At 50.7% G+C, this 71,105-nt stretch overlaps 1 protein-coding gene across 1 annotated transcript; it reads right to left on the bottom strand.

The window, feature by feature from the left end:
* Positions 1-52,281: 52,281 nt before the first annotated feature.
* Clrn3 (clarin 3) lies at positions 52,282-66,759 on the bottom strand. The gene is made up of 3 exons (XM_013021990.1): positions 66,409-66,759; positions 58,825-59,004; positions 52,282-53,581 (listed from the first exon to the last, which is right to left on the bottom strand). The coding sequence occupies exons 1-3, from the start codon at positions 66,635-66,637 to the stop codon at positions 53,310-53,312; spliced, it is 681 nt and encodes a 226-aa protein (XP_012877444.1). The 5' UTR covers positions 66,638-66,759; the 3' UTR covers positions 52,282-53,309.
* Between the last annotated feature and the right edge of the window lie 4,346 nt (positions 66,760-71,105).

Raw genomic sequence — 71,105 nt, 5'->3', positions numbered from 1 at the left:
CGTCTGTATCTAGTGAGCAGTGGGCGACTAGTTTCTCTCCTGTGCAAATTTTCCAGCACCTTCTATTAAAATCTCTGCCTTTCCTGGTGAGTGTTCGTCCCACTGCAGCACAAGGTGGCTGGCCCGGATGCTGGGATTCCTCCGAGCCTTTCTATCACGCGAGCACGTGTTCACGTGACGATATCATGTCCCCAGTGACTACAGCTCTTCAGCAACGCTGCCGTTAACTGCAGACGAAATAAACTCTTCCCTTCAAGTCATCGCATCCCACAGCAAGCCCAGTGTCTTCTGAGACAAAACCCCTTCCCCTGAGGACCAGCACCACCTCAGGAACCTCCAGATCAGCTGCAGGGAGGGAGAGAGGAAGGAAGGAAGGAAGGAAGGAAGGGAGGGAGGGAGGGAGGGAGGGAGGGGAAGAAAGGGAAGGAAAAAAGGAAAGAAAAAGAAGAAAGAAAAGAAGAAAGGCAGACAGAAAGGAAGGGAGGGAGGAAGGGAGGGAGAGAAAGAAAGGAAAGAAGGAAGGAAGAAAAGAAGAGCGGCAGTCAGGCAGACAGGAAGGAAGGAAGGAAAGGCAGTCAGACAGGAAGGAAGGAAGGAAGGAAAGAAGGAAGGAAGGAAGGAAGGAAGGAAGGAAAGGCAGTCAGACAGGAAGGAAGGAAGGAAGGGAAGGAGGCAGGGAGGGAGGCAGGGGGGCAGGGGGGAGGCAGGGGGGCGAGTCTCTGGGAGTCCGAGCCCCCTACACACACGCGGCTACAGCTGCCATCATCCCCCTCTGGACGCCGCCCGGTTCCGTGGGACCTTCCCCCTGGGAACCCCCCTCCCCCAGCCTTTGCTCCCGCTGGGCTGTGGGAACCCCCAGAGAGCCCAGCCCAGATCCATTTCCACCTCTGGCCCAGCCCAGACCACCTGACCCGCCCTGCCCCCCCACACACCTGAGGCAGATGGCCACTCTTCAGGGTCTCCCCTCCCCCTGCTCAGCCCCTGCCTGCACTACAGCCTCCTATGGGACCTTGACCCTTGCCTTCCCATCCCCTTCTGTGCTGTTGGTGCCCGGCAGGACCCTCCCAGCCCCCGGAAGAGGTCACTGTCCTGTGTGTCGGTGGCACCTGGCACTCTGGAGATGGGGGAGCGCATCGCCCTCCTGCAGGGTGGGCAGGGTGGACAGACGGTGGACAGACTTTGGACAGCAGCGTGGACGCTGTCCAGCCTGCACCAGAGGGGCATGTGTTCCTTGCTGACTCTGCACATGGATGCTGGGCTTCAGCTCCATGCTCCTGCATGCTCTTCAGAGCCAGCCCCCAGGTGATCCTGATGATGAACAGCACATGAGTGCTCTGCAGAACACGCATCCAATCCAGAGTCTGGATGAAGTCAACTCTGGACGCGTCTGTGTACTGTGTTCTGCTAGCTGCTTTTCCAGACTCCTGGTGTGGCATCTCAGCCGCAGCTGGTGGTGAGGAGGTGGGCAGGATGCAGGAGGGTTGGTGAGCTGGTGGGGAGGAGGTGGGCAGCATTCGGGAGGGTTGGTGAGCTGACTGTGAGGAGGTGGGCAGCATTCGGGAGGGTTGGTGAGCTGGCAGGGAGGAGGTGGGCAGCATTCGGGAGGGTTGGTGAGCTGGCGGGGAGGAGGTGGGCAGCATTCGGGAGGGTTGGTAAGGAGGTGGGCAGGATGCAGGAGGGTTGGTGAGCTGGCGGGGAGGAGGTGGGCAGCATTCGGGAGGGTTGGTGAGCTGGCGGGGGAGGATGTGGGAGGGTTGGTGAGCTGGTGGGGAGGAGGTGGGCAGCATTCGGGAGGGTTGGTGAGCTGGCAGGGGAGGATGTGGGAGGGTTGGTGAGCTGGTGGGGAGGAGGTGGGCAGCATTCGGGAGGGTTGGTGAGCTGGCGGGGAGGAGGTGGGCAGGATGCAGGAGGGTTGGTGAGCTGACTGTGAGGAGGTGGGCAGCATTCGGGAGGGTTGGTGAGCTGGCGGGGAGGAGGTGGGCAGGATGCAGGAGGGTTGGTGAGCTGGCGGGGAGGAGGTGGGCAGCATTCGGGAGGGTTGGTGAGCTGGCGGGGAGGAGGTGGGCAGCATTCGGGAGGGTTGGTGAGCTGGCGGGGGAGGAGGTGGGCAGCATTCGGGAGGGTTGGTGAGCTGGCGGGGGAGGAGGTGGGCAGCATTCGGGAGGGTTGGTGAGCTGGCGGTGAGGAGGTGGGCAGGATGTGGGAGGGTTGGTGAGCTGGCGGGGAGGAGGTGGGCAGCATTCGGGAGGGTTGGTGAGGAGGTGGGGAGGATGTGGGAGGGTTGGTGAGCTGGCGGGGAGGAGGTGGGCAGCATTCGGGAGGGTTGGTGAGGAGGTGGGCAGGATGTGGGAGGGTTGGTGAGCTGGCGGGGAGGAGGTGGGCAGGATGTGGGAGGGTTGGTGAGGAGGTGGGCAGGATGTGGGAGGGTTGGTGAGGAGGTGGGCAGCATTCGGGAGGGTTGGTGAGGAGGTGGGCAGGATGTGGGAGGGTTGGTGAGCTGGTGGGCAGGATGTGGGAGGGTTGGTGAGCTGGCGGGGGAGGAGGTGGGGAGGATGTGGGAGGGTTGGTGAGGAGGTGGGCAGGATGTGGGAGGGTTGGTGAGCTGGCAGGGGAGGATGTGGGAGGGTTGGTGAGGAGGTGGGCAGGATGTGGGAGGGTTGGTGGCCACCATACTTGTTGCCTAACCACTTAAAACAACCCGATTCAAGTGTAACATAATTAAAACTCCAGAGTCCAAAGAGAAAGTCTTTCGCTTATAAACAAACGCAATGTTAATCTTTTGAACCTATTGATGAAATACAATACTAAAAATAAGCAGTAAGACGACACTAAGGACCGATCCACGGGGCGCCTGCAGCCTGGCGCTTAGGAGGAGGCTGTCAAGTCCAAGGGCAGCCAGGGCTTTCTAGCAAGAAAAAACCTTTTTAAAGCATATTTTTAAAATCCCACCTATTAACAGCATGTCCAGGTTAGAACTTCCATTTGCAAGAAAGTTGGAAAGAAAGAGGCTTTTAAAAAATGAAACTTGACAACTGTGAGAAAACCCAGCGTACAGTTTGACCCTCAGGGGAGTGTTTACAGAGTTGGCTGACAAATATGTCTGTGGACAGGGCATGTCATGGCGGCATGGGAGGTAGGCGTTGGTGGCAAGCGTCTTTTCTCTTTGTCTGCTAACAACGAATTTCCTGTTAAATGGAGAGGGCAAACATTTTTAAAGTATTTTTCATCTGGGGGTGCGTATAGAAATCAGCTGCTGCTGGGAAGCAATGCTTGACATTTGCAGGTAGTTCAGCCTTTCAAAGAGTTAGAGCTCCAATAATGGTATATCAAATAGATAAACTCTGAAGAAATAATTGCAGCCGTTGGAGCTTTTTGGAAGTGGTGGTGGATGGGAGGCAGGCTGTGTACCAGGCAGAGGGTGGGCAGGGGGCCCTGGACTGGGGAGAGGAAAATCCAGAGCTGAGGGGACCCACAAGGCCACACCACGAGCTCAGCCTTTGTGTATTTGGCTTGGAACGTGAAAGCAACGGTAACCATGAAAGCCGCGGGGAGCGGCTCCTGCCGTCACCCTTGGTAGAGAACCTCAGCTGTCACCTCGAGACCTGTCACCAAGGAACCATTGGCTGCGTGTGACTTTCCACACATGCGCCTGCTTATGTGCACCATTCAGTGGACTCCAGTGTTGTACATGCAGGCGTGAACCTGCAGGAACAAAATGAACACTAGAAGCTGAAACGAGATTGCAAGAGCACAAGGATACTCAATGAGCCTGTGTGATAAAGGAAGTGGGAAGTGGGAGATGAGTCTGGGGAGGAGCAGAGGGGAGGAGGGAGGGTGGTGGAAGGGCAGACTCTGAACAGGGAGCACGAGACTTTTAGATGGACACATCAAGTCATAACTACCTGCACAACCCTTTGAAGGTCAGGGGAAAAAATTAAATATTAAAAGGTGTGTGTGATTCTCCCTGAGGCGCTTTCCAGCCCCTCCCACCTCTGTGCCCATCTGAGTCTCCCAAGGGAGGTAGAGCAGGGCCTCAGCTGGAGCAGGCAGGCAGAGGCTGGGGCCACGTTAAGTTCTGTGCCCTTCCACTGGGTCTGGGGTCAGTGCACACAACAGGGAAGAATGAGGTGTGTGGGGTATGGGGGAGGGAGACGTGTATGCAATAGGGTGTCATTCACTGCCCTCTGGAAGTGTGGAGGGGACCAGGGCCCCATCCTCCTCCATTCCCCGCCCCTCCCGCTCACACCACGGGGGGGGGGGCAGGGGATGCAGGCATTGGCTCCAACACCTGAGCCGAACCACCCAGAGCCTGGTGCCTTCCACGGCCACTGTCTGGGTTGAACTCACACAGCTTGACTGGCAGGAGCCAAAGAGCAGGGCAGGCTGGGAAGCTAGCCTTCTGGAGCGCGGAGAATGAATACTTTAATGGCAGGCTTGGGTTTCAGAGTCTTAAAACCTCTGCAGCTTAGCTCTTTCTGATCCTTTTTGTAAATCGGAGAGGACCAAGGGAGAGTGGCCTTCTTGCCTTCGGATACCTTGAGGGTGCTCTTTGCCTTCCTATGTGATAGTTTCTGTTAAAATCAATAGATCACATCAAACATTTCAACTGGAGGAAATGGAAAGCGATGTGACATGTAACACAGGAGATAGAAATCTCCAGAGCAAAAGTAGCCTAGATAGCTCAGTTGGGAGAGCGTTAGACTGAAGAAATCTCCAGAGCAAGACAAAAATTTCCTCAGTCATCATGCAATAGTTGAGACAGATTGCTCATCTCTTTTTTTTCTTCATTTGCTGTTGCTTCCATTCCTCCCGCCCCCATGCTTGGGTTAATGTTCAATGAACAAAATGCACGCAGCACAGGAAATACGAGTGAGAATTTACACAATGATATTTTTTGATTCATAAAGGGTTTTGTTCGGTATCGCAGGCCTATCTCCACTTGGGGGGTTCCTATGAGTGGGCCTGTGAGTACAGAGAACCCCAGAGCCATGAAACATAGCTCTGGCGTGACATCATCTACTTTCTTGTAACCAAGAAGATGGCTGATTCCACATGTTGGCTGGTCTGGAGGGACCTGCTCCAGAGTTCAGATTTCACAGGACCCCACACATGACTACCTTGGAGTCCCTTTGTCATCCAATGGGACATCTGCTATAGAGAGAATTCTCCATATGGAGAATGGAGAGTGACACATAGCCACTGAGCCATACCATCCCCAACCACCAGACCAGCCTGCCTGGTGCACACATGCCCACTGTGGTGGCAGGGAGATGTTCAGGTTAGAGGGAACACGTCCCATGCTTTATAAACATGTGCGAATTCTCCTCAAATCCTGCAGGCCTTCTCAGGAGCAAAGATGAAAGCTGGGAGAGGCGCTGGTGGCCCACGCCTGTAATCCTAGTGACTCAGGAGTCTGAGATCTGAGGATCATGGTTCAAAGCCAGCCCAAATGTATAGCTGGCCAAAATCTCCTCCCCTTCCTGTAGGCTGCCCTTTGGGCTCCGTGATTATACCTTGGCTCTGCAGAAGCTGTTTTTGTTGCTGATATTTTCTTTAAAAAACAAAAACAAAATGTCACATTGCAAAAAAGTGAGTGTGCAGGTATCTGACTCGTACTGGCCTCCGGGCACGGTTCACTGTGTGATATGATTGGTCAGAACTGCTTACTGCATAGTTCCCTCAGAATCCCCGGGGCACGGGGGCTGGCCGGCTTCAGGCTGTAAAGACTCCCCCACCAGGCTTCAGTCCGGACGCAGGGGAAAGGGAGGCCGCTCTCTGTCACCTCCATTCCCTTCCCACGGAGGCTTTGAGAGCCGAGCAGCCCCGCTGACTGTGACGGCTCGTGTTCCACACTGCTCGCTGCCATCTGCCAACCCTTCCTTCTGTGCTTAACCTGAGGTGAAGCATCGGCCGGGTGGGAATTTATGCCAGGTTCTGCACTTTCCATCCACAGCTCTGCTAAAACCAGGCGGAAGCAGTCTCTGAACACAATTTAGTGTGTTTTATGAGAAACATAGATCATATAGTTAAAAGTAATTGCAGCACTTCAAGCTATTTGGAAATGGGTAGGGGGGTGGGCAACTTCTACATGCTCAGGGGGTGAACTCTGACCTGCTGCTCAGAGAAGGGTCACTGCCCCTCACACCACCATAAGCAAGGTGACACACATGGGCTGTAGCTGGACAAACCAGTGTCACTGTCCGTGGTCCACACAGAGGAGGCACCATTCTCTGGGAACAGTGAGTAGCAACAGATAACGAAGTGCTTATTGGATCCGTGACTGCTCTTTTTTACTTTTTTATTGCTGAACAGTATTCCACTGTATGGATGTGTATTTCACTTATCCATTAAGGGAACTTCTTGTCTACTTCCAGAATTTGTCAATAACTAATAACACTGCTGTAAACATATGGGATTAGGAATGCAGCTATACAGTTTTGTATAGACGTAAGTTTTCAAACGAGTCCTATAAATACATAGGAGGAAAATTAGCCTTTCCTTGCAGTGATTGTCAGCCCAGGCTCTCTGTGTCCAGGAGACACTAGATTACCCCACACCCCAAACCTCTGTATTTCACCTGCTTCTTACTACTTCCCGAGAGCCTTCCTCTCCAGCCCCACAGCCACAGCTCCCCACGTCTGACTTCAATGCTCTCCAACCCTGGGCCGACCATACTTGTGTTTTAGAACCATGGTCTTGAGGCATCATGGAGTTTTAAGATAAAGTTCCAATTCCTTACCAAACATACAAGGTTTGTTGCCGTCGAGTTCCATATTTCTTGTCCATCCGTCTATTCTCACCTCTAGTCACTCCCCCCCCCCACAGTTCCTTGGTGCAGACAGTCAGCTCTCTCTCCCCCATCCCCTGCCATTCCAATCTTCCCTAGGGAGCAGCTTGTCTATGGCTCCTTGAGTGAATGAATTCTCTATCTGTGTTTACACAGATTCCACACATGCCTTCTGTGATGCTTAGCTATCTAAACTGGGATGAGTCGTTTTGTGTTTCTCTCACTTAAGTGGCTTTTGGTTTTTGATCACATGTACATTCACTACTGACAAACTGACATTGCACAGCAAGTGGTAAATATTAGTTCCTGTTCCAAGGACCCATATGAAATCTGAAGCACTTGATTAACAGTGGGGTTCCCTGCGCAAGGAACCTGCACTGGCTGTTAGGAAACTGGTGGATCTGAACTGTCTACTGATGTTTGTCTTTATGCATGCCTATATATATAGTATACCCACTGGAAACACAACAAGTAATACACCAGACATCTTATTCACTAGCCATATAGCTAGGGAAAAATAAACACAAGACATTAAACATTTGTATCTGTTTGTAGGTCTTTGTTTCTTTGGCTCACTATATGGCTTAGATGTCAAAGACCCAGCATGAAGAGACCTGAGCACCTGCTGAGGAAAAGAATAGAAGGATCAACAAACACTTCATTAATGTGTTTCAAAATGGAATCCAACACACTTTATACATTACAGACAGCAGCATGGCTAATTAAGCAGGAGTAACTTCATTTTTAAAAGAGCTGACAGGAAAAGAAAACAGGAAGATTAATTAGGTTTTGACTAAACCTATGTCCTACTTAAGGAGTTAGAGTGAATTCTCACAACGTTATAAATGGGTCTGTGGATGCCTGCCTCAGCAGTTGTGGATGAGTCCTTGGTTTATTCTTGGGCCTTGGGTGAGTTGGGAAATGTCAGTTATTAACCTGATGGAGCCAAGGGACCAGGGAGGGAGAACTATAACCGTTTCCATGGCAGACAGACATGCTCCAGGAAGATTGGTTCCGAGGTCACTCCTGCCATACATCTGGAGGTCCCAGGAGGCCCTTCCGGTGGCCAGAACTGGGTGGGCCAAGACTGAGGATGTGGCCAGTGTGAGCGAGATGCACACACCTGTGTCCCTGGGGCCCGGCAGTTCAGCAGTGTGGCCCTGCATACAAGAGGACCTTAGTCACAGTCTTGATATAGAAAAGGACAGGACGTCAGGTCTAAATCATACTCATCCTGGGCCTGAGACTTCCGGTTAGCCACTCACGAAACCCAGGGAAATGGGTATGATGATGGCTAGTTTCTTTCACTTGCCAACTTGGCTAGGCCTAGGGCTGCCCAGCTAGTCTGTCTAATGCCATTGTGGATGTTTCTGGATGGAACTAATTTGGTAGGCTGAATAAAGAAGGTTCTGTCTCCTATGGAGGTGAGCCACACGGGACTGAAGTCCTGTGTAGACAAAAGGACTGGCCCTTCCTCTTCAACCTCCAACATCAGCTTCTTGCGGAGTGTGGACCAAGCTGAAATAGAATGAGAAACATCTCCAACCTGTCAGGATTTGGACTAAACTGGGCCATCACCTGTCTTGGTTTGCAGGCCTTTGCACTAGGACTGAAACTAACCGGGCAGTTCTCCAGTCTCCGGCCTGCCAACCGGCCCTTCGATCTTCCCAGACCCTGATGAGGAGCCCCTTTCGCTCAACTGGGTGTGAGCCTCTTGCACCAGATCCTATGGGGGTTGATTATTTTCACGATAGAGTCTTGCTTTATTCTGAGGCAGTGATCCTTCCATTTGTTGTCAGCAGTTGGTCGAGATGGAGTTCTGCCAACCTTTATGTTTTGCTTGAGCTGAATTTGAACCCCACAAGCTCCAAATCTCGACTTCCCAAGTAGCTGGGATTAGAAGCTTCAGTCACCATGCCCGGCCCCATTGTCATTTTTTAAACAAGGTCTGTCTGACTCATAGCTTCGTCTTCTCCACCCATGCCAACGCTTTGTCCACCCCCAGTTCCGAGCATAGGTTTCATGACAGGACAATGCCAGCCTCCACCAAAGAAGCCTGCAGCCGGAGACACAAAAGCCGAATGCCTGCAGTAGACACACTCCAACTGCTGTTGGTGGCATTTTTAGATTTTTTTCTGGGCAATTTTTTAAGGTGTTTTTATCCTCTCAAGGGACTTGGATGCTCCTGTTGTATTGAACAAGGATCAGGCTGTTGGTCAGACACCAGCTAAAGTCCACTCTGTCCCTTCTGCAAGTGCGGCTGTTCATGGCTGGCTGAGGACGGTGGCACTCAGGCCCAGCCCTGGCCAACCACAAGCACCCCACAACACATGGGCTCAGAGCTACCAGCTTTGCCAGCTTTGCAGCGGATGTTTGCAGGCAGAGTCTTCCTGTATGTGCCCCACCAGCCTCAGATACTTTGCTGCAAATCATTACAATGTTGGGCTTGAATCGTCTACAGGTTTACAGTGAAACATCCAACCAGATTACCTGTTGGATCAAGTTTTACTTTCTCTTAAAAATGGAAGGGATAGCTCTCTGTTCTTTTCTGCTCTCTTTCTACTCTTTTCTAGCTCTTTCCTCTCTTTCCCAGCTCTCTCTCATTCCCAGGCCTTTCCCAGCCACATGGAGTGCCAACCTTGTCTGGTCCCAGCAGGTCTACTGAATAAACCTACTCCTACATGAATACCACGTGAGTGCTGCTGTTCTTACCTCTCTCGCTGCTCTTTTCTAGCTCTCTTGGCTCTCTCCCGGTTCTTTTCTAGCTCTCCCTGCTCTCTCTTGCTGCTCCTTTCTAGCTCTCTCTGCTTTCTCTCTGCTCTAGCTCTTTCCTCTCTCTTCCCTCTCTTTCTCAGCTCTCTCTCTCTCATTCCCAGCAGGTCTACTGAATAAACCTACCCCTTACCTGAAAAAAAAAATGGAAGGGATAAAAGTGCAGTAAAAGTGAAAATGTTCGAAAAAAATCATCTCTCTGAAGGACATCCTCATTTTTACTTATGGCTTGGTTGATAAATAGTGAGAAAAAAAATTAAGGCTACAGCTACAAAAATCTCTTTTAAACTGAATTTATATGCAAAATGCGGGATGGTGCCCACCAGGCTGGCTGAAAACCAGTGTCCCATCCACATTTCTGGTCTAAAATATGCTCCCAGATGGCTTCCTGTCAAGGTGCAGGCCCACCACACATCAAGACCACAGGGCAAAAGCCACCTCAGGCCCCAGTCCATCTGCTTGTCCCAACCAGCCAAGGATTCGCTGTCCATCTAGAGTCTCATCCTCCTGAAAGGTCACCATGGACGGGCCTTGGCTTCTTCCCCCATAGGTGAGTGCAGAAAGGAAGCAGCCCTGAGCTGGTCTTGCATCTCTGCCATGTTCGGCTGCATGTGAAGAAAACCCGGACCTTCCGTCTGCAAGTTTTGTCCACTTTAGAGAAAACTGATTCTTCAAATGCCTCTTCCACTAGAAAGCCATGAGTAGAAGTTGGTGATGACCTCTTCCTATCTTTCAAGCATCATCAGAAACTGTTTTGGCACCAATTCCTTGTTGGGGGGGGGGGGGAATGTCATTAGCTTCACTTGAATTACTGCCATCGCCTGATAATGAATGTGAGTCGTTATCAGAGAGCTCTTCTCAGAGAGCCTGGCTGGTTCAAATGGCTCACTCCATCCCTCACGGAGGCTGGGCTGACAGGAATCGGGACAAGATAGAGGCTCAACATCGCAGACACATACTGGATGGGTCCAATCATGCTGGAGTCAGTGGGTTCCCTCTTGCATGTTGATTTCTCTTTCTGTGGCCAGGATGGTTACCCCAAAACTGAAGTGGCCATCTCTAGAGACAAGCAGGACTCACACAACTGGGCCTCCTTGCCTAGGTCGGGAGACCTGTAAGCAGAGGCCACACTGGGCTTTTCCAGTGCTCAGCACAGTCCCAAGGCCTTCCCGCATCTCCTGCCAAGCTAACCGTCTATAGACCTTCAATGCCCTGTGTCCTCAGCGCACTGTCCCCTGAACTGGAGGGAGACTCTTGCAGACATAGTAGGCGGAAATAGTTTTCTTCTTCCCAAGGCCCCTGTGTGGGACGCATTGCCATGAGTCCCAGCCCTGCGTAGCCTCCCTCAGGGCCCCAGCGCTGGCCCCTTCCAGAAGCCTCCGCCGACCAGGCTCTGCTTCAGAGGCCACGCTCATAGCTCACAGTGTCAGCAATGGACTGGAGCCACACAGTCCTTCCTGCTAGCCCACTCAGCTTTCTCCACCTCTTCTTTCTTCTTCTCTTCTTCCCTCTCCTCCTCCCCCTCCCCATCCCCCTCCTCCTCCTCCACCTCCTCATCTTCTGAGCACATCTCTTCCAGAAAGCCCTCTCTGAGTACGGCCATCTTTCATGTTCAACATCTCTACTTCGCTTCCCTCTCAGAGTGGAGAGCACACTGGGAATTTCCATTGCAGTAAATCCAGTCACACCTGCACTAGGATGGCCCCAGGCTATGAATGGCCTTTATTTTACACATGCACACACAGAGAGGGGACGGGGAGAATATTCTAGATGAGAAATGTGTGACTGGACAATAGTTATTCTCTGACCCTTTACAGAAAGGTGGCGGCTCCTGGCCTAGAACCAGGCCTGGGGCTCAGCAAGCACTCAGTGAGCACTAACCTTCATTGCTGAGGCCCGGGAAGGAGGCTGCTGGTCGGAGGAGCTCTGGGCTCGTCAATTCTGGGGGTGACAGGTGGGGCTTCTGAACACTGCCTGATGCAGGCTGGGGGTATTGGGAGGAAAGGGTAAGGTGGAGAAAAGTACCTTTCAGGTACACTTGATGTTTGCATCAGAAATTGCCAGAGACTTTTAAACGGGGAGAGGTAGGTTTTCTCCTCATGAGGAAGTTTCCAGAACAGCAGGACCATGTTTTTACAGGTACAGAGCAGTGAGGGGGAACTAGTGAATCTGCATACAATTCAATCCCATGGCAGACATCTTTTATAAACCATGCTATCTATCCCATTATCCTGTAATAAACTTTTATAATCTCATCCTGTTCTCAAAAAGACATGCATTACCAACTTCAATCCTTTTGTGGAAAGGGTTATGCCTGAGAAATTAGAAGGGTCTCCATAGTAAAAGAATCTGGCATTTCAGCAGCCATTTCTAGCACATATTCAATGTCAAGGAAAGGGGAGGAGGATCTCTAATTAATGATCAAGGAGAGAGAAAAGAGTGAGCTCTTTCTCCAGGAAGTCCACTGCGCCTAGCTGATTAGTCAGATAAACAGGTCCACTGAGTAATAAATATTCCACCTCCTTGTCTACTTTCTCTTCCAGAGAAAGGCAATTTCCAACACAGCCATTAACAAACAAAATAAATCTAGGAGCTTCAGATTGTTTTCCAAGCCTTTGGCCCAAGTTTGTGACTGAGAATTTAGCTCAAACAAAAGGCAGACCAAGAATCTGAGTATTCCATGTGGTGCAAAGGCTTAGAGGTAGAAAACAGGGCGGGTATTACCCCCAGGAAAGGGCAGGGAGGGGGCTAGAGGAGATTTAGAAGGCTTAGCAGGCAGGGCTTATGTCCTTTAGGTAGTCAGAAACTGACCAGCCATGTCTCCAGAGGACTGGACCTTCCGGTCTCCTGAGGCTGGAGTGCTTGGAAATGTGGCCACTGGTGCTGGCACACCCTCCTGGGAGGGTGGAGAGAGTTACGGTTGGAGGCACACAGGGCTCTGTATTTGTTCCTGAGTTCAAGCCCCATTACCACCAGAACAGCAGCATCAACAACAACAAAGCCCCGATTACAAGACCCTGGCAGGTGCCAACACTTTATGAGCTCAGGAGCATCTTGTTTACACGGACATTATTTACCCAAGTGTGTTTGTAACTAGCATTTAGACATACTAATTGATACTATTGATATCCAAATTAATTTGGCTTTCAGAACAACACAGTGGCCAGCCTTAAGCCCCAAGAAAGCAGAAGGTAGATAAAACCTGGGAATGAGTAGGCCCGTGGGCTCTGAATCTGGTTAAGTGAGCTGTCAGATAAGAAAAAAGATTAGCTACTTTAGTTTCTAGAAGATGAGAAACCTAACCAAGTTCTCAGTCATACCATTAATAAACGGGTTCTCAGTCACACCATTAATAAACTATCGGTATGAGAAGCCAGACATTGAAGCACCTTGAAGTCAAGTGTGAGGAGACTCCTGTCGCCCTCCGGAGCCTGTGCTCTCTGGGCCTCTGTATCGCCTCACCCGATGACCCTGGGGCTGTCTCAGCAGCACGGACATGGAGCCACACGCGGGCCTGGCTGGGCACTGCGGTCAGGCGCTGGGAGGCCACCGAGAGGGATCGGATGTCCTTAGTCACACTGCATCCGTCCGGCCATCCCAGCTGCACCAGCTGCAAGGGGACAGGGCCTCTGCACATGGGAAATGTCCCAGCCCACTGATTCTTCCTGGTTTTCTTCCTGAAAAAAGCATGTGTTGGGCCTTTCGCTTTCATATCCAGAAATTTCCTCCTGATTATCTGCCAGTTAAATGTGTGAGAAAATACAGGCACTACTAACTGCGCATGGCCTGTCCTAACCAGTTAGAATGAATTCAGCCTGCCATGTCTTTTGAGGCAAAACTTCCAATGCACAATTTAATTTTTTTAATGGACCAGAGATATCAATGTAAAAAAATAGTTAAAGCTTCAAGTTACAAGACAATGCAAGTGAATTTGTCTAGAGTGGGGAACGAAGAAAACTTGGAAAAAAGTGAACCGTAAGGAGAAGGATTGGTAAATCTTATTTCACACATAAAAATTGTTTTCTCATGGCAAGTAACAAGTAAAGCTACATTGCTGGGGTGTGCAAATGTTCTTTTCCTGGTGAAATTCTTGGCTTTCTACCTGTCTTGGGTGATAACCAGTCCAGCTCAGCGTTCAGTGTTTTCAAAGTGTGCCTTTTGTCTCAGACTCTCAGCTATATGGTTTTGTAAGCCAAGTAAATATCTTCTACACTTATGTAACTGGCTCTTGGATTTTATAGTGCCTTTTGACTAAATGTTCTGCTCATTTGCCTTAATTGTTAGATTGTTATACTTAAGATGATGTGTTAACATTTTTGTCTAATCTGCTTATGTTTCATCTTTCTCTGTGTGTATATGTTTGCATTCATGTGTATCTGTGTAAACATATGTGCATTGTGTGTATATGTTATGTGTAGATACACATGTGTGTATGTGTATAGTTGTGCATGTGTTCCTGTGTGTATTGTTTGTGCATGCACACATGTGTGCTATGTATATGTGTGCATTGCATATTCATGTGTGCACGTATGCATGTTTGTGTGTATGTGTGTACATGTGTATATTGTATATGTATGTGTATTGTGAATGCTCATGTGTTTGTATATGTGAATGTGTTTTGTGCATATATTTATATTGCATACATGTGTGTATGAATGCACATGTACATTATATATACATGTATATTATATATGCATGTGTATCCATGTGTGTGCATTTGTATATGCATGCATGTGTATATGTGCACAGGTGCATGTGCATTGAGTATATTGTGCATGTGTGCTTGTGAGTTTGCGTATATGTGTGTGCATGTGTGTTATGTGCATTGCTTATGTGCACATATGTATTGTATATGTCTGTGTGTGTGTATATATATGCTTACTCAGCTGGCACTCTACCATTTGGTTCAGGCCTCTAGCTTGGCTTTCTACTTGTTATTTTAGAGATGGAGTCTCGGGAACTTTTCTTCCTGGGCTGCCTTATGATCACCTGGCTCTCATCCTCCTGAGTAGCTAGACATCAAAACAGGCACTTGGCTATTAGATTTTTTTTAACCTGAACATGATTTGATCTTTCCTTTTTAAGAGCTCCGTGTATATCCAATGCTCAATTCATAGTAATTTGGTTGGTTGTTATCATACGCTTGTTTTACTTTATTCATCTGTCTGGTTGGAAAGAGAAGTCAGCTGGTACTCTGCTGTTGTCCCTCGGTTCGGAAGAGGTTTGGGTTTGTGATTTCATGGTGATGCCCTTACCTGCTGGCTTTCAGCACTCTCTCCTATATGTAGATTTTTTTTTTGTTTATATATACCACTTGGAATTTGCTGAAATCTTTGAATCTGTAATGCTTTTCCCCAAATTGAGGTCATTGTTTCTTTTTTTTTCCTCTAATTTTGAATAGGTATTTTTCTCTACCGTTTTTTTCTTCTCTCTCCTGGGATTCCAATTCTCTTATGATGAGCCACTTTGAATTGTCTGTAGGACTCTGAAATTCTTCTCATTTTCTCTTCAATGTTTTCCCCTTTATTTCAGAGTAGGTCATTTCTATTGATCCACTATGAAGTCTACTGATTTTTCTGCTATTTTCAAAATGCCATTGTTCTCAGCTACGAAAGATTTATTTTGGTATTGAACTGTTTGCTCTACGTGTTTTGTATCTACCTTCCGCTTCTCTACTGAGTTCATTCCTTTGTCCATTACTAACAAGGTTATCCCCATTCATTTAGATATTTTCTTACAATCATTTGAATTGTGTGAAGTATTTATCTTATCTGCTAAACCCAACAGTTTTACTTGAAGTCAGTTTCTATTAGCTTCTTTTCTTCCTCAATATGGCCCACAGTCTCTGATTCCTTTGTGTGTCCAGTGGTTGGTGGTTAAACCCTGGAATGTGTAAATTGTGAGTGCTGACAGTTGTGGATCCTGTCATATCTGTCTGAGGACTCTTGGGGCTTTGTCTGATTCACAGTACTAATTCTGTCTCTCCTAAGTTGACAGCTGCTAGACTCACTCCCATCCCTGTTACTAATGGGCCAGCCGTGGAGTCGGTCTGAATCTTGGGCAGATAGGCATCAAGCTCACAGCTTTACTGTTTCCTTTGTACTCTCTAGGAATAAACCCCTCTAGCTTCTATTTGCTTTGGGATGCTTTCTGGTGTCATTAAAGAGTTGATTCTTTGGGTTTACCTACTTTTTAAAGGTGTTGAGTGCATAGGTTCACATAACAACTTTATTTCTCTGCCCAAGTGTGCACTGAATGTTTCTGTGTATTCACTACGCGTCTTCAGGCCAGCATAATGGGAGGGGAGAAAAGACTGGTTCACATTACAGCAGGCAGGAAGCAGAAAGCAGAAAGTAGAGTGTGGGGTGGGGACAGAGACACTTTTATATATGTATATATATACATATATGTATATGTATATATATATAGAGAGAGAGAGATATGCTTGTGGGGTTCTGCTTTTCTAGTCTATCCAGGCCCTAGCCCATGGGATGGGCTGCCCTCATCCAGGGTCACCCTTCCCTCCTTAGCTTAATCCCCTCTAGCAGGGAGCTTTCAGACACAACCTGGGTGGTTTTACTCATCCCCTAGGTGCTTCTCAATCTAATCAAGTTCAGGATCAAAAGTAACCACGGAGCCAGACGCCAGTGGCTCACACCTGTAATCCTAGCAACTCAGGAGGCTGAGAACTGAGGATCGTGGTTCAAAGCCAGGCCAGGCAGGGAAGTCTGTGAGACTCTTATCTCCAATAAACCACAAGAAAACAAAAAGTAGCATTGTGACTCAAGTGGTAGAGCACTGGCCTTGAGCTGAAGAGCTAAGGGACAGCACCCAGGCCCAGAGTTCAAGCCCCATGACTAACAACAAAAAAAATGTAACCATGGCAATGTCCTTATTCTTTTTAAAGCAGAAAATGGTTGATCATGGTAATATATGCCTGCAGTCTCAGCTATGACAGAGATGTAGTAAGAGGATTATTTTCCATTGCTCAGATTGCCTAGTGGCAAAATCATATGACCCTATCCAGACAACAATTACAAAGGAAAAAGGACTGAGATGGTTGAGTGGTAGAGCACGTACCTCACAAGTTCAAATTCTAGTACAGACAAAAACAAAAAGCCACAACAACGAAGAGGAGCCCTTGAACCAGGAGCGGGGTCCTCACCAGAAAATGAACGTTGGAACCAAGATCTCAGAATCCCAGCCCTCAGTCTCTGACTTTGAAGTCTTTACGAAGACGTGGTCAGAACCGAACATCGACCAGCTGTTCTAAATGTTTAATTACTTATTACTGTGTTTTAGAACTATCTCAGCTTTGTATTTGTGCAAACCTGTGAGACTATTACATCCTGTCAGAGGTCCTGCACTGTGTTTCACGTTTTGGATGGAACTGATGAGATGTTATTCACAGCAAGAGAGAACAATGGACGGGGTTAATCGGACTAAATTAGAATGCACGCACATGCGAATTGGCGTGGTGAGACCTTTTGTACAATTAATGTACGCTAAAAAATGAATGGCAGGCCAGGCCAGGATGGTGGGCGGGGGGGAGAGGGGAGGGGGCACCAGCAGAAGGGAGGGAGAGAGGTCTCTAGGGGGGGCTAAAGGAGGGGAAAGATAATCAAAGTCCTTATGTGCACTTATGAAACTAGAACAATACATGTGTTGGAATTGTTTTAAGGAGTGGGGATCAGAGAGAAGGCGGAGGTGAGTTTGTCAGGGTACACTGAGTGCATGTAAGGAAATAGCAGCATGAGCCACCCTTGCATACCAATGGATAGTATGAAAATGTTTAAAGGAAGAGTCAAGTGTGTTAGCAGTGTAGCACAGGCTCTGGAACGTAGATACATCACAGTCAGGCAGTGGGATAGATATCAATCTGATTTCTCCCTCAAGAAATGTGATCAGCTTTTAAGTATATCCATGTTGCTTGCACATTTTCTGTCTTCTAGATAAGGACAGAAGGAGATCTTGGAAAGCCTGTGACTGCCATGGCCCTCTGTCCACTGTTTTCCTGTATTTCCTTTATGCAGATTGATACTACTATATGTTTTATGTTCACTATTATTATTTTCTACTGTTTGATGCATAAAGGCGCATGATAGTTACAGCCATGTTTTCGCTGCTGTAAAAACACTTCTGAGTCACTCTTTTCCATGACAAATTTTCCATGATGATCTTTGCCGTGGTTTTCATTGTCTAACCCTAACTTAGGTGTCCCCTTTCTGAGATACAAATATCACTGAGCACTAGAGTTTTGTGGCAAGATTTCATAGGAGTGTGGCAAGATGTTCCTCGTCAGCTAATTGGCCTGCCAGAATTTTCTCTCTTCAGAGACAGCAGAGTGGATTGTGCCTCCACAGACCAAGGCCACAGACAGCTGAGCCTCTTCGAGCGCCGCCTGGCTTTATGTGGCTCACTTTCCCCAGGACCATTGATACTTAAAGCAAGATGTCTATTATCCAGCTTTTCCACGAGCCAGGGACAATGATGCCCGTGGTCATGATGGGACAGTACTGAGCCCGTGGTGGTTTTGTGAGGAAGGTAGAGCTGAGGAAGCTGGGATTGGAGGATTCATTTGCATGATAGCATGGATTCTTGTAGGACATTTTAGAAATACTCCCTGGCCATGTGTCGACAAAGGCCCATTAGACCACACAGTGAAAGCCTTCTTCCTTCACAGGGCTACATCTTTTTAAAATATTTTTATTGTTATTACGAAAGTAGTGTGCAGCGGGGTTATTGCATCATAAGACAGGTACCGTGCACATTTCTTTTTGGACGATGCCATTCCTACCTTTGCTCTCTCCCAGTTTTCCCTCCCATCACCATCCACAAGTTGTATGGTTCATCTTCAACGTAGAGGCTCAGGCCTACATCTTAACCGCCACATCCCTCCTTATACTGGACCATTTCCCTAGGCGTGGTTCAAATTCCTGCAGAGTTCTGATAGAAACTCTCAGTTAGTAATGGCTTAGAGTAGCCATGCTAGTTTAGTCCGATTAACCCCGCCTATTGTTCTCTCTTGCTGTGAATAACATCTATCAGTTCCTTCCAAAATGTGAAACAGATAGCAGGACCTCTGACAGAATGTAATAGTCTCACCAGTTTGAACAGATACAAAGCTGAAATGATTCTGAAATATACTAACAAGTACTGGCTGTTATTTCTAGTAGCCAGAGTAATAAGTGATGGCTTCCACTCACATATCACCCCCATTCCCACTTCTACCACAGGACCTGGCCATCGAATGGGCCACAAGAGTCACCAGGCCTTGATAAATGCCAGCAGGACTGGCCACGCAACTAGGAAAGGACACAGCCTGGCCAGGAGGCAGTGGCTCACCCTGTCATCCCAGCTACTCAGGAGGCTGAGATCTGAGGATCGCGGTTCAAAGCCAGCCAGGGCAGGAAAGTCCGTGAGACTCTTATGTCCAATGAACCACCAGAAAACCAGAAGTGACACTGTGGCTCAGGTGGCAAAGCTGAGCTGAAGAGCTGAGGGACAGCACCCAGGCCCAGAGTTCAAGCCCCACAACCAGTGCTTCTCACTGACACTTGATACCCTACTCTGATCTTTGAAGGCCTTCAGCTTTCAGATCACACTAAGCCTTTTGCTCGCTCTGTTTTGTAGCCGGGCCACCGTTAGGGGATCTGGGAGAGGATGGGGGTGGGGGACTGCCCCTGCCGTCTGACACAGAGGAACTCTTCCCGTGTCTCTGTGAATCATGAGAGCATTCAGTGCTTCATGGCAGGCATTTTCTGTTCCTCAGGACTTCATGCCCCATCAGCAGTGCCCAAAGTCGGCAGAGGGAGAGAGGATGCTCATCATTGACGTTCTTGCTCAGGAAAATGAGATACAAATAGCCCCTGTGTCTGACCAGAACAAAAATGGTCAAGAAAATGACATCTATGCTCTCTGGCACTTCAAAGCCAGAGATTCACTGTGTGACTCAAACTTCCCCAGTGCAACTCAGGAAGCAGCTGTAAGTCCTGCTAGTGGAGGCGTGGGTTGTGGTGCGAGGAAGGGGGAGGGAGGGACAGCGAGACAGTCATTGAGGTCCCACACCTCTGCAGCTTCAGCCGAGCCCTTTGCTGGGCTGGGCCACAGGCCCGTTGTCCACACTCCCCTGGGACCTGGCTGGAGTTCATTCCTGAAGCTAGGCTGCGCCTGCACAGAGAAAAGGGAGGAGCAGCCAGGAGTCTGAAACCGCCTCTCCTTTTACAGCCCATCCTCTACACCTTGGCTCTTACTCCAGGCGATCAAAGCCACGCGTCTCCCTGCTCTCTAGCTTGCCCCTGGCCCCGCCCCCCACAAATTTCACATGTGGCCTAAAGCTGGGGACAGGCACAGGATTTGGGGCTCTGCCATCCATCAGCCCTGTGACTGGATTCACCATTGACATCTCCGGATGTGTATTTGTAAACCTGACAGAAATAGGCAAGATTCTCCGTATTTCCTTCATCTAGGATGTACGCCACTTGCTGCAAATGCTCGGTGATTAAGATGGGTCTGGGGACCAAGGGTGCATTACGCTGGCGCGAGTACCCCATGTCAGGAGACGCCGGCACAGCTCCAAAGCAGAGGGCTTGAGTAGCACTCCACTGGGAGTTATGGAACCAACTAGATCTGTGCTAAAGGCAGAGCTGCCACGAAATGGGGGGGAGCAGAACCAGGGTGCTCAAAGTGGACAGGAGGTGGCATCCCTCAGAAGGGGAGCTGGGCCAAAGTCCTCCCATACTATTGTGCCCAGGCTGCCACGTCCCCTTCTGTGGCCCCGGGCAAGTCCTTCCTGGCCTAGGAGCTGGCAGGCCGCAGCCTCAGCCACCCTGCCCCCTAAAATCCTGTGACACACTGAGCATGTCTGGGGTTGTCCAGTGTCCTGTGCCACCCTGGACAGTGGGTGGCCTTTGACAAGCTGAGGTGGTAGACAGGCCTTCACGGTTGCAAAACCAGCTAGGCGGCATTGCTGCTGCAGCTCTGTGTCACTGAGTGTTACCCAGGTGATTCGCTGAGAACGCTGTTACTATTCGGCAGATAAAGGGTCCTCGTGAAAATGTTTCTGTTGCTTCCCCAACCCCAAAAGACCAGAACTGCCATTGCAGAGAATGATCCTTTGCGCCAGAGAGATTGGCGGCCAACTCCCAAAACATAGCAAAGTGTATGAGCACCGCAGGGAATCAGAATTAGAACTCCGCTGCGGCCTCCAGCCTGGGGAAGCCGGGCATGAGGCAGGAGGGAAAGGAGCACTGAAGCAAAGCACAGTGGCTATGGTCTCCACCTGGGCTGCCCGAGCCACCAGGGCCACGTGGGCAGAATGGGTCAGTCCAGTGCAGTGTGCCTTCATCTCCAGACAGGGGGAAGGGCTCAGGTGCACCTGTCCTGGTCCCCTCTGGTGTTCTGATGGCATTGTGGAGGAGCAGTCCACCTTGAACAGGCAAAGTGGTTCATACCAGCACCCATAAAGGCCTTAAATAGTTCCTGATGACTCAGGATGAAAAGTGAGCCAGGACTAGGCAGGAATACGAATATGCTTCCTCCTACCCAACACCAGTACTTCCTGCTTTCAAATCCCACCTACCATCCTCCACACTGGGCAAGAAGTTGAGTTCACGTGCTGCTTGCCAAGTCTCTGAAAGAGGCAATGGCCAGGATCACACACGGCCCACGCACCAGCTTTCAGCTGTCGCCAGTTGCAACAGTTGTGGAAATTGTTCGTGTGTGCTTCCTAGGTCTACTGGGGAGGTGGATCAGAACAACTGTTTGGGGAAACATCACCCAAGCCGATGCTAGAGTCGAAAGGTCTTGGATCCTGAGCAGGATCCTCTTTCGAGGTCTCTCCTCCCTCCTGGGGACAGGTTAAAATGCTCTAAAATGAATGGCTGAGTAGTCAGGTAGAGACAGAGACAAGACGAAGGCAATACAAACCACAGCAGTACTCCTTAAATGGGCAAATTGAATGCTATGTGAATTACGTGGCAAAGAAACAGTTCTTTAAAAATTCAGGGCTCACGCACACCCATAGGGACTCTATGTATTTTGAATACAATGTCAGCTCCCAGGGTTGCAGCCCCTCCCACCCTGTCCGCTCGGTGGCTGGAAACTGTCCACGCAATGCCACTGCTGAAGTGTGTTGGGTGACCACTTGTGGGCTGGAATCCACAGCACAGCCAGTGTGGTGCCTGCCTCCAATACTGAAATGCCTCCATGACCCGGGAGCTCAGCCCAGCTAGCTCCTTCTCTATCCAGAAAACTCTGGTGCTTCTTGGAAGGATGGGCGTTGGATCACATCCCCTGGATGTGCCCGGTTCGTTCTGTAGGGTCAGACACCTGGTAGATTCTTCTCCTCTAGACTGGTCACCTTGCATGACCATTGAACAAGCACCTAGTTTTGTCCCTGTTAGGATTTAGCTTGAAGGTAGTTTGCTGAAGTGAGTGAGAAAGCCACTGTGTACTTGCATGCGACGATGTCTCCCTACGCTTGTGTGTAATCATTAATCCTACAGGAGTTAAGGTCATGAATCACATTTTTTCAATATGGAAACAGACTCAGAGAGACCAAACAACAATGCTTTCAGAGTCATAGAAGTAATGATTTCAGAACCTATATTTGAGTCTGGGCTGCACCAGGCTCTCAATACTGCAGTCCCTCGTGAATAACTGAATGCCGTTTGAAAACTCTACTTACTCATCTATGTCTCTAAAACCATGCTCTTTTTTCTTCTCTCAGGCTGTTGCTTCTGCACTCCCTCAGGAGCATCTACGTCCTCTGACAGAGGTCCTGGCAGCTGGCATTAAGACCCAGCTTTCCCTAAGGATGCCTTCATCTTGGATGCATTGCAAGTGGCTCCTTTTTTCTTGAACCAAATTTGTGCCTCTCCAGAGGACAATGTCCAGCCTATGGTCCTCCCTGGCAGCCAGGCTCATCTTTTGAAAGGCTTTGCAATGATCATTGCGTGTACCAAAGTTGGCCCATCAGAGTGCTCACTCCCAACTCTGAGATGTATGTGCTTCATGGGTCCTTGGTGCTGTTGGTCGCCATGTCCACTGGGAAATAACTTCAGACCTTAGGGGGAATGGTTCCAGCATAGAAAAGGTGGTGTCGTGGGAGGTCCAGAGCTTCTCGTCACCATGGCAACAGCACTGGCCCTCTGCCAGCCTGCAGCTCTGGTAAACACCAATATGTCTCATCTCCAGTGGAAAATGAAGCAGTGCCCTCGAATCCATCCCGTCCCCTCTGGGGAGAGCTCTGATGTGACAACAGCACTTCATTTCTCCAGCCCAGTTTTCTCGGCAAATTAAAGCAGTAAGCTCCACAAAATCTGAGATTTCTTTGAGTGACACCGGAATTGGAGTTTCTATAAACTGCCCCTCCCCTGCCGGGCTAACAGCCCCTGAGATGGAGATGGCAGGGTCTATGCAGTCCCTTCTCAGGGAAGGAAAATTCTTGTCATCCGCTAGAGACTCAGTTTCCTTTTTGTACATTGGAAAGAGAGGAAGCAACCCAGAAGGATTTACAGGAAGCTTTGCCTTTCCACAGGCAGGAGCTACACGGGCACACCTGCTCCGCTGGCATCTTCAACGGCTGGGGCAGCTCCGCCGCCGTCGACTGTCAACAGAGGGAACAAAACAAATGGTGCGCTCCCCAAGGTCACCCCAGGTAGAGGTCACCAGGCCTCAGCCTCCAGAGGCCACGCACAGCCCACGCGGTGGGCAAACCGGAGTTAGAAAGCTAAGATTGTTGTTGTTGTTCTAGAAACTCCTGTAGCATTCTCCTTGGAACCTGGAGACCAAAGGCAGAACTGGCATGGGGAGGTGGGGGAGAGGATTCGGAGGTCTGCTTTGTGCTCTAAGGGGATGAAAGCCCGAGACCGAGTGAGTTATGCAGAAGAGAGATTCATGCCTTACGGTACGTGCAGGGGGAGGCCAAGGGGGAGGCCTGTGCCACCCCATGGCACCAGGCAGAAGGGCCGGAGAACAGGTGTGGGGTGAGAGGGCGGGAGGAAGGATTCCTATATCAGAATCCCTCCCCATGGTAACTAACTCGCCCTTCATCAGGGCACCGATCTGATCCCGAGTGCACAGCCACGGTGACCCAATCACCTGTGGACCTGGAGACTGCATTAATGCTGTGGGGCACCTCCCAACCTCAGCCGAGCCAACAGCAGAGAAGGAAAAGCCGCCGCCACAGCTGCTCTCCCGCAGCTTTGAAGATTCCCAGAGGGAAAGGAGCCTGGGCTCCATCCAGCAGATTAGAACAAGGTGAAGAACCAGCCTCATCAGCACCCTGGGCTAGTGCTCCTGCCAGGCCAAACCCAGATCTCCCTGTGAGATCTTTCTCTCTGATTGGCCACATCAGCTAGACTCTATCTTTCCTCCTTTCCCTCCACAAACTCCTAAGCAGAGCCTTGGTGCCTTGTGCTGTGGCCACACTTGTCTCCTGGCAATCACAGATGCAAAGTCTCCACCTGGGGCGAGGGCGGGGTCAGGGGCACAGTCCGCCCCTGCTGGACACTGTCCACCCATTGCTCCACCTTGTACATCAGCCTCTGCAGAGTGTTTACTGATGAAACGTGTTGCAAATGTCACCCTATAAAAAGCCTATTCTAGCCAGGGACGTCATCTTTTCTTGCTCTTTTCATCTTAGCAATAATCACATTGGGTCCTAGAGTTGATTGATTGATTTGGGACACTTCTAACTCCATTCTTACTTGGCGTCCGTCTGCACCTCCCTTACCCACCCACTTCCCGCTGAGCAGACCACCCTGAAGCTGTTTTCACCCTGAGAGTGGTTTTCTTTTTAGTGGGACCTAGGTTTCCCATAAGACCTTTTATTATTATTATTACGGCTCTGAAATGGATACTTTAGAGACACAGGAAGATGCATTTTTTTTACTACATGAAGTTTGTGACTTCCAGTGAGGTGTACTCAAGGGTCTCTAAACATCCCTGTGACTTATGAAAGGAGAAGTGAGAATTTCTGTGCTGTGGTCTAACTGACCTCATAACGGGAGCGTGCGATCTGGGGGGAAGGAAGCAGAGAAGAAGGAAGGGGAAAACATGGCTCGATCTCTAACTGCCCCGCAGCCTGGAGCCTGTGAAGCTCTCCACACCAAGTTCGGTCTGTCACGTTTACTGGGGCTCCTTCCCCTGCTCCTGTCTTCAAGACAAGTCCAGGCAGCTCTGCAGGTTGCCAGGGAAAGATGAGTAACACCCGCGCTGTCCAGCAGCACTTGTGTGAAATTACTTCAGTGACCTGGCGCTGTCTCGGGCCAGCAAAGCTCAGGCAGCTGCTGGCTCCCAATTAGCTCTGTCTGCCAACGACCCATCACCGAGGCCTGAGACCCACGTGCCGAGCCAGCCGACTCCTCCGGCGGCATCCTGGCTGTCAGATGGAACCCATCCTGTCATGAAAATATTACAACCACGGCCATTCGTGACGAGTCAGGTGGCCTGGCTGACGCGTGGAAGAGCAGGTGTACAAAGCAGCTTCGGGAAAGGAGAGCTCAACCCCCACCTCCCATTCTAGAAGGGTGACCGGTCTGCCCTGCTGGGGTGGGGAGCCGGGTGCTCAGCACTGCAGGAGGGGGAGGGTTGTCTGGCTGCCTCTGTAAGCCCAGGGCCATGTTCAAGGTGCTGCTAGCTGCATCGCAAGCTGAGACACCTCGCCTCAAGATAAAATTTTTAAAGGGTGGGTGCATGCAGTTCAGGTGTCGGACATGTTCTTGTCATGCACAAGGCCTAGGGCTCAGTCCTCAGTTTAGCAGTAATAATAATAACAACGGAAACAAACTGATTCTGAGACCAAAACTCCAGGAGTTCTCCAGGAGTTAAATAATGAGGTAAATGGTGCTACATAGTGACCATTTCCTAAATCATCCAGAAAAGCCCATGCAGAAGAGGAAAAGAGTACCAGGCAAGTATGATTGAACTATCACAACAATTGTAAAACAAGTCATTTCTGCTTCCGTCCACTTCTGGAAAGCTCAGCAGGCAAAGCTGGCTCAAACCTCTCCTCTGCCTGTTCTGGAGCTCATGTCGCTGCCTGCCTACCCTTTAATCTCAGGTTGGCACAGTGGCAGGGGGAGAAGAAGGTAGAGAAAGCCAAGTTCCTGGTTCTCAGAGCCCCAGGCCAGGGCTCCACAAGCCCACAGATAAGGGCATGGCTGTTGCTTATCATGATATACATTCCTGGAGGGACCAGACGCTTCGAGGAGACACCCCGTGACTCCTGCTGAGGCCGCAGGACACAGAATGTGAGTTTCAACCCCAGGCTTCCCTGCCCAGGCTCAGCGGGCTCTCGAATATCTTTGCAGGGTCCCTCCCAGAGCCTGCCATCTGAGCCGAAAGGCCACCGGATTCAACAGGAGTGGCGATTCTGCTCTCACCATTGAGCCTTGGCAGTGCTTAGGACGGAGAAGGCTGAGGAGGTGAGGCAGGGGTCAGCGAAGCAACACGTCATCGTTCAGCAGTGTGTGCAGCTGACCCCACTCGAGTGGGGACCACAAGGAGAGGTGGCGAACGCCCCCATGGGAAGGCAGCTGTGTTGGAAGAGCAGAGCAGGTTTCCGCTGTCTGGCGTCTCCTGAGAATTCACACGCTTGGCCACCCACCCCAGGGCACGCAGCTTCTCGCTGCAAAGTGACCTGGGCCAGCATAGAGAGGGTTGGCTGTCTTCAGCAGCTCAGAACAAACTGGGGTGCTCAGTTGCTGAAAAGATTGCTGTCCACCACACCTGCACTTAGAGGGGAGATACTCAAGTTTCCGAGGGCTCTGGCCAGCTTCATGGCCCAAAGGATGCTGGGAGTCTGGCTCTGGCCAGCTGCACAGCCCAAAGGATGCTGGGAATTCAGCTCTGGTCAGCTGCATGGCCCAAAGGATGCTGGGAACCTCTAGGTTTCTGAAGTAACCCCAAACCGAAAGGACCCCTAAGGACAGGATAAACATGTCATTTTTGTCCCACATTCCTTCTGCAAACACTGAACACCACCATGGAGAGGAGATTCCCGTGACATGACATGAAGTCATCACCCTCTGGCCCTGACTGTCCAAGTACTGCTTCTCACATACTGCCCTCAACTTTGCCTGTCTGTGTCCCCTTCGTGAGGCCCCACGGGACTGGGTCACAGGTGGTGTGCCAGGCTCCAAGATGCAGACTAGGAAAGAGGTCCATTGTGCACACACAGCACACACGGGGCGATGGGAAAGCAGCCCACTGTGCCCACTGTGCGTACACAGCATGTTGGGTCTGACCTCAGAGCACACTGGCAGAGGCTCTTCCGCCTTTGCCCACCCTGGGTTCCAGAGTCTCCATTTTCACGGTCATCTGGAGATCCATTAGGTAAAAGCACACCAAAGGGACCATCACCAGAGAGACGTGCCACACGACACCTCGGGCCCTTGCTGAGCCACGGGGCCTTTCCTCTTCCTCCTGTGTGTCCACGTGTGGCCTGTGGCCCGGCCCAGATCTCTCCCCTCCTCCCCAAGACACTCTAGCCTCCTGCATGCTAGGCTTACAGCCTGGCACACTGGAGGCCCTTGGGCAGCTGGTAGCAGCTTCAGACAGTCCTCAGAATCCTGCGGGGTTCACACGGGAAGAGCCCCGGGCAATGACGGATGGACCCCTAAGCGGAGGCTGATGTCCAGTATGGCCCGTCGCTCCTTTGGTGAGCACATCAGAGAGTGGTAAATGCCACGGCAACGTGAGAGGCAGCCCCGAGCACGTGGCTTTGGTGGTGTGCCAGCACCATACCCGCACCGTGGGGCGGAAGGCACAGGTGAAGGCCCCGGGTGCCTCTGAGCCTGCTGCCACGCGCCGGGCCCCATAGCCACTCGTCACTGAGCTCCCTCCGAATACGACGGGAATCATAGCCTGAGATCCCCCATAGGTTGAGTTATTCTCTCCAACGCAAATGCCTGCATCCTCAGCTGGAGAAATGAAGCCTTGTGAGACCTCTGCAGGAAGCGCGGGGTCTGGTTGTCAGCAGATTACCATCTGGGGATGGAGAAGCCATCAGAAAGAGGATCCGAACCCTGCTCTGCACACTGCTGCATCCATCTTCACGGGCGCACAACAGCAGACGCTGCTCCGTGTCCCAAGAGCGGGATTAGAGACTTCGGGCGAGTCACCTTGGCTGTGTGATGTTTGGAGATCCAACAGCCACTTGAGACAATGAGGTGATGTTCTTTAAAAAAAATTGTTATCATAAAGGTGATGGACAGAAGGGTCCCCATTTCATAAGTCAGGTGCTGAGCACATTTTTGGACCATGTCACCCTTCACTCTGTGAGGGGATCTGAAGCGTAGATGTCACGTCTTAGTGAGCATGGTGGTGTGGAACTCCAGAAGGGTTCTTCATGCTCAGGCCTTGGATCTGTCAAATGAGGGCGACCCAACTCTGATTTTTGTGTGTGCCAGTCTTGGGATTTGAACTCAGGTCTGGGTGCTGTCTCTGAGTTTCTGTGCATAACAGGCTATCACTCTACCTACTACTTGAGCCACTGCTCCATTTCTGGCTTTTTTCTGGTTACTTGGAGATAAGAGCCTCAAAGACTTCATACCTAAGCTGGCTTCAAACCACAATCCTCAGATTTCAGCCTCCTAGGTGGCTGAGATTACAGGCATGACCCATGGGCACCTGGCTTGAACTTCTTTTATGTTAGAGAACTATCCCTGACGGTTTGGAGCTCTTATTATTTTGTTATTTACAGCTAAACTAAGAGTTCGGGTCTTCCTCACGCCACAGATTCTGTAATACTAACGATGAGCCGAGGGCAAAGCCCGCCTTGGCACATTCACAAGAGATGAATGGCGTGCAGGTTAGAACTCTGCTCAGGGTTGAGCCCCCAGCCTTCCCTCCGTTCTCCTTGCTCCTGGGGTGTTCCTCTTCTGTGCTGTGTACGTATGTCTGCACACACACTGCGTGTGCATCTGCGCCCGGCGTGTGTGACACGCCGGCCTTCCCGCCGCGGGGTCGGACACGCGCCCTCCCGGGGCTGTCTGTGCCCTCTCCGCAGGGCGACAGAGGCTCAGCAAAGGCTCAGAATCCACCGATGCGCCTTCTGCAGTGAGGCCCAGGGCCGTTTTCTGACTCCGTTCAGAATCAAAGGTAAAATGCCTCTGGAATAAAAGCCGGTGGATATGTAAAGAGCTGCCCTCTCTCCAAAGGGGGAGGAGGGCTTTCCCACCTTTCGCTCCTGCTGCTGCATGGTGCCTCTGTAGATCAGACAGGCCATTAAACCCAGCTCCCTGAGAGGGCAAAATTGGTCCCTGAAATAGCTCCATCTCCTCATGCATGCATGGAAAGTGTTTGTTTGCAGGCAGCTGACAAGGTGCTAATAACCTCCCACGCCCTGGGCTGGCGCTGGGCTCGTTCCCCACGCTGGTCCTGACAGCGGCGCGGTGCCAACCCGTCACCCCACGTGCGCATAGAGGTTTTCCCCTCTGGGGGCGTGCGACGCTGCCCCTCCTTGAGCGGCAGGCCGCTCCTCACCGCGTCAGCCTGACCCTCGCGCAAGCACAGCCCGTGTGATCATTCCTGTAGCCGGTGACCGCTGCCCAGCACGGTGGCTGTGTGGTGGCGGTGAGGCGGTCCTCCACAGCTCTGCCTGACACTGACACAGACAGCTCAGCCCCAGCCGCCACAGGGAGGTCTCTGTGCTTCTCATCGGCGGAGTGACTCTCACTCACACCAACTCAGAGCTGAGATATGAACCACAAACGTGGCATATTACGTCCCCCTCCCCCAGATCCCGGTAGGTTCTCATACGATACTTTTTTATCCTTTTAAAAGTTCAGGATATTTTATCATCTAAATCCTACTCAGTGATCCTGTCATTTCGCTCATGTGAAGTGGTGTCAAGCAGTGGCTTTTTTTCCTCTTTTACATTTTTAATGCTGGAAATTCATCAAGAAACTGAAAGCTTCCCAGTGCTGGTGGCTCACACCTGTAATCCCGGCTACTCAAGAAGCGAAAACCCGAAGAGGATGCATCGAAGCCAGCCAGGCAGGAAAGTCTGCGAGACTCTTATCTCCAATTAACCATAAAAATGTGAGATGTGGAGGTATGGCTTAAGGGGTAGGGTGCTGGCCTCGGCTACAAAAGCCAAGGGACTATGCCCAGGCCTTAGAATCAAGCCCTAGTACTAGCACAAAAAAAAGAAAAAAACCCTGAAAGCCAGCTGGAGGCTTGGCCCAAATGGTACAGCGCCCGCTGAGCAGCAAGCTGAGGGAGTGCACGGTCCTTAATTCAAGCCACAGTGCTGACAAAACACCTAAACAACTTGTCATTGTTGAAGCTAAGCATCAGCTGGTGCGGCATGCCTGTAACGTTAACTGTCTGGAGACTGAGATCTGGAGAATCACAGTTCAAGACCAGCTCTGGCAGAAAAAGTTCACTAGACTCCATCACCAAAAGAAACCAGCAAAAAGCAGGGCTGGCGGCATGGCTTAAGTGGTAGACCAAGCGCCTCTGAGTGAGTACAAGGTCCTCAGTTCAAATCCCACTACTGCAAAAAGAAAAAGGGAAATAAAGCAATAGAATGGACTTCAATGATACCCTTTGTGGCAGCAATCATGTTCTTTATAATAACCAGTCTCAAGGTTCTTTCCTGTGATATTCTTTATAACCATTCAAGATTTTTTTTTAAATTTTTTGTCCTGGTTTTCTGATTGGACTGCAACATTAGCTGACCGCTTCATGTGTAATTCCAATGTTGGGTTGCTTTTTTCTTCTAGAAAACTTTAAAGATAATTTTAATCTTTTAGAAAGCAAAAATAGTGGATCCGGTTGATGTTTCTGCTGTTGTCTGAGCTCGCTGCTGTGCGTCATAGTAAGTAAGCCACATTCATGACACACAGCCCCAGACGCCCGCCCGATACCCTGCCTCGCTCGTCCACCTCCGGTGCATCACACGCAGTGGCGCTTCTGTTTATGGAGGACCTGCGGGCCTTGCCCCTCCGTCCTCAGGGCCGGCTAGCTCGAGGAGGCAGACTTGGGGACCCTGAACAAATGGCATGGGGGCTGCTGAGAGGGTCAGGGTCCGGAGCCCCCAGGGCAGGGAGGAGCAGAGACGCCCAGGGGACTCCCGCTCCACGGGCATCCTGGGGACCCTGCCCCGCGCCCCGGGGCTGTGTGGGGAACCGGGGCCGCTGTGGCACGTCGAATGCCAGGGGCAGTGCTTCTCTACAGAACTCGCCTGACGGAAAGGAGATGAAGTCCTTTAGTTTGGCAGGGTTTTGTAAATTATATACAGTTCACTGATTTCACCCATACTGGTTGTTTTTCCCTGCCACTCTTAATTCAGTTGAAAGTAACAATGTGAAGCCAGACTCACGCCTGGAATCCTCGCAATGTGAGCCAGCGGCTTGCGCCTGGAATCTACTCTACTTACTCAGGAGGCTGAGTTTTGAAGATGAGGCATTGGAGCCAGCCCAGGCAGGAAAGTCTGTGAGACTCTTATCCCCAATTAACCACCACAAACTGGAAGTGAGGATGAGGCTCAAGTGGTAGATAGAGCTCCAGCCTGGAGTGAAAAGCTCAGGGACAGCGCCCGGTGTCAGCCCTGATGATGGTGATGATGGCGATGGGGATGATGGGGATGTTGACAGCTGGCGTGTAGCTCTGGGATTACGTCTGTAATCCCAGGACTCAAGAAGAACAGGCAGGAAGATCGCAGACTCAAGGCCTCCCTGGCCTACAGAGTGTGACCCTGTGTCAAACTAAAATAATTTTTTAATAAATAAAGGCTGGAGAGGCAACTGGGTGGTAGAGTTTTTTCCTTGCACATGCAAAGACTTAAATTCCATTTCCAGAACTACAAAATAACAACAATACAGTGTTTGATGTGCAAGCCGGGGACAGCTGGGGGACCCGGCTGGGCCCCCGCAGGTGCACCCCACTGATCCTGTCTCTGAGGCCCTTTGCAAAGCTTTCTCCCCCTTTCCCATCTGGCTAATTCCAGAGCCCAACTCCAGGGACCCTGTGTTCCTATCCAACTCCAGGACAAGCTTGAGCCGCCCAGCAGGCCGGCCCGGCCCCAGCTGCCTTCCTCGGGAACAGTGCTCTGAGGCTGGGCTCCCTGCCCTGGGCCAGCTGGCATTCCTTGGTCTCTTCTTCTCTCCTTCCAAGCTCTAGCGGACCTGACCACAGGACAGCCTTTCCCATGTTGTTCGAATCCGGGGCAGCCCCTGCCAGGTAATTATCCCCGCAGTGGCTCAAGGGACGGAAGCCCAGAGCCTGGCTGGCCCCGAGGCCCCACGAGTGGCCCTGACCCCAGCTCTTTGAGCCCCGGTGTGTCCTGAGGTTGGACGTTCCACGGACATTCCAGGACCCCAGTCACAGACGGAGCCGACGCCTGCAGGCCCAGGGCTTCCTGAGATGCCCTGTGGGTGGCGGCCACTGTCTCCCCCAAGCTCCGAGGTGGGGCAGTTCTTCGCTGGGGAGCCCACCTCCAGGGGGCTCCAGAGATGCCTGAACCCTGACCCCACCACGGTCCCTGCTGGCCGTACACCAGCTCGGATGTGTCTCTTGAAGCCATGGCACGGGGGGCGAGGATTGAGCCCCAAAGCAACAGGGGAACCAAGGAGACGTGGGTCGATGGATACGGCTATTTCAGGAGGATTGCTATTATTTCCTGGTGACAATACCAGCTGCGCCATCTTTTGTCCATGCCACCTCTTGCTTCTGTGTGTCTGTGTGTCTGTCTGTCTGTCTCTCTCTCTGTGTACCTTTTATCTCTTTGTCTCTGTCTCTCTGTCTCTCTTCCCTCCACCTGTGCTTGAGATGATGCAACCATTTCCAGGCATCCTTTGATCTTGGACTTCCTAGCTTCTGGAACTGTCATAACTTTCTAGTCTTTATAAATTACCCAGCCGCAGATATTCTGTTACAGCAACACAAACAGATTACAACAACTAAAGTTCCCTCTGTCTTAGCTTTAACTGTCTGTCTAAAGACTCGCCGTCCTCCGAGTGATTTTAAACCAGGCTCCCAGGTCCCTCCTTCTCCCTTTAGGGAGAGAAAACAAATTCCCCTCTTCTACAGCAAACTTATTGACTAATCCCTGGACCACCTGGGTCACACAATTGGCTAACTCTGGTTTTATTTTTTTTTAATCATCAAACTATACTAAAGGCAATAGGAGAGGCTAGAGTTTACCAATCTGCTCCACAGAAAGCTTTAATATCTTAAACCAGGCTCACGGCCCACACCTATAATGCTAGCTACTCAGGAGGCTGAGATCCGAGAGTCAGGGCTCTGAGTCAGCCCAGGTAAACGACCCTTTGAGTCTTTTATTCCAATTAGTCTGCAAGAAGCCAAAAATGGAGTCATGACTCAAGTGGTAGAAGTCAGCTGAGCTGGAAAAAGCCAAATAAGATTGTGAGGCCCTGAGTTCAAGCCCTAGCTCAGGCAACAATGCCACCAACAAAGCACCTTACAGAATAATGACAGTAATAATCACTGTATTTATTTAAAATCTCTTCTCTTTCTTCCCTGCCTTTTTCTTGTATTTTCTTTCACATGTGTGTGTGTGTGTGTGTGTGTGTGTGTTGAGAAGGGTAGCCCAAGTTGGCCTCGTACTCAAGATCTCCTGCCTCTGCCTCCAAAGCTCTGTTCTTACAGGTGTGTGCCACCAAGCCCAGCTGACTGTGTGAGATGCTATCACAGAAAGGAGTGTGTGAAACTTCTCAATTCCTTTCTCTCCCTCGGAGGCTGTGGGAAGCCTGGCTTCCCAGGAACACATGGCCCCCTGGCTGGTGGGCACGCTCCGTGGAAGGCACACAGAGCCCTGAGCACACACTGAGCACACATCCTGCGTGCGGCCCGGGTGAAGTCACGGTGAAGACACGGAGGGTGGCACAGTGGGCCAGGTTGAAGGCCTGACCCCACTCGGCGAAGACCACGGCTTTGCCAGGGCCGTGGAGGGGCCGAGCGCTCCGACGAGGCCCGCGGGTGGGTGCTGCGTGGGTGCCTCCCGAGACCTCAGCCTCCCCTCCTCCTCCTCCGGGAGCCGCTCCCCGCCTCCGCTGCGCGCTGGTTTGTGTCAGGGCATCATTGGTCCACACACAGCCCAGAGCCCAGAGACGCCCACGGGAACCTGATCACGCGCAACGTGAGCTCATGCTGCAAAAATAAGACAGATGCCACGCTGCCCCGCCCGGGAGCAAAATGTCACCGTGGAATGAGACACCTCCGTTCGCATGGGAGCGTGTCATTTTATACTCCCTTCATACACCTGCCTCTTGCCTCAGCTAGGAGAGTCTTAAACCTACGTTAGACTTGTTGCTGTGTGTGTGGGGGGGGGGGGTGTAATTCCCCAATCTCCCTTGCTTTCTGGTGGGAATAGCCATCTGTCTCCTCAAGATGAGCAGGAAGCCATCGGAAGCCATGATGTGCCCGGCAGGGACGCGCTGGTGTCTCCCATGCCGGAGATCAGGACAGAAGTGTCTGCCACCGCCATCTTTTGCGTGGGGGCCTCTGAGCAGGGCTTGCTGAGAGCCAGCGGCAGGAACTGACCGTGGAGAGGGTGCTGGCACCACCCCGGCCCGCGGAGCCGGATGGAGATGGATGGGGCCCGCCGCTGGCGGGCGAAGGTCTGCCGGGGTGGCCTCTCCCCGACAGCCGGTAAATCAAAAGGCGCGGTCGATAAGGATGGGGGAGGGATGGCCGGCCTTGCTTCCGGAAGCCTCTGTCTCTTGTCGGTGGCCATCCGTCAGTGCCCAGGTGCGGGCCGGACGGACGGCCGTCAGCAGAGCTTTAAGTTGGGTTTGTTTTATAAACCTTGAGGTGTCAATAAAACGCCACCCATGGAGCATGGCCGGGGAAGACGGCTCCGTCTGTCCTTCCAGGGCCCAGAGAGGCTGCGGCAGGTTACTGGTCGGCCTGCAGCTTTGGACAAAATGACCAAGAGGAAGGAGAAAAGTGATCCAGGGCTCACGTTAGGACAGAACGTGCACTCCCGTGAATCCTGCAAGGAAAGAAGGCATGTGTGCACGCGTGCACGGGAGTGCATGAATGATGCGTGTGGCGGATGCTCACAGCACAGCCCCCACGCTCCCCAGCGGGAGCCGTCCCCGACTCCGTGAGCCCTGGAGCCGGGGCTTTCTGGTTGTTGGTGATCTGTGTGATTCTGGCACGGGGGAAGCAGAGCGGGAGGGAGATGTGAGGCCACCTCGTGGACATAGCCGGAACCCAGAGGCGGGAAAGACCAGCCCCGTGCTGCCCGCCCCCAGGGCCCTCGGTCACGCGGCGCGTCACGGCTCTCCGGGGGACGGGACAGGCCCACGCGATGCCCCCAGTAGGCCACACAGCCCCGAGCAGGCAGTGCAGAGGTGGGGGGGACCGGAAGGACTCCAAGCGAGACCGCGGCCCGGCTCCCAGCCTCCTTCCGTGTAGGGGCTGGGGAGGCAGGGATGCTCGGTAGCTGGAACCCAACCCCACATGGCCAGGGGGTTCTGTTCACAGGCCCAGCGTGAAGAAGCCGCCATCTCCTCCCCCCTCCTCCATCTCGCTAACAGTTTGCCAGACATTGACGCAGATGTGGGAGCTGAGCCCGTGTTCTCCTGTGGCTGCCGGGGGTGAGGGAGGGCCGGCCCTGGAAGTTCCTGCAACCCACGGTCTGTCCTGCCTTCCACTGCCCTGCATGGGAGGTGCAGTGGATAGATAGATGCACATAGATATCTATATTAGATGCGACTGTAAGTTTACACACACACAGAATGCACAAGCAAATGGAGCGGACCGTTCCCAGAAGAAGACATGCAAATAGCCCATCGATACAGGAAAGAAATGCTGCACGCATCTAGCCACCAGGGGAACGCAAACCAACACCACATTGAGATTCCATCTCACCCAGTCAGAACGGCAATAATCAAGGAAACACCAAGGCAAATGTTTCCATATCCTGGCTATTGTGAACAGTGCTGCAATAAACATGGAGGTGCACGTGTCCTTATATTCTGGTTCCTGTTGTTCAGGATAGATGCCTAGAAGTGGTATGACTGGGTCATAAGGGAGGTCAATCTTTAACTTTGTGAGGACCCTCCAGACTGCTTTCCAAAGTGGTTGTATAAGTGTACATTCCCACCAGCAGTGTAATAGGCTTCCTCTTTCTCTACATCTCCTCCAGCATCTCATTGGCTGACTTGAGGATGTGGGACATTCTGACTGGGGTAAGGTGGTATCTCAGGGTTGTCTTTATTTGCATTTCCTTCACAACCAGGGATGGTGAACCCAGATGTCCCACCACAGATGAATGGATCCAAAAATTGTGGTATCTATACACAATGAAATATCATGTGGCCATTAGAAATGACAAAATAATGGCATTTGCAAGGAAATGGATGGAGCTAGAAGAAATCATGTTGAGTGAGGTAAGCCAAGAGCAAAGAGACAAACGGTACATGGTCTCCCTAATAAGTGGATGTTAAATCCAAAATGTTAGGTGATACAACAAAATTAGCAGGACTTAAGAAACAAAGGACTTCCACTCATCTGGTCGAGTCACTACTAAATAACTCCATGCTGCTGATCACATGTATGGTATATATGTACACACCGGAGGGAAACCAGGAAGACAACACAGAACTAGAGGGAACCAGGGAAAAACATACAACAGTGGGCCCCATCAGCTGCACTGGACATTGACCAAAATGAACTAAGCAACACAATGGCAGCCATTGGAGGGAGGGAACAAGTGGGAAAGAGGGAACGGCTGATGCTATGTAAAACAAAAGAAATGTACATACCACCCAATGTGGAAGAAATAACTGTATCACAAAGCTCATAGAACTCATAAACGTTATAGACCGTGATAGACAATTTGCTCCAGGAAAGTTAGAATGTGTTTGTGACTTTAACTGGGCATCACTATCCCATAATACTGTGAAAATTGGGAAATTATGTGACCACTTCATCACAATAAAAAATTGAAGAAAAAATATGAACATAGTAGAAAACAAAACAGGGCCATACAAATAAATCCATTGACTAAAGGATAGCGTAAGTAGGGGTGAGATTCCAGAGTATAAACCCCTTGAACAATTATCAGGCAGCTCAACATCAGGAAACTAAAATGTCTCAGGAGAGAGATGGGGACTAGCCAGTGGAATGGGGGCAGATGAGTGCAGAGGAATTACACGTGAAGACAGCCGTAACACGCAGTGTGCATACGTGAAGACTGAGCTAGGAGACCGGAGGAGATGGGTGGGATGGGGTCAATGGGGGACAGCAGAGAAAGATCCAAGGGCTGACTGCTCACCTGGAACTGCTATCTGAGTTGACATGTTAAATGAAAACCCCTTTGTAAAACTATCTGAAGAAAATATAAATAAATAAATAAATAAAAGAAATGAACATTGCAGCCAAAAAAGAAAAAGGCAAATGTTGGCGAGGACGCAAGGGGTGGGGGAGATGTTGCGGAGGAATGGCTATACAGGGCAGGCCACCATGGTCCGCAGAACGGGAGTTCATTAAAAAAATGGAAGTCTCATATAGATAAGCTCAAGGGCAGCACTCAGGTCCTGAGTTCCAGTCCTCAAACCCCCACACATACCTCTGTACAACACACTAATAGTAACAAAATTCATAATAGATAATAAAACAGACTGCAGCTGGGGGGTGAGGGACCCTGAATGGTGACGGTCAGGAGTCAGACACACAGGCTCCCACTGAAGCCCGCAGGTCTACCAGCTGACAGTGTGATGACCCCTCCAGCTTTGGGGACCCTGCACGAGGTCCCTGCACGTAGCCTGTCTGCGGCTGAGCTGCTAGGCCCTGGACACAGGTTGCACAGAGCACGCAAGCTTCTGCTGCCCTCTAGTGGTGCTCTTGCAAAACAGCCACGCTGACTCCTCCCCCCCCCTCCCCCCCGCCCGCCTCCCCAACCCCAGGCTGCAGGGTTCTCCAAACTTTCCTTTCTTTGAGTGACAACAAACCTGCTCCAGCTCCCCAAATGAAATTCACAGGGTCACCCACCTAGGCTCTGGCTTTCAAACGCAATGTCCGGATGATACTAGGAAACAGCACTAGAGCATCAAAGGAGCACGCGGTGAGCTGTGGGTTTCTTACTTTGAGCAGTTTCCGTTACCAGATCAGGCGATTGGAAGCGGCTGGCTAAACCTGCTTCTCTTGGGACACTGTGAAAGTCTGGAAACTCTAACACATATTTGGAAAAAGAAAAAAAAAAAAAGGCCAGGCACTGGTGGCTCATGCCTGTAATCCTAGCTACTCAGGAGGCTGAGATCTGAGGATCAAGGTTCAAAGCCAACCCGGGCAGGAAAGGCCGTGAAACGCTTATCTCCAATAAACCACCAGAAAACCAGAAGTGACACTGTGGCTCAAGTGGTAGAGTGCTAGGCTTGAGCTGAAGAGCTGAGGGACAGCGCCCAGGCCCAGAGTAAAAGTCCCATGACCGACAAAAAGAAAAGAGAAGAAAAGAAAAGAGAAAAAGTCCTAAAGTAAACTAACCCCCCCCACATACCTTGCCCACCTAGGCCCATTGTACAAGGGTGAGGAGCGCTGACTGGAGGGACCATGTGGATTCCTGCATTTCCCCCGTTTTCCTAATCTCCAACTTCACATTAAAAAAGAAGTCTGCGGGAAGGGAAACTTTACCTGTTGTTGCTTTGGTTTTATTTTCAGTTTACTTCCTGGTTTTAACTTCTGGATTTTACTTCCTGCTTTTATCTCCTCTAGATATTTGCTTAAGTATCTCCTCGTCTGTCTCCATCCTTCATTCTCCCCCTTATCATAGGAGGGGAGTAGCAGGTCTGTAGTCTGTCTTCACAGCTGCTTCATGCTGCGCATACACCGGGTGGCTCTGCCCAGAAAGCCGTGTGCCTCCTTTGCCTGTCTGACTGAGGAGGTGACCTAGAAATCCGTTTGGCAGGAAATTCCCGGACAGCACAGCTGGGAGCGGGACTGGGACGCAGTCAGGATCAGGCCCCCAGGGACCTGAACCTGGGAGAGTCAACTCCTGGCTCTGGCTTGTGGATTTCTATCACTGGAAGATGAGTGGGGTTTCCCTGGGCTCTCCAGTTTCCAGGCCAAACCGCCCACCCCTGAAATGCACTCATGAAAAGCATTTCGGGGCATTTCCCAGGGTGAGCGTTTAGCAGGGACTTACTGGGGTGAAACAGTGAAAGCAGGGAGAAGTGGAAAAGTCACACAGGGAGAGAGAGGTGCGTCCTGTGCGCCACACTGGCAGAAAGACACACGGTGGCTCCCGAGACCAGGGGCTTCTCGGCTCAAAGCCAACCCGGTCAGAAAAGGCTTCGAGAGTCTATTTCCAATTAATTCACCACAAAAAGGCTTGCTGGAGAGGTGCTGAAGTGGTAGAGTGCTGTCCATAAAGGAAAAGCTGAATGAAAGTTCAAGGCCTAGAGTTCAAGCCCCAGTATCAGCACACACACACACACACACACACACACACAGGTAGTAGTGTCTTGGGAGGAAGAATGGAGGTGGAAGCAACCTCTTCAGCTGGTTCCTGAAGGCTTAGCCTGCCTCGTAGCCCTCCCTAGGAAAAGCCTGAGCAATTCTCCGCTCAGCCCTGAGCCAGCTACTCTCCCAACAGTTTCCTTGCTCGGGATCCTTGTGGCAATGCCGCCTGATTCCACCAGAGGACTCTCAAACACAGCTGTGCTTAGGATGTTTGGCTGCCTAGAGGGAGTGAGCATGTATGTGAAAGACATACCATACCACATTCCTGTGGGGCCAGGCCTGTCCCAGCCCCCTGCCTTGCTGGTCAGCTGGGGGCCAGGGGTGCAGCTGCGGATCAACAAGCACCCCCGATCTGATCTCACAGCTCCCAGGAATGTAGGTGCCGCGATGAGAGACTGCATTCCTGTCTACTGAGCCAGTGTGCTCAGTCCAGAGCCACCCCCCACCCCGCTGCCACCCCTCAAAATCGCACGGCCATCTTTACCGGTGTCCTGTCAATTCTGGTGTGAAGGTGGCTGCCAGCTTTCTTTTGGCAAAGGCCGTGTCCCCATACGGACAAGGCCCAAACAGAGCTCCCATGCCTGGTGCTGGACGGCTCCAGCGGTCTCCCCGCCTGCCCGCTCCTCCTGCCCTCCATGGACAGAGATTCTTTGCACTCCCGACGGCTGGCTGCAGTGCGCAGGACGGTGAGGGACAAGCACGCGCCCCGGGGGAAGCGCCAGTTTGCTCAGCTGTAGACTCCCAGGGCTGCACTCGGCGCCGCATGCACCGAAGCTCCCACCAGACACTCCGGGAGGCTCGGAGGGGCGAGGTCGTGGCTCAAGGTCCACGGCCAGTCGGTTGGAGTCCTAGACTCCAATTCGGGGCTCTCCACACCCGGGCTGCAGCATCCAGAGCCAGGCCCGCGGCTCGGCTCCCTGCGCTTTTGTCTCCCTCTGAGCCACCCGACAGTCCACAGCTTCCCTCTGCCACCCCGTGGCTTGATGGTGGGCTTCCTCCTTCCCAGGATCCCAAGCCGTCTGACGGAAACACGTTCAAACATGCACGGGGCCTGGGGCCTGGGGTACTGTCACAACGCAAGCTGCCGTCAGACAGCAAGGCCTGCTTCCTACCGTCTTGAAGAGAACAGCGAGAAGCCACAGACGGCCTGCCGGGCCTCTGGCGACAAAGACTGAACTCCTGGTCAACCAGGCCAGCCCTGTGACTTGAGGCTGGTTGTAACGGTGCGTACCTTCTTCATCCCGTCCCTAGTCCTCCCTGTTGAACCCGAGGTCCACATCAGCACCTCGGAAGGTGGGAGCAGATGAAGTCGCGTGCTGTCTCCCCCGGGCTGCCATGGGGCGCTCTCTCTCTGCATCACCCTGTCTCTGTGTTTGGCATACGGAGGCTCGGGGCCAACACTGATGTGGGACTCTTGGACTTAGGGTCTGGGGTCTGAAACCCCAGTTTCAGCGTCACTGATGAGCGGATTCTGTCTTATTTGCTCACACTTTGACACAGCCCTGCAAGCTTGTCAACTCAAATTTTTCCATTGCTGTTGTGTTTGTTCCTTTTATGATTCTAGCTACTACACAGGGACAGGCAGATCCCTTGATAAATATACTGAGTTCCCCATTTTCTGTCCTCCTTCTTTTTAAAAAGATTGTTGTCACTGGTGGCTCATGCCTGTAATCCCAGCTACTCAGGAGGCTGAGATCTAAGGGTCACAGTTCAAAGCCAGCCAGGACAGAAAAGTCTGTGAGACTCTTATGTCCAATTGATCACCAAAAAGACCAGAAGGGGAGCTGTAGCTCAAGCAGTAGAGCACTAGGCATGAATTAGAAAGCTCAGGAGTGGTGCCCCAAACCAGAATTCAAGCCCCAGGACCAGCACAAAAAAAAAAAAAATAAATTAAATGAAATGAAATAAAAAGAACAAGGCTGACAGTTACCACTGAACAGCCACACCAGGCCTACCCAGTACGATTAGACACTGAGATATAAGAAATACAGATTTGGTCTTTGTTGTGAGCAAGGTATGTCAAAAACATACTGGACATGCCGACGTATTTCTACAACATTATAACTGAGTGGATAACCATAAATTCACAAGCTACGCCCTATCTGTCAGTGTTAATTTGTGAGGCAGCACTGATTTCCCTTGATGGCCAAAGGTCCTTGGCAAAGAAGTTCTTCCATTCCAATCGTAATTATGCCTGTCACTCTCAAAGCACATATTATGTTCAGGTTGCAGATGCTAAGATCGGGTGACAGTGGCTTGAGGCCGGAGCCCAGCGCTGACCCGTTGCTGGTGGTTAGATGTGGCCCTGGCAGCAGAGCACTGCCTGGGCTCTGTGGGAGCCCTGCCGTTCAAGGTGCAGGGCTGCTCCCGGGCTTCCTTGGTCCAGAGACATGGAAGTGGCGTGGGTCATGAGCAGCAGGGGATGCTGGTGAGCGAGCCCTGAGCGTGCAATTGAGAGTTGTAGCCTGTGAGATGCACACCGGACAATCCCATGGCAGATCAGCAGTGCCCGGGACGGGAGTCAGCAGCCAATCAGGGAAATGTGGCCGCTAAACCGTGGGGAGGGCCAGACAAGCTGATAAACCAAAGCCTGCTGACAACCATGAAACGGGGAGCAGCATTCTACAAAAGAATTAGGAAGTAATGGGCTGGGAAGGTGGCTCAGTGGTAGAATGCTTGTCTCCCATGCATGAAGCCCTGGGTTCGATTCCTCAGCACCACATAAGCAGAAAAAGCCGGAAGTGGTGCAGTGGCTCAAGTGGTAGAGCGCTCACCTTGAGCTGAAGAACTGAGGGACAGCGCCCAGGCCCAGAGTTCAGGCCCCACAACTGGACCCAAAAAAAAATATTAAAAAAAGAAGAAGAATTAGGAAGTAAGGACAGGACAGTAAACCTTTGGTGTCACAACCTTACAGAGAACAGAAAGGCGACCCACCGATCAGGAAGCCATCTTCAAGGACCCCAATTCTCTCCGTTTAACCCAAGGCCAATCTGTGACCTCGTCCAGCACAAGATGGCCTGGCTGGGCTGAAGCACCACGCGCACTTTCTCTGCCATGTTTCTTTTCTAACGAACTTCCTAGCATCTTTTCTTTCTGAAGTCCATGTCCTTCCTGAATTCTTCTTTTACTAAATGCAAGGGCCAAAGGACTGAGGTCAGCTTAGTCTTAAATTTCTGGCAGCGTATTTGGTGCATTGGCCAGGAAGCTGTATTGTTTTCTAACTGGCTCCCCCAGAGCTCGGTGCCCCTCCCTGCCCCAGCCAGGTGAGGGGCTGAGGCTGGCGTGTTGGACGGGCGGATGAGTCTCATTACTACTTTTGATATGTCCCCACGTCGCTATATTCCTCATTTGATTTGATGAATTCATAGGTGGTCATCTTTTCTTTGCATAAATAAGTTATCCGTCTGTCTCACGGCTTGTATGGGACAGATGGTGGTTGTTTACTTGCACAGACATTGTGCAGTGCCATTCTCCCTTGGCATTGGCACTCCAAATGGAGCAAACTGGAGGTTTACAGGATGGAAGCACAAGGGCCAGTAACAGCCTGAAAGCTAGTGTTCTGTACAGTGCCAAGAACCCAGGACCCAGCCTGACCCCTCAGCCTCTGTCTCTGGTTTGAAACACAGAGCTGCAGAAAGTCTGACATTTCCTGAGTGATTGAGGTTGGGGGGGGGGTAGGTGTCTGTGATCTTTCCTTTGGTCATGGTCCCCAGGTCCTGTGGTGTGAGCCTCTGAGGTCCTCAGACTCTCCGGATTGATAGATGTCTTTCATAGGATGGGGGCTGGGCACCAGGGAGACCGAAGCGGGGCTGGAGAGAACTCAAGGCAGCTCTACTGCCCGCTCCAGGGAGAGGGGAGATGCTAGACCTCATCGCCACCAGCAGCCCATCAACTGATCAGCTGACGTCAACCGGCCTTCAAGATTCAGGAGATGGTGGTGCTCGGGGGGGCTTCCGGGTGATGAGCACAGGGCGCCTTGGGGGACGGCCCTTGGACCCCTCCTCCCCCTGGCTACTTCTAATGGAACTCTCTAGAGAAAACAGCTAAAGCTTCAGCGTCCCCAATCCAAGGACCGGAAATCCTCAATGCTCTCAAATCCGAAACTTCTGGAGGGGCAACATGATGCCACTAGTGGAAAATTCCACACCACACAGTCTGTATGAGCGGCACTCATAGGCATACTCCCCTCAGGCTACCTGTAGAAGGCATGTAGGAAGCATAAATAAATGTGTCTAGGCTTGGGTCCCGGCCCCAAGATAGCTCATTATGTGGATGCAAATATCACAAAGTCTAAAATATATATATATATATATATATATTTGAAGTCTGAAGCACTTGGGCTCCACATTTCCACCACAGGCTGCTCCTCCGTGAGGTCAGTGAAGTGTTTCTTTGACAACAACATCCCATCGCCACCCCTGGGGAGCGGGGTGGGGAGGGGGGCCTCTGGCCTGTGGCCAATTTGGGCAGAATGGCAGGTGTCCTGGAAACCCAGGACTTAGACCTGACGTCCCAAGTGCGTTTTCGCCGGCGGGGGGACGCCAACTCCAGGTAGTGGGCGCGGGAGCTGAGCTGCAGGAGCCCCGCTGCGGCGTGGCTGGGATGTGGCCATCTTCCCTGTTTTCGTAGGAGGTTTAGGACTACCAAGGGCACAAAGGGAGCACAAAGCCAGGCCAGCTCTCCCCCACCCGCAGCGGCTCCTTCCTCCTCAGCCCCGCCTGTGACGCCATCCTCCGGGTCTCTGCTGCCCAGTGCAGGGCGCTGGGAGGTGCTGGAAATCCAGCCAGCCACCGCTCAGCACCGCTTGGCGATGGCTCTGACCTGGAGACAGGCCTCCGCGTCCCCATGCCCGTGGGGACGGAGGCTCCTGGCGAGGTAGGATGTGGGGGTGACACTTCCAGCAGACAGGGAAATCTGCAGGCAAGATGGCGCTGCCTGCCTCCCACGGGAGACTGCGTCTATGCCAGCAGCCAAGCCACGTCTCCACTCAGGTTGCAGATCGGCCTTGGGCCGGCCCCAAAGGGGGTCCCCAGGAAGGGAACACCTCTTCCGACACGGTTCACTTGGTGTTTGGAATCAGTGGATTCAGGACTGGGAATGGTGAGCGGATGCAATGACGGGGACGGACGCGGTTTGGGTCGCTTCCCCTCGATGCCCTGGGTGTCAGCTGCTTGCCCTGCACTGTCCCTGTCTGTCCTTCTGCTCTGAAGTGCTCAGCACGTGCCCCAGGCCAAGAGGGACACTCAGTCTCTGTGGAAAGAAGACAGAAGCTTACAGAAACCGTTCCTAGTTAGTCCATTCGAAGCAGGGCGGTGACCTTCAGACAGACAAATGTCTAGACAGCAGTGAGAAGTAAGCCCGAAGGGCAGAGCCCTGCCGCACGGCCTGCAGCCCACGGGACAGGACCGGATGGAAGGGAGGACGACTCTCCCCAGGAAGTGTGAGGCCTTGCACTCCCAAGAGACACTACCTTACAGCTGTGACTTGGGATGAGAATGAGGAAGGGGCGGGAGGCACAAAGGCATGGGACGGCCTCCAGCAGGTTGAACTGGAAGCATTTATTCAAAACCTTCATTTGAGGGCTGGGAAGGTGGCTCAGTGGTAGAGCGCTTGCCTTGCATGCATGAGGCCCTGGGTTCGATTCCTCAGCACCACATAAGCAAAAAGAAAAAAGCCGGAAGTGGCGCTGTGGCTCAAGTGGTAGAGCGCTAGCCTTGAGCTGAAGAGCTGAGGGACAGTGCCCAGGCCCAGAGTTCAGGCCCCATGACCGGACGCCCCCCCCCCAAAAAAAAAACCTTCATTTGACTAAGTCTGCAATGTCTTTCACTGAAGCAGATCAACCAGATAAACACAACATTCCAGCAAAAAAAAAAAAAAAATGAAGTGAAAGAGGTGCCAGTGGCTCACACCTGTAATCCCGGCTACTCAGGAGACTGAGAGCCAAGGAACCTGGTTCGAAGCCAGCTGGGGGAAGGAAAATACACGAGACTCTTATCTGTAATAAACTACCCAGGAAAAAGCCAGAAATGGTGCTCTGGCTCTAGTGGTAGAGTGCTAACCTTCAGCAAAAGAAGCTCAGGGACAGCACCCAGACCTGTAAGGTCAACACTAGGACCAGCACACACACACACACACACACACACACACACACACACACATCTCAAAACATATAGTAGAAGACACACTTCAGCAGAAAGTCAAAGGGTTATCTGTCAGCATAGAGAATAATAAGAATATGCCAGAAACAGCCCTCAGGTAAGAGGAGCAGTACGGGGCCAGGAGTGAGCAGAGAGGAACCACAGGATATGGCTGAACTTTCAGAGAGACAGACATTGCTAGTCAAGCCTGGAGGCTGGAGTATAGCACAGCAATGAGAATTCTTTAAACTCCATCTCAGAATGCTGTGTCCAAGGACAAAACCTGGCTCTGAAGCTGTGTGAACTTGAAGTCAACTTTCCCGAAGGTAAGACGATCATCAGGGAGGGTGGGGAGGAGACATCTGTACCCTCGGGGAATCTAGAGGACAGGACAGACAGCACCGAGGATGCTCTTCTCCCTCTACGTGGCCCAAACCCTGGGGGACCTTGTTAAAAACCAGGGCCGTGAAGAGCATTAGCTGGTGGCCTGGGACATATTCAAAGAGGTGCTCACTGCAGATCTGCCCAGACAGTGGCAGCCAAGCTTTTCCTGTCCATAAATTCCAGCAGCTGCGTAGCAGCAAGGACGCGGAGAGAAAAGGCTGAAGAGAATTTCCACTGAAATCCTTGGGAGCTGAGGGAGGGGTGGGGAGCTTGCTGGGACAAAGATAAAAGGTCACTACTGCCGAGATGGAACCCAAACTAGACTCTTCTTTCTTTCCTTCCCTCTTTCTTTCCTTCCTTCTTTCTTTCCTTTCTTTCTTTCTTTCTTCCTTTCTTTCTTTCTTTCTTCCTTTCTTTCTTCCTTCCTTTCTTTCTTTCTTTCTTTTTGTTTTTTGTAAGTAGTCTTTTGAGTTCTTAAAATTATTCTCCCTCCTTTTTTTTCTTTTCTGCTTTTCCTGCATTTAAAAATAGAAAAGACGGGATCAGGGGCTGCAGGGGCTTGGGGCCCTGCTGTCAGAGTGCTGCTAGGCAGAACCGAAGAGCAGATGTGTCATCTGCATCCACTTGCTTCTATGGGAGGTCCTAGGGACCATCTAGGAAAAATTCCTGAAGGCGGTCTTATCTTATAGATAAGTAGAGAGATACATAAATACTTGATACATAGATGGATGATAGATGATAGAAGAAGATAGATGATAGGTAGATGACACATCAATGAAAGATAACAGGCAGATGATCGATAAATGATAGGTAGAAGACAGATGACAGATACGCAGATAATAATAGATGATAGAAGTTATAGAATAATGATGAAAGATAGGTAAACACATACATAGATACCTGGATAGATTGATTGCTATTCAGACAGTTGGTACATGATAGAAGAAAGATAGACCATAGACAGATAGATGGATGTTGGAATTGTAAACCAGACAACTGCTGGTGTAATCTTCGAATACTTCCAAACACACAATGAGTCCTTGAACAAAGAAAGCAAATCTCATTCCAAGTGGAGGAAAGAGTCCTGACAGCCCTGGCCAGCGGGCATCTCTCTACCCAGCGGCCTCATGCCCTGTAACAGTGACTGCTGAGGGAGTCCACACGCAGACAGGAAAAGCAGGCCACTGCCGTGGAGAGGGCCCAGGAGCGCAGAGCTCTGGCCACTGAGGCTGGCCTGCGCTGGGGAGGGCCGCTGGAGGCAGTGGGGTCCCACAGACCGGCTGCAGACCAGACCATCTGAGAATGGCTGCTGACCCTTCACGCTCTGACGTGAGGGGCCTCGAGATGATGATTGATCCATAGCCTCTGAGTCAAGCAGAAATAACCTCAATGCTTTTTTTAAAAAAAATTAAGAGACAGAGCAAAATAACTAGAAAGTTGTCTTAAGAATCTAGAACCCTTCCGACGCCAGGGGCTTCTACCTAGACGCCGCATCGATGGAAAGAAAGATGGAAACCGTGTGGGACATGGATTTCACAAGTGTCATTCTGCTTGCTGTTCCAGACAGGCCGGGGTCGGGGTGCAGAAGTTCTCAGGGAGGATTCCACGCCCCTGAGCACCCCGGGGGCACCGTGGGACCCACCACCCCGGGGGCTTCCTCACCGGATTGTCCACACGTCCATTCCACCCATCTCCACAAGCGGACATGTGAACAGACAGAAAAGCGAGGACGGCCATCCTGGCCTCTGCCCAAGTACACAGATCACACAAACTGCTCCAGCCCTTGCATGGGAGACAGGCAGAGGCTCCTAGAACACCTTCGATCAAAATTAAAATGTGGATGCAGGATGCTTATGCCGTAGACATGGAAGTACTTTTCCCATCCCCAGAAAAAGTCCTGTGAGGTGGTTTGAATTGTGTGTGAAACTATTTTCCCCCATGGAACTCCACTTCTACTCGAATGACTGACAAACTATCATTGCTTAACCATGAGCATTTGGCAACATTTTCCCCAAACAGCATAAAGTGAGTCTGACACCTCAAGGAAAACAACGAACAATGTGGGTTGCCAACGAAAAATAATGTGGGTTTTTCAAGCAAAAATGAGAATTTTAGAAAACTTGCATCTGCCATTGCAATCTTCCCAGCTTCCCAGAACTTGCAGACTTTTCTAACAAAATAAGTGGTGATTTGAACAAGTGTGAATTTTTTATATCCATGAAGAATATGTCACTGTGTGGAAGATTTGGGTAAGTGGATCAGCTATTATTTTCCAAGTGGTCAATACTTAATATTGCAAAAAGCAAAAAAGCATAGAGCTGGGTGCTGGTGGCTCACACTCAGGAGGCTGGGATCTGAGCAGCTAGCTTGGGCAGGAAAAGTCCAAGAGCCTCTGATCTTCAATTAACCATAAAAAAGCCAGAAGCAGAGCTGTGGCTGAAATGGTAGAGTGCTATCCTTGAGCAAAAGGGCCCAGGGCCAGTGTCCAGGCCCTGAGTGAAGCCTCAGTACCAACACACACACACACACACACACACACACACACACACACACACACACACACACACATTTGCAATAGCAGAGTGATCTGCAGATTTCCTATAATAGAGGATAAAAAGTTCATTAACATTCTTCCAGATTCCACAAGTAACTAACACTGCCACGTTTCTGTGTGGTCTGCCAGGTATAGGTGGCTCAGGCATGTAATTCTAGCTACTTAAGATGTTGATTGCTGGAATGGAGGTTCAAAGCCAGCCTGGGTAGGTAAAAGGCGGCACACACCTGCGATGCCCGCAGTAACCAGAAACCCACAGTCCCTGGATCCCAGCTCAGAGACATACCCAAGCAGGAAGACCAGTCCTATATTGAAAATAATCAGTCAAAAACAGGGCTGGGAGCACAACCCAGTTGGTGTGAGAACCTGAGCTAAACCCCCACCCCACCCTCGCCTCACCCCTCCCCGTCCCTGTAAAACTCCAAAACATTCATCTACTAAGAGTGGAATTCCAGGCAGCACTTTGCTGTGGACTTCAGACCCTGACAGCCCTGTTCTGCAAGCCTGGAGCCTCTGTAGGGTTACTGGACCCGGACACGTGACCCGGGAGACCTGGGCTGTTAGGGGTCCAGAGCCCCGCCCTTGCTGTGGAGTGACTCTTAGGGTAGTCAGCTAAGCTACGCCTTCATGGCTCATCCATAAAGTGGATTCATAATAAAGCCCAGTGCGCTTTCACTGGGAAGATCTGGTGAAATGCCGTGTCAGGTACAGAGTTCAGCTGGTGACGATGCCCATGGGCTGTGTCCTGGATGACTCTCTTCACCCACGGCGACTTGCGTGAACCCAAGGCGTGTCTGGAGATGGCACGCCTCTGGAGAACCGGATATGGGTCAGTCCCCTGGGGCAGAGGCAGGAAGGGATCAGAAAGGGTGCCGAGAAGGTCTTTTTTTTTTTTTAAGTAGTTTATGGGATAGTGGAAGAACAAGGGAAGGGGTAGCAATGCTCAACAAGCAACGCACTCACTGCCTTACTCATGCAACTGTACAGCATCTTTACAACAAAATAAAAAAACTGAAGTAGTTTATTTAAAGCAAGTGATTATAAAATCCAATGCATTTCTCCCAACATATTTCCTTTCTACTAAACTTTAAATATTTTTAAAATGAAACTTTCATAATCTGAAGATTTCCATGGATACAAATTCTTTTTCTAAAACCATTTTAAATTAGGGCTTGCCCAAAATTCTGAGGCCATCATTTTTGTTCAAAATCTTCAGGCAGCTGAGAAACTGTAGCAGAACCTGAGTAAGGGAGCGAGCTGGGGGCTCCAGCAGCTGACCGGTGCCGCGTTCTCATCCACTGCTCCTTCCCGCACAGTCCTACTGCGGCCCTTCGAGCTCTCCTCCATGCAGGCGCAGTGAACCAGTGCCCTGAGCACCTGACTCAGCCTCCTCCTCCTCCTCCTCCTCCTCTTTCTCTTCCTCTTCCTCCTCTTCTTCCTCCACCTCCTCCTCCTCCTCCTCCTCTTTCTCTTCCTCTTCCTCCTCTTCTTCCTCTTCCTCCTCTTCCTCCTTCTTTTTCTTGTTTTGTTGGTCCTGGGGCTTGAACTTAGGCCCCCCACATTTGCTTAGTGTTTTGTGTTTGGTGTTTTTCCCCACTCAAGGTGATGCCTGACCATTCGAACCATAGCTCTACTTCTGACTTTTTGATGATTAGGCAGAGAGATAGCAATCTTTAGGAACTGTCTGCCCAGGCTGACTTCAGACCATGGTTCTCAGCCTCCTGAGCAGCTGGGATTACAGGTGTGTGACACTGACACCCAACTACAGCCTTCTATTTTAAGGCTCCCCAAACATGTTTTCTGGAAGTTCCCCTTGGTGTTTTTGGCAAGTGCCAAAGATAGTTCCAGGATGCACTGGAAACATTGACGCCTCTTCCTGAGCAACGGCCCCTTTCCATGTGAATGGCCCACAAGACCACACACAGCCTATTACCACACAGAACTGCGCTGACAACCTCTGCATCTGCCCCGCACTCAAGTGGGTCTGACGCACGAGGACCCCAACCCAAGCGCCCCCCACAAAGACTCGGGTGCTTCACTCCACTTCCACACGAGGTGGAAGAGGAGGACGCAACTTGCATGAGCAGGAAGTGCTTGTGGAACTGGTCAAATCCATTGGAAAAGGCCCAGGGACTGGTCTGGGCTGTGTGGTATCCTTTGCCAGCCTGACTACCTGAGCTCAACTCTTCTGTCTAGGCTGGCTGGGCTAGAGAACCGACGAAGGGAGCCGTGGCCTGCGGCCACCAAGAACAATGACACAAACCTCTCCTCACCATTTCCGCCGGGTGCCAGGGGTCTGGAGTGCACCGGTGACTCCACTGTGCTGTTCACCCAAGGGTCACAGAGGAGCCGCCAGCTCCCAGCCACACCCGAGGGGACCGGGTGCTGTCCCTCCTAACTCCTGGGATAGTCGAGATGACAATTCTAATGAGGGCAGCAAGGTGCACGGGGCGGGGGGGGTGGGGGGAGATGCTTCAGGTCACTGAGGAGCCGTTTTGTCACACACCGGGTAACATCTTGATTTCTTAAAAACCTACATACTTTTACAAAGTTACTGGGCATGATACTTCCTGTTATGTATTTTGCACACGTAGATGAACACGGTGACTGGCGTATGGTAACAGGACCATGTGAATTACTTGGAGGTCCTGGGATGACCCTGATATAGTCTCCCTCCGTAGGCAACTTCAGATCTCGTGAAGATGAGCTTCAAGTGGATCTAGTCCAGAAATGTAAGAGAAGGAGCATTTTTCTTAAAAAAAAAAAGTGATAAAAGGGATTTTGAACAAATCACTGATGTCTGCCCTTTGCAAAGCACTGTTAAGATGAAGGAGATGACCACAGGCTTCTTATCTGCCAGAGAAGTGTCTAGAACATGTTTAAAAAAAAAACAACTCCAATCTCCACAAGCAAACCACGTTTTATTGGATAACACAGGCAATAAAAGATGTGACACATCCGCACAGAAGCATCTGAATGACGGAACGTACAGGAAGATGCTCCACATGGGCGGTCTTTGAGCAGTACAGGGTCTGCCCCCCTCAAGCCCACCCAGTGAGGGGGGTCCAGTGCTGTTGATGGGGTGCCAGTGGGAGAGGCCTGCAGGAGCTGGGCTGGCTGCTACTGGCACCTGGCAAGGGTGTGCACTGTGCACATATTTCTATTTGTACGCCATGGGAGGAGCCATCTCCTGGTGGGGAAAATCCTTCACCACTGCAAACTCTACAAAGAGCTCAGTCCTTGCTTACCAAGCTTTCTTGTAAGCACACAGGCAACTTTATTGACTCCTACGGTAAAGCACAGGGAAGAAGACATTCCCTCCATCTCCTGATTGGCAAAACAGAGCTCCATTTCGCTGGTTCCCTTGTTTCCAGTGGTTCCTTCCTTGGAGGTCACCATGGGCAGTTTGTTCCTCAGGAAACCAGCTCTGCCCAGATGCTGGGATGAGTAAACGCGTGCCTTCCTCCTCATCACCTGTCCAAGCTCTCAAAATCCGACCCCCACCCAGACCTTCAAAGAGACAAATGACTGTGAACACAACAAACTTAGCAAAGGTTGACTGCTGGTTACCAGATTTTTGGAATATATTTTCTAACTTGTGTAAGTTTTTGAGTGACCCTGAATTGGTAGGACTTTTAGATGTGGTAACCAAGGGACTGTGCTCATTAGTTTTGTTCTTCTGCTCGGTTTTGAGTGCTGAGGATGGAACTCAAGGCCTCATACGTGCCAGGCCAAAGCTTTGCTACAGAGCTACACCACAACCCAAACCTTCACTTTAATTGGACTTGAGGAATTGCGTGTTGGACGTCTGCCTTCTCTGTTGACAGTCAAGTCTAGGAATGCAAACATTCAGGTTCGCACAGTGCTAGCCACATCACAGACTCCCCCTCCCCCGCCCAGAGCAAAATTCTAAGACAGATTATTGGAAAATAACAAGTGATAAAGTTATCTGTCCTGAGAACTTCAGGAATGGTCCAGTCCACGCTGAAAGAGTAGCCGTGCTGCCAATGGCACCAGGGAATCTGTTTGTTTGGGCCCTGGTCCCACCGAGTCATGAAAGATTGAAAGATGATTACTTCCCCATCCTGCCAATGTCCGGAACCAACCCAGCTAACTCACGGAAGAGGCGAACCCCAAGGATTCTCAGAGTGATCTTCTGGCAAATACACAGACTACACGTTAGTGGTTTTGTGTTTTTTTTTTCCCCCTACGTTCCTGGTTGTCTAGCCGCCTTCTCAGAAAAAACTGTGAATCTGTTCCATCCAACCTGTTCTTGGAGAACTTCCCAATGCCCAAGTTCACGTGTGCCCGGCTCTCACTCGGGTGATGAATGTCAGCAAGCCACGATGATCAGAGCCATTTCTTCCTTGGCCTCCGGCCAGGCTGGAATCTGCTGACAGGTTCCATGCTCCCTCCCGGCTACTGCCCTTTCAGCTACACTGCAGTAACTAAGCTGAGGGCTGGTGGGTGGGTGTTTGCTACACTGTGCTGAAATGTTCTATTTCCATTTTGACTGAATTCATCGGAATCCACTTAAACCAAAAGTGTAGTAGCGTGCTCTTTAATAGAGAGCCCATGGAGCTGTAATTTGTATTGTTCCCCAGTCCTCTCACTTCTAACCTCTTCCTTCCAAAAGACACACTTGGGACCATAAAAATAGATTTGAGGGCCACCTCTCAACTCTTTGAGCTGCTACCGGTTTTGAGTTACACGACAGTGACTGAGAACCCAGAGAGGCAGGTGAGTTCCTCCTGTGTTGTTACGTTTTGCTCCAATCGCCGGCCTGTGAAGACAAGTTCTGAATCCCTCTGTTCCCAGCGGCCTGTTCACTGAGTAGAATAAAGATGGCTGGTCACTCCGGAGGACAATAGGATCACAGGGAGGAGCACTTGGAGCTAGTCAAAGGAAGGGGGAAGAACACAACCCCTTTTTATTTTAGCTAGGGAGAGTTCAGAATGGTCCACGGGCCCCTAATGAGTCCCTCTTGGAACACTGCCTAGCCTGGCGACCTTCCCATTCACCTCCCCCCCCCCCCGTGGGATTCCCTCTCCAAGGGGTCATCTGTGAAGACAGGTACAAAGAACATCTAGGAAGAGCACATACCACAACATTAAAGAACAAAACCCAACTATTACAAATGACAGTCATTTTCCCACACTGATTGTCCAAAGATGTGAACTGGCGTCTGCTCCTGGAGCAGAACAGATCCTCGGCAGAGTGGCAGGAGGTAGGATTAGAATAAAATGCCATCCCTGGGAGCATATTCCATTGGCTTCCTCTGCTCTTGCTTCTGCTTGTATCGAGCCTTCTGGTAAAATACAATGATGACCACGGTGACTATATTTAGAAGCATGACAAGGAATATGAGCCAAAATGAATATCCATATGTGTGGGCGGTCCCACCAAGTATCATGGCTGGATAAAGCCGCTGGGACAATTCCTCAGAAAGATGATTGGCGTCTGTGTTCCCCACAAACAGGATCATGGTCAGGAAAACGAAGGATGCTGAAAGGAACATTGAGTTTCATTAACAACCTAGAGGTGCGTTGATCTTTGTTAGTGCCACTGGTTTGCTTAATGGAACGTGTAACCCATTGGCATTTGTTCAATATCTACCTGGGTTTTATACCCTATCAAGTCTTGGGGAGAATGTAATCAAAGATGTAAGACACAAGCTAGATTCTAAGCTTTGATATATTGAAGATTGAGCAGGGTCTGACCAAGGACAAATCTTGGGGCTCAGTCCTTTGTGCAAGTAGCTGCCGGATAGCTGGTCTACCCAGTAGCTCACTTCCTAAGGTGATGCAGGTGGAAAGTGTGCTGAATTAATGATCAAGTCAATGAGGGAACACAGCCTCAACAGGGCAAGCATCGAGGGCGGTCTGAATGAGGAACAAGACTCAGAAAGGCTGAGGAAGGAGCAGCACTGCAGTTGAAAGTAGCAGCCTCCACAAAAGCATGCAGGAGCCTCCTGGGCCACCGAGCAGACAGCAAGAGGCTATGGGGCCCTAAGCACTGGGAATAGACAGGTCAGCCCTGGAGAGCCCTGAACGGCAGCTCAAGAGCGCACGTTTCATTCTGTCTAAGTAGTTGATAGCCAGTAACCAAGAAAGATGTACAAGCCAGGCACCAGTGGCTTGTGCCTGTAATCCTTGCTACTTGGAAGGCTGAGGATGGGGGTATCACAGTTCAAGGCCAGCCAAAGCAGAAAAGTTCATGAGCCTTCTTCTCAACTCAAAGCTGGGAAGGGTGTTGTGTTACTACCATCCTATCTTTGGGACTGAGATCAAGAGAATGGACAGTTTCAGGACAAGCCTCTAGCAGAAAAGCCTTCATGACTTCATCTCAGTGGAAAGAAGCTGGTGTGATGGCTCACAGCTAGAATCCCAGGTGGACAAAAAGGTTAGAACAGGCAGACTGAGAGTTGGCACATACACCTGGGCAGAAAGCACGACCAACCAGTGCACAAAAAGACTAGAGATAAAGAAGGCTGGGTGCCAGTGTCTCACGCCTATAATCCTAGCTACTTGGGAGGCTGAAATCTGAGGATCACGGTTCAAAGCCAGCCCAAGCAGGGAAACGACTCAGAGAAGGGTGGAAGTAGTGGTGGGGCTCAAGTGGTAGAGTGCTAGCTTTGAGCACAGAGAGGCTCCGTTACAGCTCCCAGGCCCTGAGTTCAAGCCCCAGGCCCAGAAACAAGGAAAAAATGGCTAGAGATATGGCTCAGCATAGGGCCATAGCTCTACATGAGTTCAAACCCCAATATCACCTCCTGCCCTCACCCTTCCCCAAAATAAAGGCTCTACAATAAAGTAGATTCATGGTCGGTCAAGGTGGAAGCTATTCCGAAGAGCAGTAATAATGGAAGGGTATAGGCTATCTTTTTAAATTGGTGAAAGTATTCTATCATTGACTGGCTAAGGTTTTCACATGTTCAAGGAGGCCCTGGGAAACTTCTCTCATGCTCTGTAAAAATGGAGGGACTCAGTGGATGTATCTCAGTAAAGCTGTTGTTAAAGGGTTTGGACTGAAGGGGAGGGTTCGAATGCTCAGGCAGATTAGCCGCCTGGCCCAGGAGACAGATTCCCCTCAGGAATCTCAGGCCAGATGTCCCTCGGGACCCCTCATCTGCTGACACGACAGAATGCTCTGTGTTCCGCGCTCTGTGGACGCCCTGGTGTCTACTGCAAATGCAGGGACGTTCCCCCACGGTTCTCCAGGCGCCCTAATTAGAGGGGCTTTGTGTGAGAGGACATTTTAACAGGCCTAGATGATAGGCCTCATCTTCAGAATAGTGGTTTTATTTCTTCATCATTTGCATGAACAAAAGCTCCGTCCTCTGATGCTCCCAGGCGCCAACCTGCCTTCATTATCCTTCATTCTTTTTCCTTGTGATGTTTCCTATAAAAGCTTAATCATAGAGGACTGGGATGAAACAGGATTAATACCCGTGTGCGTGCAAAGCAGGCCGCCCTGAGCTTTGATGGCCCTCAGGAGGGGCCTGCGCATTGCAGCACGGGGTGCTGATGGACGCCTGGAGTCTCCACCTATACAAAGCCTCTGGCTGAGACTGAAGGGTTCTGGGGACTGAAAGAGGCCCAGGATCTCTGGAAGGGGATACCACCACTGTCCTGCAGGTCACGTGACCAGCTTCTGTGCTTTCTATCTGTGAAGTTCACTCTAGCTCCAGCATCCTCTCTGGTTCTATGGAGAGGTCCGGTGGGCGGGGCCTGCCACACCTGGCTGGTGTGATGCAGAGCCAAGCTAGGGTCCGAAGGCATGAGGCCTGGAGGATGGCACTGTTGCTTTTTCGTCCTCTTCTGCCCTGTGGACCCTGCCTGTCTATCATCCACCAGCCCAGGAGATCGCGTGCAAAGCCAGGTCATCAGGGTTCACAGTATTTCCCCGGGACTCAGGTAGCTGTATAGTTCTTTGGTGGGAGGGGCTGAGGGAAAGCTCCCCACCCCCCATAGTTTCCTCCAAAAACATGAATGAGGCCACGGCCATGAGTAAAGTCAGCCCTTACTCTGCTGAGGCAAAGAGAGCCTGGAGCTCCACAGATGTGGACAGAGCACTGACTCAGGGCTGGCTCTGCACCGGCTCCTGCTTTTCCTCTTCAGCCGCCAGCATCCCTCTGTACACCCTATTGTTCAGCTTGGCCATGCCAGCCTTGGAGAACACTCCAGGGCTGGAGAGGGAGCCAGTCCACCAAGAACTGGGCCCAGGGCTTTCTTAACTATGGAGAAATGACAGTTTGTCTTCCTGGACCTGCCCAAGGTGGCTGGCAGCCCTCTGCTGTTGAAGAGGATGGAGTGGGCCATGCAATACAGATAATGCCAGGGAAGTGAAGATTGGAGTGATAGAGAGAACCGTGACAGGGGCTCAGACCCTGAGTCCAAGCATGCCTGAGCTACCAGTCATGGTGGGTTCTTATTACATGAACAAATGAGGGAAATAATCTGCATTGATCTTGGCAGGGAGTAGTGACAGTTTGTCTTTAATTTAGTTGACCAGCAAAACAGTAGTGTGGAGCCTGTCCCCTGCCCTGGGGGTGGGGGTGGGGGATGGGGGGGCACATGGCTGGACTGGTAAGCAAGGCCCTGGGCCTTGCACTCAGCCCTCTGTGAGCTGCGAAGAGCCTGGCCACCGTGCATGCCCCACGGAGGATGCCATGAGATTGGGGGATTTGTTTTTACCTCCAGGTGAGGAAGGAAGGGAGGGAGAGAGGGAAAGAGGAAGGGAAGGGGAAGAAAGGAAGGGAGGAAGGAAGGAAGGAGAGAATGGAGAATTGAAGGAGAAAAAAGAAAAAGAACGAAAGAGAGAAAAAGATGGGAGGGAGAGGGGGAAAGAGGGAGGGAGGAAGAAAAAAAGGAAGGAAAGAAGTGGGAGGGAGAGAATGGAGAATTGAAGGAGAAAAAGAGAAAAAAGAGAAAGATGGGAGAGAGGGAGGGAGGGAGGGAGGGAGGGGAAGAAGCCAGTCATATTTGCATGTGACTGAGCCACCCTATCTTCCAGATCCTGGAGCGGAGGTGTGAACATGTAGCATGACCATGTGGCAGACTTAGCCCATCCCAGGATACAGGGGAGGAGTTTTGACCCTTGTCCTGTTGCCTGGGCTGGGCTGGGCAGGCTCTGATACATCAAACCCATGTTCAGTGACCTTCCACAGGAACTTGGAAATGCCCCTCCCTCAGCCACCTGTGCCCTGTGCCCTCTCCCCAAAGTCTTTCAACACCTCAAGATTCCGAGCGTCTTTGCTGTGCTTGGAAGTATCTGGCTTGGGTTAAAATGCACTGTGGAGGGACAGGCGTGGTGGCCTGAGCCACCAAGATGGCAATTGCATGGTGATTAGATTGTGATTAAAGCTAAAGTTATCAAGAACCCCATCTCAACAAACAAACTGGGTATGTGGGAACACCTCCTATAACCACAGCCATCAAGAGGCTGTAAAGAGGAGGATAACAGTCTTCCCTAGACAAAAATATGAGATTCTACTGGAAAAAGCAAGTAAATCAGAAGGGTCTGGTGGTGCGGCTCAAGTGGTAGAGCACCAGCCTAGAAAGCATGAGACCCTGAGTTTAAGCCCCCAAAACAGCCCTAAGAATCCCACGTTCTGGAAGTTTGCACGAAGGCCCTCACTTTAGTAGTTCAGGTTTTGTTCCCTATGTCAGGTTTTGACAGCAGAAAGCGAGGGAGAGTTAGACCCCTGGTTTCCTGTCAGGGAAACACTCCACTGCCTGACTCTGCCTCTGGGCAGATGTGGCCAGTGCCAAGTCCACTGACTCTGCCAGGTAGGGTAGTTCACCCTTGTAATCCCCACCTTCGGGAGGAGGAGCAGAACGATGAGCTGGAGGCCAGCCTTGGCTGTACAGCACGACCCTACCTCTGAGAACAAAGGACAACAAAGCTGTGAGTCATAACAGAGCTCCTCCACTTCCCATCTGGACTCCCTCCTCCACCCCCAGCCCGCCCAGGAAACAAGCAAATCACCTAGCAACAGCTCACAGGAAGCAGAAAGAAGGGTGCTAGTCCATTATCCCCCGAACGACGTCATCTGGGCTCAGTGGTCCAGTCACCCAGGCGTGAGCCCGGGCTGACTCATTATATAGGCTAGGAGAGCAAACAAGTGTGTGTATACGTGTGCACACAAGCATATGTGCATACATGTGTATACATGTGCGCATGTCCATGTGTGAATAATATGCGTGCACGTGTGTGTGCATGCATGTGGGTGTGGTGTGTACATGTGAGTGTCCATTTTTGTGGTCCTGGGTTGAATTCAGGGTCTCACACATGGTAGGCCAGTGCTCCAGGACTTAAGCCATAACTTGGTCCTTTGGTTTCTGAGATAAGGTCCCATTAACTGCCTGAGTGTCTTCAACCTCTTGATCCTCCTGACTCTGCCTCCCGAGAGCTGGGATTACAGGCAGGCACCACCACATCCCACAGAGCCTGGCTGTGCGTGTCCCGTGAATGATTTGCCTTCTGACATCCGACTGCCTCCATTATCCCTCTCCACACCCCCTTCTCGCTCCACTCCTCCTTGTAGGAGTGGACACAATCCTGCCACAGGGGCACTTGATAAATAAACACCGCAGCCTGACAAAGATAAACCCAGCCTCCCCCACCCCCACACAGGAGCAGGCCCGTGGGGGTGGGGAGGGGCTGTGCTGCTGAGGTGAGGCAGAGGCGAGGCCCGCTGGGTCATCCCGCCGCCCCTCCTTGGCTGTGTGTGGAAGGAAGCTCACCACTGAGGCCGTTCCAGGTGTACACCCCCACGGGGCCCAGGAACGTCTGGTAGGGGTTGCTGACGCTGTTGTAGAGGGTGAACAGCGAGCTGAGCAGTGATGTCGCCAGACTGAGGATGAGGAACAAGATGGTCACCGAGTGCAGGGTTTTGGGTGAAGAGTCGCTCAGTACCCCTAAAACTAAAACAGTGCTTGGTGAGTGTAAAGCACAAGATGCAAATCTCGACTCTTCCCCCGGCGTCCTCCACCCCTTCCCTGCCTTGGGGACTTGGGTCAGTTGGAGAAGCTGGGCACCCCTAAATCCCTCAGGAGCAGGGCAGCATGGCTCACTGCAGTGAGACGTGGACACTATGGTTGAACCAGAACCATGAGCCCCCCGGGGAAAGTCCTCTGAACACCCGAAACTTCCCCTTAGTGAGTTCTGGCCTCAGCCTTGCCGATGGGCTTCTGGGGGTTCCCCTGGCACGGGCGTTTGGCTTTGGCGGGGACCCAGTGGGCCAGGGCAGCCTGGAGAGGAAGGGTGGTTGGAGGTGTGCAGGAACTCAAGGCTAACAGGGAGATGGGAGAAGACCCTTGTCCGTGGAAGCCAAGGTGCTGCATAGTTCTTTCCAGAGAGAACCCAAGAGCACTGGGAATCTGGCCCTCAGGTGAATCCTCAGCTAAGAGTGTTTTCTAAAATGACGTTTGTGGGTGTCTTCAATGCAAAATAATTCCAGCCATGGATGTGAGCTCATGGAAAACATGACCAAGATGTCCTAGGCAACGTCTGGCGTCTGGCCACCAGCATCTGGACACCTGAACATCTGTCTCCTGCACACACACCTTTGCTACAACCCAAGTGACCAGATGTGGCAGTGTGCTCTCCTGTGAGCCCAGCCACACATCTGTAAGACATCTGCTTGTATGTGTCAGGCCTTCACGGTGAATAAAGTGCTTCCAGAGAGGGTCCATGAAGTCACACAGCAAAACAATAACTTAGGAGAGAGATTTCAGAGCCAACAGTAACATGCCAACAAAAGCACTGGGAATCACAAGGTACAATAGCCACGTACGGGTGAGTAGGAACAAGCAAACTCTCTTCCTTCCCCTTTCCGTTTCTCAGGTCTCTGGGGGTGACGAGACTCCCACCCTGAGCCCTGAGCAGCTCTAATGAGCAGAACGCAGCGGGGCCAGGCTGCGTGCTGGCAACACCACCAGGCCTGTCTGAACCGTGTGCCAGCACTGGGTGAGTGCCCTCTCTCTGCAAGGTGCCCTCCCTTCTCCTTCTCTGCACCGCCTTCAAGTCCACCCCAAGTCCATTCCCACACCTGCACCCCGAGGCCCGAGGCTCCTATGAAGCCACACAGGGTGAGCTTGGAGTCTCTCCTTTGGGGAGGGGTCCAACCCCTGATCAACAGCCAGAGCTGGCTTCCCAGAGATGATTCCAACCCCACTCCCCCCCCCACTAATATTTGCTATTGGTTAGTTCGTGTTATTGAAATTTGAATTCAGGGCCTTGTGCTTGTTAAGCAGGCGCTCTACCATTTGAACAATGTCCCCAGAACAACTTTTGCCTTTGAACCAGCAGGGCTCCATGAAGGAGGTCAGTTGTCCTCTCATGGTCAGAGAGAAATCAGCCCCCCTGGAGTAGAGTGGGAAGGCCCCAGGAGCTGGGTACTACCAGGCCACTGGCTGGAAGTGGGGAATGTGGGAATGAGGCAGTGCAGGAAAGATAAGGAGAAAAGAGTTTTGCACAAGATGAGCAAGGCAAGGCCACATGTTCCTTGGGACCCCAGGGAGGACAGAGTGGCAGGAGAGGAGAAACAGCAGCTCTGCAGCAGGGGACGGCTCCCCCACCGGTGGCAACTAACCCTTGGCTCCTTGGGTAGTCTGGGAGCAAAGCTCAGCCTACCCAGGCCTCCTTCCTCATGGATGGGCCTGAGATTCTGCTGGTAACTCCTGGAAGGTGCTTCCAGTCTCAGCATGCAGTCCAGGCTCTGTGCCCCAAACAAGGACATAGAAGAGCGGGCATGTGTTGAACTGAAAACAGAACCAGACTGGCCACCCCTGGGCTGGTGTGGAAGAGGAAGCAGGCTGGGCCTATACCTGTACCCAGCCTGAGGTCTGTCCTTGGCTTCTCTCCCCTTCTCTGTAGACATGTTCAGTTGGGAATCAGTGCTCTGATCCCACTTTACTTTGAAACTAGAGAAAGGTGACATCAGAAGAAGGAGCAGAAGAAGCAGGACAGTAGCATCAAGTCACCTTGTGGTGACCGGCGTCCCCTTCCCTACACAGCCCGCTGCTCTGAGAGGAACCTCCAGATCCCAGCCGGAGTTGTCTGGGACTACAGGAGCTCTCTTCTTGGTAAAGCCTGGGAATGCAGGAGATGAACTGGATACTTAGCTAGAAAACCAAACCTTGTGAGGGCTCAGAGCCTATGTCCTAAGCCCTTGAAATACTCAGACCAATTTTTCTGCCACACACTTACTGAAAGAGGTAAAGGAATGCTTATTTGTAAACAGTTAGCATTTTACTTTTCTGATTTGCTCAACCAGAAAGTGATCATGGAGCGGAGCATTGTCTTTGGGTCAGAGCTCATTGACTTGATTTTCAAAAGGGTGTCCATTTGGAGTCTCATGACTTAACACGTTCTAGGTACAAAGGGGACAGTTCTTCGCTTCCCTAGCTGCCTGGGAGAGTGGCACTTTAGCCTTCTAGATTCTCTGCACCTAGGTATGACAGCTCCCGCTCAGAACTCAGACAATGAAAGCCAAAAATACAGAGAAAGTTCGCAAGTATGAAAGAACAATGAACCTCCATCGCATCTGACAGCTGCTCTCTGTCTGCAAAATTAGCAAATCCAGGCTGCTCCTTTCCTTTCTCTGGGGAGCAAGGGTCCAAAGGAGGACTGTCACCTCACAAGTGGGGGAAAAAAAACGGCCAGGAACACAAGACTGCAGGGACGAGCTCTGGGCCAGCAGACCGTGCAGAACATGCCGTCTGCGGCCTCCAGACACCCAGCTCCCCGGAGGGAGATGGGATCCCCTCAGCACCCTTGGCTTCCAGACCCTCCTCAAACAGCTCCTGAATTCAGGCTACTACCACAGGGGATCCTGGTCCCAAGAGAACCCTGTGTGACTGAGGCCCCTCCCAGGAGGCCCCAGCGGGGGTCCCCTCTGTTTGGATAGTTTCCCCCCCCCCCCACTGAGCCCTGCAGGGAATTCTCCCTCCTTGTCCTTTCCACCTGCCATGGGGAGACACCCGTGAGGGCAAAGGACCAGCAGCTGCTCCGGAGGAAAGCGCCCTGATGCACACAGGCAGAGGACAGCATCAGGTGAGGATGGAAAGGGTCCCCACACACCCTTCTCTTCGCAATTCATCCATTTTTGCAGCTGATTTATTTTGTGTTAATTTGGAATAGCACCACACTGAGTTCCCAGAGGATGAGCTGGGTTGGCAAAGAGCAGAGACCAGTATAATTCGTGTTAACTCAGCACACCCCGGGAGACTGGCGGTCCCGGCACCTGCTCCCAGCCCACCATGGCTCATTTGCACGTGTGCGTGCACAGCTCTCTTCTGTCAGTTTAGCCTCTAGCAGCGCCCCTCCAGGGAGCTCAGAAGCACTTGGCCAAGGTGAGGCTGGTGATCCTTAACCCCATTAGATCCAATCTGTCCTAGAATCACCTGAGAATGCCTTTTTTAAATAAGCAGGACAGGACTGACTCCCAGAGATGGTTATAAACCGTCGGGGAAGGCCGAGGACAGAGCTGCTGCAGACACAGCCAGGGGGTTCTGTCTACCTCCAGCACGGTTACCCAAAGCATCCCAGGCTGACCAATCAAACCACGGTGAGACTCAGAACGAAAAGCCCCAGTACCACACATATCTCAGAAAATCTTTTCTGATCAAAATGATTCCGTGACAATATAGGGCCTGGTCAGCAACGAGGCTGAGCAATGCTTGCAGTAACATCCACAGCAATGAATGCTATATTCTAAAGTCAAGTGACTCACAGTGTCATTGCTGCCCAGGGGAGGAAATGGCCCGGGTTGAACTCCTAGGATGCTGTCAAGGGACTGGCCTCTCCAAAAGAGTCTGTTTACACAGCCACAGAGATCCATCGGAACCCAAGGAAGAGGTGAAGCATGGCCACTGAGACAGACGTCCTCCTGCTGACACCTTTCCCAGGACTCAATCCCCACAGACTCTGCAGATTAGCACGGAGACATAGATACCGTGGCTCCTACATTTGGCTGGTGGGGGGTCTTTGCCTTTCAACGCCTGGAACTCTGTGCAATTCCTGTCAGAGCCCAAGGTCCTCACTCACACAGCAGCTGAGCTGAGGCTAGCTGCTCCAACTCAGGAGTAGTGAAAACAAGGTGCTCAGGTCTGAGCAAAAAGGACTGATCACCTCTCCTCTGGGTATTAGCCGAGCACATTCAGACTATCAGTTCCTCAAGCAGAGCAGTGCTAAAAATGGGAAACTTCCTTCCTCGGGCCAACCAATTAGTCTTCCTGTCAGCTGACCCATGGTGGACTGACTGGATTCTTTGGGAACTTTGAAGTCAGACATGGTCCCTCCATGCTGCTCTTCCCCAAGCTGGCAGGGTGGCAGATCCTACATAGAAATGAAGCAGGGCTGGATGAGGGTCACACCCATTGCTCTCTAGCCAAGAGGCCAACATCCCGCAAAGAGCAGTGGACCCATCGCTACGGGACAGCAAGGCTGCGGGCGCACATGTCATCTAGCTACCAAGGACTGATTTCCTTGGTGATGTGAACCCTGTGTGGCCCGGCATACCAGCAGGGGCACACAGGTGTCCCCCAGGAAATGCTGAGGATCATTACCAAGCAACCATCACCAGGTAGATGTCCTGGCAACATGGCTTACCCCTGAGAATGCTCACAAAGGGTCCCAAGTTCACTGCTCACAGTGGCTGTCTGTAAAAAGACCCTGTGGTTCTGAGCGCTGAGGCTTTGGGATGCCAACCCTGAGCAATGGCCTGGCCCCATCCTTGACTGGATGGTCAGCCACCTTCTAGAACAGACGCAAACACTGGGCCTCCTTTTGCCCTCAGACTGAGCTGTCGAAGATGGCTTCATTCAGAGTTTTTGCCAACTGCAGCTGTCATGGCCCTTGGACATGGCACACTCACCTGTACTCAGGTGATAAAAGGCTTCTGTCCAGGCCTGAACGACCCTGGCCTCCTCTGGTCTGCCCAGCGAGGGAGGCCCGACTTCCACGGAAGCCACTGATCTCCAGTTGAGATCAACTAGGGAAACTGACCATTTGTAGCTCTTGTCTTATGCTTAAACTGTTTTAGATGGTTCGGAAGCGAGTACACTTCCTGGTTTTGAAAGCGCTGTGCATTCACCTAAGGAAGGGTTGGCTCCGTCTTTGGAAGTCTCAGCTCCCAGTTGCTATAAAGCAAGTGTTCCTTGTCCTCCTGTGGCTGATACCAGAGGAGATGAGCACCAAACCCCCGGAGGAGACGTGACGCTCAATGTTGTCAGCAAGACAAATTTACATCATGTTGCTCTGGGTTTAAGGAAATCATTTCATTAACAAAGTCATAAGCAAACTAGAGCTGGAATCCAGAGTGTTAGCTCGGTGGGGACTAAAGATTACATTTCCATGAATGCAAAGATTTAGAAAAAATATATTAAGTGAAGTAAGCCAGGCCTAAAGAAACATAGGTCCCCTGGTTTCCCTTATTTGCAATATCTAGTATATGTCTGAGACAAGCAGAAAAGGTCAGAAAAGTTGATGTTAGAGAAATGAACCCTAAGATATGTATTCAAATGTTTTTTCTTTCATGAGATTGTTTCTAACATATTTATAAGATGATTTCTTTGTTGCTTTGTATGTCCCTTCCCCACGGTATAACCCCTGCTTTCACTGTATTTGATGTTGGTATAATTTGTGGAGGGGAAGGGAAAAAAAACAAATTGTTTAAATAGGGATACAGGTGGATCCATTGCAACAATGAGATGTACAAGACATTATGTCAAAAAATGAACTTTACGACTTTGGCACGGGTTGGGGGGGGAGGTGGGGGGTTGGGGAGAGATAGGAAGGGATGGGAAGGGGAAACAAAGGAGGAGGCAACAATGCTTGATAAGAAATGTACTCATTTACCTTGCCCATGTAATTGTAACCCCTCCATATGTTATTTTCACAATAAAAAATGAAAAAAAGATTACATTTCCATGAGATAGATAAGGATGCTTATGTGTAAGCTAAGAGCCGATGGTTACCTAATAACTGACCATTCTTGCAGTGATTGCTGAAAACAAAGTTCACATACATGTTATACAATCTGCAAATAGGGAAAAATAATGGGAGATATCAAAACTGGAAAGCCAAGGAGCTAAGTCACCTTACTATTCTCAATCCATTTTGATTTTCTACTTATTGAGAGAAAGTCATTATTATATTTTTTAAAAAATTGAGAGCTAGGCACTGGTGTCTCACTCCTGAATCCTAGCTAGTCTGGAGGCTGAGATCTGAGGATCATAGTTCAAAGCCAGACTAGGAAGGATAGTCTGTGAGACTTATCTCCAATGAATCCCCAAAAGCCAGAAGGGAAGCTGCAGTGGTAGAGTACTACCCTGGACCCCAAAAGCTCAGGGACAGCACCCAGGCCATAGGACTGGCATAGAAAAGGGAGGGAGCAAGGACAGATGGAGGGGAGGAGAGAGGGAGATAGAGATCCTATAAAAATACACCTTAATAGAAATTAAATGTCCTCACCTTACCAACAATGCAATATTTGGGACCTAAGAATATAAATTCAAAAATGGTTAAAGAAATGAAGTTGAGAAATAAGAACTACAGATTGACTGGCTCTATGTTATACCCCCCTTAGATATTCCCTAAGCAATTCTTAACAGAGGTGGCTACTCTAATTCAAAACCTATAACACATACAGTTAAAAAGTATTGTTCCATCTATTCTCATTTTATTTTTATTTTTAAATTTATTTTAATTAATTAATTTTTATTTATTTTTCTGGGCCTGGGGCCTGAACTCTGGGCCTGGGTGCTGTCCCTGAGCTCTTCAGCTCAAGGCTAGAGCTCTACCACTTAAGCCACAGCACCTTCTCCGGCTCCTTTCTGCTTATGTGGTGCTGAGGAATCGAACCCAGGGCCTCATGCATACAAGGCAAGCACTCTACCACTGAGCTACCTTCCCAGTCCCCCATTCTCATTTTAAAGAGAAAATCTGATTAGCGTGTAATGAAGGGTATTCCTTTCCTAAGAAAATTTCCTATCACCTTCATTTCAAACAATGCTGTTCCTGGTAGTTAATACATACCTGGGTACTGCCATATGCTTTACCATAAGTACTTGTCAATCAATAAGTAGGCACCAGTCAAACACAACCCTGGTGAGAATTGTTTAGAGGACTAGGGTACTAGATAAGCAAAACCCAGCAAGATGACTAATGATATGATAGGTTTTCCAATTCTAAGTTAGGCTTACCCCTCCAGCCTAGCAATGCATACAAGGAAATTGCTTCTGAAGAGTTACAGGCCCACATATAGGATGACGTGAATTTTAACCCTCTCTCCCCATCCCCATCCAAATTAGTTTCTCATTTACCGTCAAAGTTTTTGTCTAGTTCTTTAAGCCCATGATCCAGTTCTTGAACACTCTTGCCACGAAAGAGCCCGTAGGTGACGGTCAGGCTCCCGTTGGAGATGGAGTCGGAGAAGGCAATGGTGCTGGTGATCCATGCCTGGGTGGCCAGGATTGAGCAGATCACCACAACCGCCCCCAGGCTGGTGACAAAGCTGCCCAAGAACATCAGCGTTTTCTGCGTCGTGGGCATTTTCTCAGGAGAAGATGTTCCTTTGCGTGAAGCTCCTTTGATCTTCTTGGGAAGGGTTTGGACCTTACCATTTGGAGTCTAGGATTGGGGAATGGAGTCGGACGCTTGGGCGTGCGCTATAAAACCTCACGCGTCACAGGAAGGCTCACGCTACTCCACGTTGAACTATGAACCTGGTCGTAAAGATTCGCAGCAACTGAACCTTGGTCTGCTGTGAGACGTTGCTATGGTTACAGCCAACCATTGCAAGCCAGGGGTAGGCAAGGTCCTCCCAGACTTCCTCAATCACACGATTAATTTATAATCTTTGTGATCCCTTGGGAGCAAGTTCAGTGGACAGAGCCAGGGCAGACTTGGAATCCCTAAATGATGCGCCATGCGGGGTCCGTGCCTGCGTGGTGCTGATCCCAGCAGCTGACAGAATAAAGCTCTAGGACCTTCAGCCTTGCTTACCTGCTGAAGGAAAAGCAAAGTCTCTGTCCAGGTCCTGTGGGGTGCCAGGAAGGGCTGGCGCAGCCTATGGCTCACGGCTCCTCTTTTCCTGCCTTACCAGGGAGGCTTGTCTGTCAAATAGTCTCTTCCAGAGAAAATATTAGTAGTGGTAAATAAAGTCATAAATAGTAGTAGGAACAGTAGTAGTGGTAATAAAGTAATTTTGACCATTCTTGCTTAGGTCTTTAAGCCTTTTTCTTTCTTTCCTTTTCTTTTTTTTAATGACAGACCAGGACTCAAACTCAGCACCTGATGCTTTGGCTCATTAGCTAGTGGCCAGACTAGAAGGCCGGCCCAGTTCCAGACTCCCTGTTGCCTGCAGAGCAGGAAGTGAACCATTGTTCTTGAATGACCACATGGCTGCTGTGGTCAATCAGTACATTGTGTGCTCGTTGCTTTATGGCCTTTGTATACTGACTAGTGCGGATGGCTCTGCACCCGGCTTTACTCTTCCCCTCAGATAACATGGCCATCTGAGTATTTGTGAAGGGCAGCTTTCGGTCCCTACCACTGATTGTCCATTGATGTGATGGCTGAACGGGGCCTCCACCTGACTGGATGAAGGACCCCCTGCAAGGCTGGCAGCACACAGTGGTGGTGTCCGCTTCTGAGTCTGAGGGGAGGGGATGGAGAAGACCAGCCCACCTGGTGGGCAGCCTCAGCTGGTGAGATTCCTCCCAGCATTTTGTATCAGAAAGCAACTGGAAATGACCTGTGTGCAGGGCATTGGTAGTTAGTTTTAATGCATCCCTATATATTGACTCAAAGAATGAAATAGCTAGTGTGAGGGAAATATCCATACACTAGAGTGTAGGTAGCAGAAATCCGTGTGTCAGTGTGTGTAGATACCTAATGCTCTTCTGGAAAGGCAGGAGGAGCTGGTAACATGCTCTGTGTCAGGAGAGCAGAGCTGGGGCCTGAGGGAACAAGATGTAGCTCTTTCAGTTTCACTTCTTGAGCCTTCTGAGTCACGTGTATGTCCTCCCCACTTTTACACTAGTATAATGTCAACAACCATGTAACTTCACACACGGGTTGCAATTCTGCACCTATGTAACAAAATTTGAATTATTACTTACAGGTGTTCTGTATAGTATGAACTCACTGATTCAAAAATACTTTACTCAGCACCAATTAAGGTTTGTGCCACAAATGCAAACTGACTAAATTCAGCAACTTCCCTGGGGAAGAGACACATGCAGATAATTACAAAACAGGGAAATAAATATTTAAAGAAAGGTGGGAATAAGTCAGCCTCAGAGAGACAAGGGAAGCATGTTTTCTTTTGAATGTGGAAGTTAGATCTAAATTATAAAAGCATATGAAAACATATATAGGGTTACACACACATACATAAACATGTTAAATAAAATATGGTATGCAGAGGAGGATTGCAGTGGTGTAAGTTGGACAGTATTTGGGGGAAAACGAACCAAGCTTCTGCAGTACACAACTGAACATTGGCTTTTTAGCATGCTCGGTATCACTCTTTGGAGCCATGTATTCGAGGAAACCAAAGGTCTACCTTACGGCATGGTGGCATTCCTATGAAAAGCCATAACTGGATAAACTATTTATGGTGATAGCATCAAAACAATGGTTGTCTATGGCAGGAATAGGGGCACAAAATTCATTCGATGGGCAGAAATGCCAGGATACAGACAGGGGATGAATAATATTAGGTTATGCCGTGATCCTTAGTCAATACAGGTACCTTAGGATCTGTACAACACACACCAATAATTCATCAATAGAAAACAATCCACAAAAAAATCAAAATATTGTGAGGACCTCAAGTGTAATTGTCCTATTTTTCTGGGCCAGTAGAAGAAGCTTCCATCAAAAGGTCAGATCTCTCAATGTCAGTGGGTAACCACTGTTAGTACTTGGGTATAACTTGGAAAACAAAGAAGAGGGAATAGTATTGGAGTGGTGCAAAAATTATAATTCCTGGATCTATTAGTTATTCTTTCTGGTACATTCTGGAGATCAGAATAACTCTTTGTGGGGACGGATGTTAAACAAAGTTATAAAGGATGATGGTTCTGTGGCCCACCAATCACTCAGGCCTGATTTTTCTCCAATAGCTCAGTAATTTGATGATAACGTTTCTGTGAATGAACTGTTTGTGTGGATCTCTCCATAGAGGAAGTGAGGAGTGTGAATCCTGAAGAGGAGGGAAAAGTAAAGAGAAGTAATACTTTCAATTATTCCACTTCATGAGTTTATGGGGTCCATAGCTTTGACTCAGACAGATTTTGTCTGGAAGATAAGTAAATCAGAAAGCATATATCTTCGAATATTTTCCCAGTAGAATTTACTTTATTTGCAACAGAGCACAGACAGGTTAAGCCAAGGATACACTAAAAACAGTAGAAATGATGGTGGAGGCAATTTGGAAGTGTTGATTTGGTGAAAGTCAACTTTTACTGTTGTCTGTCTGGGTTGTTACACTGAGGAAGAGGAGAAATGGCTAGGGGAAACACTTCCAGATCAGAGCAAATATCAAACAGATCTTGATCTGGCTGTGGTGTTACAGGCCTGGAACTCCAGGGAGGTAGATGCAGAAAGATTGCCAGTTCTAGGCCAGCTTGGGCTAAGGATACTAACTGACAAAACAAACAAAAAACAGAGAAACAAATAAACTATAACAAACAAAAAATGTTTCTGCTTATTGCTTAAATGCTAATGTTCATTTGCTTTACACACACACACAAACACACACACACGTTTTTGCCTTTTCTTGCTTATCCTGAAGATCATACACACCTGACCTCAGCTAATTGAACCCTTCATCTTGAGAACACAAGGTCACCCCAAAGAAACCAATGACAGAGTCCTCAAGCACAGTGACAGACCTACAGGGACCGGAACAGTCCAAGAAACACTGCCTGGGGCGATGTGCAGATGGAGTGGAATTGCACAGCTAGGAGGAAAGCAGGCAGGAGGGGGAGTTCTTGTAGACAAGGCTGAGGGGTGGGGGATGTAGAGAATTGGCTGATGCGGACAGGGACCTTGGGCTTACCAGAGGTAAGGATTACAGGCTTCTCTAGGCCGTGAGGGCTGTGGACTTTAGAAGATGCTGGGGTTGCTGCCTAATTCCTAGAAGACTCTCTGGGGTCCCACCGGGAGGATATTACTGGGAGAGCAGAGCCATCTGCTCCTCGTGTTCCCAAGGCTGTGTGCTCTCAAACAGCAGATGTCTGACAAGGCGAATCATTCCTCTCCGGGTGGATCACAGTCTCTGCCTCCCCAGCCCTGTGGTGTTAACAAGCAAAACCATGCTTATCAGAGTTTTGAGATGATCTCTCTCTGGTTATACATAAGTCTGCCTTTACAACCCCCCCCCCCAAGCAGGCAAATGTAGAGCTGTGTGAAGTCACTGGGCCACTCAACCAGGGCTGTCCCTGCCAGGAGGGACAATCCTACTCAGGACAGGCCCCATTGGGCCTTGGGCCACACGGCTACCTGCTGGCCTGTCCTCTGCTCAGCCGCCCTGCCCACCCACTGAGCACCTCTTGGCACCGGAAGGGACAGGGAGCGTGGGGACGGCGTGGTGTTCCCAGCCCTAGGAGCCAGGAGAAGGGGCTGGGCAGACACAAAGGAGCAAATAAGCCCATAAATAATCAACTATGATGGGGATAGTAAGAGAGAGCCAGGGAGGGGTGTGGAGCCATCTTCCAGAAGCAACTGGAAGGAAGCTGGGAAGAGCCCCAAGCAGGAATCAGCTTGGCTGGGTCACCCAGGGCAAGGAGCCACAGCTGGAGTAGGTGAGCGGCTCTGGAGCAGGTGAGCCAGACAGCGCCTCCTCCCAGCTTTGAGCTTGGTTCCGAAGGGAGACTTCCAAACAGGGGTCCGAAATTCAGGGGCGCTGCAGTCACAGGAGACTATGAGGACGGTGCGAGTCAGGAATGGGGTGGGTGCCAGGGTAATGCATGGAGGAGCCAGGCAGCAAGTCGACCTGGAGAAGAGAGGA

Source organism: Dipodomys ordii, unplaced genomic scaffold (assembly GCF_000151885.1).
Source record: "Dipodomys ordii isolate 6190 unplaced genomic scaffold, Dord_2.0 Scaffold58, whole genome shotgun sequence".
Lineage (NCBI taxonomy): Eukaryota > Metazoa > Chordata > Mammalia > Rodentia > Heteromyidae > Dipodomys > Dipodomys ordii.
Note: the sequence above shows the minus strand (reverse complement) of the source record. Positions and strands in the feature narration are given on the sequence as shown.

What these genes read in the sequence shown, in the direction of transcription:
- Clrn3 (XM_013021990.1), bottom strand. Translation starts at nt 66,637, where the DNA reads ATGCCCACGACGCAGAAAACGCTGATGTTCTTGGGCAGCTTTGTCACC. An exon ending in ACTAGACAAAAACTTTGACG is followed by an intron (nt 59,005 to 66,408) that starts GTAAATGAGAAA and finishes GCACTGTTTTAG; the next exon opens with TTTTAGGGGTACTGAGCGAC. An exon ending in CACCTGGAACGGCCTCAGTG is followed by an intron (nt 53,582 to 58,824) that starts GTGAGCTTCCTT and finishes TGTTCCTTTCAG; the next exon opens with CATCCTTCGTTTTCCTGACC.